General features: G+C 44.0%; 3 protein-coding genes across 3 annotated transcripts; 1 reads left to right on the forward strand and 2 right to left on the reverse strand.

The window, feature by feature from the left end:
- Positions 1-16573: 16573 nt before the first annotated feature.
- On the reverse strand, positions 16574-28264 carry LOC139328093 (NLR family CARD domain-containing protein 3-like). The gene is made up of 10 exons (XM_070958189.1): positions 28045-28264; positions 27815-27937; positions 25403-25481; positions 25028-25244; positions 23048-24875; positions 22789-22962; positions 21219-21392; positions 18736-18909; positions 17652-17698; positions 16574-17480 (listed from the first exon to the last, which is right to left on the reverse strand). The coding sequence occupies exons 1-10, from the start codon at positions 28131-28133 to the stop codon at positions 16912-16914; spliced, it is 3474 nt and encodes a 1157-aa protein (XP_070814290.1). The 5' UTR covers positions 28134-28264; the 3' UTR covers positions 16574-16911.
- A 14023-nt stretch (positions 28265-42287) lies between these two features.
- Positions 42288-46254, reverse strand: LOC139328086 (stonustoxin subunit alpha-like). Its single transcript, XM_070958183.1, has 4 exons — positions 46070-46254; positions 45843-45959; positions 43237-43283; positions 42288-43068 (listed from the first exon to the last, which is right to left on the reverse strand). The coding sequence occupies exons 1-4, from the start codon at positions 46252-46254 to the stop codon at positions 42500-42502; spliced, it is 918 nt and encodes a 305-aa protein (XP_070814284.1). The 3' UTR covers positions 42288-42499.
- Positions 46255-47357: 1103 nt separating this feature from the next.
- On the forward strand, positions 47358-59182 carry LOC139328094 (NLR family CARD domain-containing protein 3-like). Its single transcript, XM_070958190.1, has 11 exons — positions 47358-47419; positions 48395-48519; positions 48627-48773; positions 52518-52596; positions 52755-52971; positions 53124-54906; positions 54992-55165; positions 56335-56508; positions 56917-57090; positions 58118-58164; positions 58327-59182. Exons 2-11 carry the CDS (start codon positions 48431-48433, stop codon positions 58884-58886), a joined length of 3444 nt encoding a protein of 1147 aa, XP_070814291.1. The 5' UTR covers positions 47358-47419; positions 48395-48430; the 3' UTR covers positions 58887-59182.
- The last annotated feature ends 12279 nt before the right edge of the window (positions 59183-71461 follow it).

Genomic DNA, 71461 nt, shown 5'->3' on the forward strand with positions numbered 1-71461 from the left:
GGCTCTCATGTTTACAGACACGTCAAGCTCCTGCATGGGCTTGTGGGTTTTAGTGCACCAATTTAAAGTCTGACATAGTTGTGTTAGACATGGTGTATTGTTATCATTATTATCATTATCATTATTATTATTATTATTATTATTAGTAGTAGTAGTAGCAGTAGTATAGTAATAAGAACTAGACAAATTCCCCTCGGCGGGAAATTTGGAGAGTGATACAGTGCGCAAACACCGGGCCGTGCGCGTGGCTATTAGCACGGCAGCCCTAAATTACAAGTCAAACCCGTTCATAGGACCCAATTTCAGCATCGGCGACAATGCTAAGTTGACATTAGCATGTCAAAAAACACATTGAGAAGGTCTCAAACACCATTAGAATGCCTTTAACAATCATTTTAGCCTAAGTTAGCATGTTAGCATTAGCATGCTAACATTAGCATGAAGCACAACAACCCGACATCAATAGTCAAACCTCCACGCACCAACAAGTTCATAGGACCTCATGTTAGCATTAGCATGTTAGCATTGTGGCTAATGCTAACAGGCCAACATCACTCATTACATCACTAACATACAACTCACTACTAGGTAGCTTGGCTGTGGCTGGTTAGCATGTCACTACATAGCTGCAGCTGAAGCTACGTATGTGTGTGTATGTGGGAGAGTCGTGCTCACAGAAGTACTGAGGCTCAGAGGTTGCCACAGCAATTTGAGGTGGCCTGATCCATGATGTCATCCACTCAGACACAGGTGCACACACAGACACCTGCTATCAGGGCAGACACTTATGCATTCAGAGGGAGAAAAAGTGATTGTCTGCCTCTGCATTGGTCTGACATTTGGGCTTTTGCTGACAAAACAGTAGCTCCTATCAGAACAAAACACAGACCGTCATCATTATCAGGACTTCCCGAACGGTTCGGTGTGATTTCGGTGTTTCCACAGTCAATATTTCGCAGACACTTGAGAGTTTAAAACAGGGGTCCGTTTAGCATCTCTAAGAAAATCTTTGTATTGGAGTCAATGAGGAGCAGAGACAGACGTGGCTGCACTTAGAGGCTGATAATTCAAACTCTGTAAGTCTCTCAGATTTTTTGAGCACACTGTGAGAGACAGGACAAACTTGTCTACAATCCTGGAAAAAATCATGCGTGTAGAGTGTAAATTGTGGCTGGGAGGAGTGTGGAAAGAGCCAAAATCTGGAGTTTTTTCCGGCGCTCTACCTCTCTGGCAGTTGCTCCCTCCTGAACATTCCGTGCAATAAACACCCATAATCTCCAGCGGTCGCCATGGTGACGAGGCCTTTCGGCTCTGTGAGGGTCTGAGAAACGTCTGAATTTGGCCTCTGCGCACCCCTCGAACAAACGCTTCTCACGCGAAGACCGAAACTCCTATTGCCAAAATTTCTTCACCATCAGAGCCACAAGGCTTTGCTGTACAAGCTGATCACTTTCTTTTTCCGCTGGGCTCAAAAATGCAGATTTTAGAGCGAGTTAAAAAATGGCTGGTTTCTGTCTCTTCTGTTTTTGATTTGTATTGGACCTTATGGGCGAGGTCAGAGGCGCTCTCCTTGCTCAGAGGCTGAGAACTCAAAAACCGTAAGTCCTATCGCTTAGCCAGGCACATCGTGAGAATCAGCACAAGCGGCACTACAACTCTGGAAATTTTCATGTGCGTGGAGCGAAATTTGTGCTTTGCTTTGTGCTCAGTCTGCAGACAGCTGATTGGTCAGACTGCATCCTCTTGATTGGTTGGAGGAATAACCTGCAGCCACACGGCCCTTTGTGGAATAGTTTGGACATGCCTGCTCTGGAGGATTCTCTGGGCGCCTTTCATTACGTTGAATTGTGCCTCCTCGTCTCCTCGCTCCTTCGTCGACCTGGAAGTCGTTTCCCCTCCATCATGATGAAGGATCTTCCAATTGCTTAAATGTACCTGAAGGAGACGAGGAGCGAGGAGAGAGGAGTGTAAGAAGAGTTTAAAGCTCACATGGATCAAACCATGTCTGGCACATCGATGGTGATGACAAATTAAAGCCCTATGGCTTGGCACTCGCTGGCTGTATAGATGGCTACTCTCACAAAGTGCTGTGGTTGATGTGTCGAGCAAGCAACAATGATCCAGGAGTGATTGCTCAAAACTATCTGCAATGTGTTTCAGAATGTGGGATCATACCAATGCGGCTTCGCACGGCCTGCGGCACTGAGAATGGCACAATGGCAGCTATGCATCGTGCGTTAAGATCATCACACACGGATGACTTTGCTGGGGCTGCCAGTCATATATATGGATCCTCAACAGCAAACCACGAATAGAAAGTTGGTGGTAATGCTTCCGAAAACAGAGGTTTGGTCATCAACAGTTATTTTTACTTTTGCACTCCTAGCAGTGATCGGTATATCTTGAAATGTTCATGGAATTTTGTAGTCTCCAAACTGTCTGGTATTATGGGCTGGTCACGAATATTTAAAATAAATAAAAAGTGGCCGACTATCGGCCCAAATAGCACGTCGCAACATTTAATTTTCAATTATGTTGAGAGATTGCTGCCCCATACAAAATACCCCCTGGCTGATGTCCAATTGTTTGTACCAATGTACATTATAATAACTGCTTTTGTTATGAAAATATTTTAATTAATTAAAAAAAAGTGTGTGTGTGTCTGACAGTATTGGACATTTTTGAAAATACGGAACAACTCGCGTCCCGTATTGGTTCAATACGGGACGCAACATTTAATTGTCAATTAAAGGACGATTCCGTATTTTACGGGACGGGTGGCAACCCTACCTATAATTGAGCTTGAACAGCCAATTGTGTGGAGAGATTGCTGCCCCATACAAAATAAAACAAATATAGAACAGAAATATGTCAGCTAAGACGCGACATTAATGATCCGTTAATGTCAGGAAGCACCCAACAAGCCATAGCTTCGATGAGCCACAGACGAACGGAGTTCCATTCACCTGATCTAATAAGCAATTGATGAAGCACTGAAAAAACACTTTAAAAACCTTCTCATGGTCAATTTTTTAAGCCGAATTACTCAACAGAGCCTACTGATTACTTTCCCAGATGGAAAACACGCGGACCGACGCAGATTTTGGAGAAAAAGCGGGATGACTTTAAATTAGTGGATTTTTGACTGGGGTTCGGCGAGCCCCGCAGCGTCCCGTCGGAGTCCTCACTTCGGGACGAAAGCGACTGCCACACTGTCAAAAACAGTTATATTTCTCCGTAGATTTTACAAATAGATCATAAACTATCACTGAGTTTTAGGCGTGTTATTCAAATGTGTACTTTTTCCATAATGAGTCTTACCTGGACATAGTTTCATGCAAACGATGTCCTCGTGCGCCTGAGGTGAACGGCAGAGTCCCGTGATCTTGCTGGGCAGGTGGAGGTCTGCTATCCTGCACGTTCACATACAAGCAGATTGACTGTCTGTGTACATGTATGAAAGAAGATTCACCGACCGGTATCGAGGAACACTTTGAAGTCAAATTTCAGGTTTCTGCGTGAGCTCAGAGCTCCTCGTGCGCAAATAATCGACTGTGACGTAACAGGCTTAAGTAGTTTACGTATTGACTGAATCATGCTCTCCTATCTCTGCTCTCTGTGTGAGCTAGACGTTGAAAAGACGTTTTACTTTCAATGTTATACAGACATCATTAAAATACGTTTTCAGGACGTCATAAAGGTTACAGGCGTCACTAAACTAAGTTTTCAAACAAAATTGTTTAATATCATGAAGACCTCATTGAAGGCGTCACAATGAACATTATTGCGTCTTGGACATTGTTATTTACTCATTGCAATACGTTTTAGACAATTATTGGACATCCAGAAATCCTGAATGTCAACATAGCCCACATTTTCTCTGGCTCTTCAATTTTTTTTTTTTTTTTTTTTTTACAGGGTTTACTAGTAAGAACATCTTATCAAAGTTGTATACTTCACCTGTTCAAGCTTTCTACATTGTATAACAGCTTCTTTACACTCTGCTCGTTGCATTTCATGGTAGACCGTATCTGATGCAACATTCTACATGGATTTTCCACAGCACACATGATTTCTGACATAACTGTTTTTAATATGACCTGTAACAAACCAGTAATACAAAAAATGACAAAAAACAGTTTTATACGAAGAAAACTAGAGAAACACTGAACTTTCTAAACAGAAACTCACTCACACACACACACACACACACACACACACACACACACACACACACACACACACACACACACACACACACAGTAACACTCTTTCCCACTCACAAGCTCACTCTCACAACAAACAAGCAAAACTTTTGTAACAACATGAATGTATATGAAAATATAAAACACTGAACTCACACTAACACCAAACAACAACAACAACAACAACAACACACACACACACACACACACACACACACACACACACACACACACACACACACACACACACACACACACATACACACACACACACACACACACACACACACACACAAAACAGCAAATCCATACATATGAAACCAACAAACACTGGACATTTTGTTTAAAAAAACAATCAAACCATCAGGCTTAAAGCCCAAAGTGCTTCTGTTAGCTAACATTTATATTAACAACCTTAAATGACAATGAAACACAGCAAATCCTCATATTTAAGACCATCAAAGCCACAAAAAATGTTCACTTTGTATAAAGAAAATAACTGAAACCATTCGGCTTTAAGCCAAAAGTGCTTGATCAGTTCGGAAAAGCAGGCAAGGGAAGCAAAATAAATGTTGCGGCGATCTGCCTGGAGGTGTGGCTGTGCGCACTGCACCTGACGGCAGTGGACAGCAGAGCAAACGTGTCGGCGGGCGCACGCTGTGCGCGCACCTCCATGCCGCCCCTCAACAGGTGAGAACAATTGAGGTAATCAGCAGCACGCGCCAGGAACTTGAGCAGTATCAGTGGCAAACCAAACGGCTCAGCAGCAGCAGGAAAACAAGGACAAAGAAGGAACCTACGGATGAGAAACGCATGGGAAAGGGACTGGAAGAAAAAAAAGAGGCTGCCGGTGAGCTCACACATCTCACTGGACTCTTCAGTGTGTTTTGACTGCGCTGCTGAAGACACGTTTGAATTGTCGGACACTGCTGCTGAGAACGTGTAAATTGTACTGCCTGCTTGATTAAGTTAGTATTATTATTATTTGTGTGAGTAAAAGAAAAAATGCAGCTTAAGTGCAATTTGTGTTATTTTTGATTACCTGTTTATTTGAATTCACGGGAAGAAAACTGTTAAAAAATAACAAAGTAAAATCTGTTTAATTTGTGTAAAATCCATATAAAATAATTTGGCTAAAATGAGTTAATTTAAAACATTGTTTCAAAATGTAGGGCTAAATTTCTGTTTACTTAAAACCTGATTAAGTTTGTGTTTAATTAATGATTATATTGATATAAAACATGCTTACTTTACTCAGTTGTAGAATATATGTATTTATATTTGTTTGTTTTTTAAAGGTTTTTCACCTTGCCTCCTCTTCACTACTTAAATAAAAAATAAAGAAGAAAATGAGTGAAATCCTGTCGCACATCCAGTCCTTCCTTTTCAAGTGTGGGGAACCATAGCGTTAAAGACACTTGACAGGTATGAATGATCACAGTTGGCCAGAAATGTTTGACACTAATTACATGTTGATTAGTGTTAGAACTCACTCATTTTCTTTGTATTGCAGACACAATCGGCTGCTGTTTTGTGCTGTTTTGTGCTGTTTTAGCTGCTTCGTTTTGTTTTTTTTTATGTCTTTTAATTATGACCTTTTAGTGAAATTGTTATTAAAATTGTCTTTTAGCCTGAACCAGCTGGTTTAGTGTAGTTTTAGTGGTTTCTTTAACGTTTTCTTTCTGGTCCTTGCAGTGCAGTGGTTGCTGGCTAGCGGTGGAGGCTCGGCACTCTGGGTGGTTCCCTGCACCGGGTTGTTGTAGTGATCAGGGCACTGGGACACGATAGTCTGCACCTGTTTGCTGTGAGTTCACGAGTGGTGGGTAAGAGCACTCCTGGGACACTTCCTTTGGTAGTTTGCCTCCCCCCTTGCTAGCTTCCACTCACCCCCCCTCCCCTTTTTAATCATTTCCTGGAAGTGTGTTCAGTAAAGTTATTCAAAGAATAAATTGTAATAAATTTTCATACATTCTTCCATAACTTGGACTTGCATTTATTGCCGATTTCTAATCCTTTCTCTTTCCCTCCACAGACACTTCCAGTTTAATAGTATTTATTTATTTATTTATTTTTTTGTTTAAACAATTAATAAATAGATCTTGATTTACTTTTGAACCACGTCTCTGTCTCGTAGTGTTTGAACCTGTGTTTGCCTTATTGCTTAGAATTGGGTAAAACTCCTTGGGTGAAAGTCCCGAGGTGGCGTTGTCTGGCTTGCAATTGGTGTTATCCTGTTATAACCCTCGGATAATATCAGCGAACCACCCCACCACACTGCCACACTTGAAATCCCCTTTATTACGCAATTGATCCAGAAGAACCTTTCGGTCTTTTGAGTTCACTGGAAAACTGAAGGCATATGCTCCATCCTTGATCTCCATGTGTTTTCTCTCCAAATGCCTTGCTATCTTTGATTGTGGCTTTCTACAGTAAAGACAGTAGTGCCTTTTGTCCCATGATCTTTTGCCATCCTCCCTTTTTGTGCAGGTTTTTACAGTCAAAGTTTTCACTTTATTTTTGTTCATCTTTTCGTATTTTTTTTTTTTTTTTTATGTAAGTTTTGGGGTTTTTTGTTTTCTTATGTTGCACTGGTCTTTATCATCGGATGATTCCTCAAACAAAGGTGTGTCCAGGATTTTCAAATCCGCTTCACTTGATGAAGATTCAGCCTGAGATGGGCTGTACACCGAGTCTGATCCAGTCATGTAAGTTCTGGGGTTTTGTGTTTTTTAATGTTGCACTTGCCTGTCAGCTGATCTTCGTCTTCTCTCAAATCTCCATCTCGACCTTCATGAGCTTCATCATCGGATGATTCCTCAGATGATGGTTTGCACAGGATTCTCAACTCCTCATCACTAGACGATGATTCATCCTGAGCTGGGCTGTACTCTGGGTCTGATCCAGTCTGGTTTGAAAATTCAGATTCCAAGGCATCACTCTCTGACTCCTCACGGATATTGTCCAACTGAAAGCAAAAAGCATATGTCAGAGGAAAAGTGGTGTCCAGGTAAGACTCATTATGGAAAAAGTACACATTTGAATAACACGCCTAAAACTCAGTGATAGTTTATGATCTATTTGTAAAATCTACGGAGAAATATAACTGTTTTTGACAGTGTGGCAGTCGCTTTCGTCCCGAAGTGAGGACTCCGACGGGACGCTGCGGGGCTCGCCGAACCGCAGTCAAAAATCCACAAATTTAAAGTCATCTCGCTTTTTCTCCAAAATCTGCGTCGGTCCGCGTGTTTTCCATCTGGGAAAGTAATCAGTAGGCTCTGTTGAGTAATTCGGCTTAAAAATTGACCATGAGAAGGTTTTTAAAGTGTTTTTTCAGTGCTTCATCAATTGCTTATTAGATCAGGTGAATCGAACTCCGTTCGTCTGTGGCTCATCGAAGCTATGGCTTGTTGGGTGCTTCCTGACATTAACGGATCATTAATGTCGCGTCTTAGCTGACATATTTCTGTTCTATATTTGTTTTATTTTGTATGGGGCAGCAATCTCTCCACACAATTGGCTGTTCAAGCTCAATTATAGGTAGGGTTGCCACCCGTCCCGTAAAATACGGAATCGTCCTTTAATTGACAATTAAATGTTGCGTCTTAGACGCGATTTGTTCCGTGCTTCCTGACATTAATGGATCATTAATGTAGCGTCTTAGCCAGGGACGGACTGACCATCTGGCATAGCGGGCATTTTCCCGGTGGGCCGACGTGCTATTTGGGCCGATAGTCGGCCACTTTTTATTTATTTGAAATATTGGTCTGACCAGCCCATAATACCAGACAGTCGATCAGCGGCCCCATCACATCGTTAAACACCAACCCCTTTCGCTTTGGTCCAGCCGGCATAAAAAAAAAAAGTCTTGGATGATGTCTTTTTTTTTTTCAAGTTCACAGGCCTTCTTTATTCAGCACTGTCTGGAAAACAGTGATAATCAGATCAATCAACCATGTCTATTATTTCTCTTTCCCTCTCCCTCATTCATGTGTCATCATCCCTGTAACACCCGCCAATGTAATAATGCCCACAAACGTAATAAACCACCAACGTTATAAAAATATGCAGCTTTTAATGTAATAATCCTGCAAACGTAAAACATTTTCCACAAACGTAACAGCCGCTGCCTGCTACAAACGTAACACGCGATTTCCCACAAATGTAATAACTGTTACGTTTGTAGAGATTTATTACGTTTGTGGGGAAGTGAAAATCTTCAACTTTCAATGTTGTAATAACTTCCCACAAATGTAATAATGCAATGAATAATGGTTGTTGCTGCTGTTTGATTGTTGTTGTTCTTACCTACTAATAGCCTACTGACCGTGGGTACGGAGTCCAGATGATGACTCTCTGCTCCGCGATCACGGAGACCCCCCCCCCCAACACATTGGCTTTTGAATGTGTTGATTTCTTGCTTTAGCTGTCGTTATCAGTTGTTTTTTGGGTTAGTCTGAGTCTCTTTTGGCTCGGTTTGGTGGTGGGCTGGCAGTCGGGCACCATGCCCGTTGTCAGTAGTCAGGTGGAGCTGGAGAAGCTGACCCGCCGACATGCGGTGAAGATATCACCGACTGTCGGCTGTTCAGTGGAGGAGGCCGGCTGTGCTGTTGGAGAGGTTGTGGGCTATGAGAGCGTCAAATCTGCCTCTCGCATGAACAGCGCCATCGTCATCTTTCTAGACGATGTTTCGAAAGTGGAAAAGCTGGTTGAACATGGCGTTGTGATCCGTGACACTTTCACCCCCGTGCTCCCGCTGGTTAGTCCAGCAAAGAAGATAATTATTTCAAACGCGCCTCCGTTTATTAAAAATGAAGACTTGGTTAAAGAGCTGTCGCGCTATGGACAGCTAGTGTCCCCCATTAAGATGGTCCTGCTGGGCTGTAAGTCCCCCAAGCTGAAGCATGTAGTTTGTCACAAGACAAGTCTTCATGATCCTGAAGGACAGCACGAAGGGGCTGAACCTAACCTTCAGCTTTAAGGTGGAAGGGTTCGGCTACGTCGTGTTTGCTTCTTCACAAAGTATGAAATGTTTTGGTTGCGGTGCTGAGGGACACTTGGTGCGGTCCTGCCCTGAGGCCGCGGAGCGTGTCGCGTCGGCGGTGCCGCCCATGGAGCCGGCTGCGGCTCCGGTGGCCGACCGGGCCGCTGAGCGGGACGCGGGTATGGCGGGCGGCCGGGTGGCCGCGGGGCGACCCGCGGACCGCTCGGCCTCGGTTGATGCGCTGCCCGAGTCAGACTCGCTGGGCGAACTAAGGTCTTGTGAGAAAACAAAAGAGATAGTGGTAGACGTGCAGGACAGGGAGCAGAATGTGCAGGGTGAAAACGAGAATGGAAACGCAATAGAAAACAAAGGAAATAAACAGGTAGGGGGGAAACCCTCCGACCTAACGTTAATCTGCTGTAGTTTATTGAATGTAGACCAGGCTGTATAGCCTACATATCATTAAAGATGGGATTGTATTCATTCTGAATCCAATAAGAACCCAGAAAAGCGGAACGTCTGTGTGCTTCGGCTTCACCTGTAAGGATGGTGCCCTTTATAAAAAATAAAAGCAGAAAATAAAGGACGCCTCCGCTCTCCACCTGGCTCACCTGAGCTGCCAGAGTAGCTCTGCTGTCCCCCTCTCTTTAACCAAAAACAATCACAAGCACTTTCATAATGTGATGCGTTTGTGTTTTATTGTTATTTCTGAACAGACCGTTGCCAAGACACCGCTATGGACGCCATCTGGTCAGAGGAGCGCAGAAAAGAGGAAATGCAGATTATTTACCTCAGCCTATGTTTCATTTTTACCATCATTAAACTGCTTGGGACTAATTGTAATGACAATTGACTTGTAAGTTGTTCCATGAAGAGTGGAGGCTCCGGGCTAAAAAGCAAACCTGCTGAACAGAGGCTCGGACCCAGCGTCTCTCCTCTCGTGTCGGTGGCACCGCGCCCCGACAGATGTGACTACACACAAATACACACATCGTAAGATGTAATGTAATAATCCACCAATCCACTGATTGAAAAGTTGAAAACAAATGAACAAGAGGAGGGTTGTAAGCGAGATAATATGGAGTTAGTTGGTTGATATGGAGAAATAAAACCGGGTTTATTTCTCCATAACAATTTGACGATAAAACAACAATAAATATCCTAAATAAAATAGGCCTAAATCTATAAAAGATCGATCATCAATTAAGCAAGCCCATCCCTAGGAACTGACTGCTGCTCCTTCCAACTCATTTTGATGTAACACATAAGGCGTACAGAGAACATCATTTTACAGTTACAGATAATGTTGATAAGATAAGATGATGACTCTCGGCTCCGCGATCACGGAAATCCCCCACCCCCTACGTGTATATGTCTATGCTTTCAGGTACCCTGAAATCTTTTTTTTCTTTCTTTAATCTGCTGCTTTGGCTTTGATCTCTTTGAAGATGTGGTACTCGGAATGTTGTGAGGTCACAACATTCCACGCACCGGCTTTAAAAGCAGAGACAAACCCAGTTTAGTTATTATTAGTTTCAGCATTTCAACGGTGAATGGTGTACTTTTTGATGGTGGCAGACGACGAGCACGGATCAGTGTTGGGTCTCCAATCAACAACTTGGTGAGTAGTGAGGAGAAGTTTGGAAAGATTCAGGCTGGCTGTTTACCCATCTCCAGTTTTTATGCTAAGCTAATCTAATCGGCTGCATACCCGAATGCCACATATGTCAAACTATTGTAATTGCGTTTCAGTCATGGGTTTTGATTCATATTGGAAATGAGATGCTATTTTGTATAGATACAAATTATTGCAAGGGGTTTGATTTGTCAGTGTAAACAATGAATGGGCCTCAAAGGACTACAGACCTGTGGCACTGACCTCCCACATTATGAAGACTCTGGAGAGACTTGTCACGAGAAGAGCAGGTCCAGAGCTAATCACCTGCAGGCAATGCTGACGGCTGACGTGCTGACATGCTGAGGTAAGCGTATCGTCTCACTTCCTGTTTCTGGTTGCTGCCTTAGGAGTAGCGTGCGTTCGTCGCTCTTGTTCCTCTCAGTGCAATTTGCTCTGTGTTTTGTTACAGCAGCCTTTTATCCGCACTCTAAAGTAACATTAGTTCTGCTCAAGCACCCATAAGTCTGTTTATTTAGCGACCGTCAATTTTATTTGTCTACGCGCTTGTCTGCTCTGCTAGCTACACCAGCTTAGCCTAGCAGCTAGCGATGGCTTCTCTCTGTCCCTCTCCAGCTCTCTCCTGCTTGGTGTGTCACATGTTTAGCTACTCCTTTCCATTCTAGCACAAACTGCCAGGTGGCAATTAAATATTCAGTTTGGTCAATTTCAGGCCGCATTCAGAGCTGGGTCAGAAGGTCAAATGTAGTCCTTATTATTTCACCTGTGCCATGGGTTAGCAAGGTCTGATTAACTTGAGTAATGACTCATTTTAAAGCTTAGATTCTCTTCTTTCAAACAAGTATAAGCTTTCCATTCTAGCACAAACTGTCACTTAGTAATTAAATATTTAGTTTGGTCTATTTCAGGCCATATTGTTTTTATATTGCTGTTAAAATAGGTTCTAACTTGGAGGAATCTGAAGAAGTCTTGTTTTCCTAAATTAAAGCTATCCTTGAATTTTTGAAAGCTGTCTAAACTCCCTTTGTCGGAGATCAGACAGTAAGCTGTCGTACCTTTAGTGGGCCACTGTTGAAAACGCCCATCCATCTGGGCAGGTCTGAAATCTTTATCACAGGATACCCAACGTGATACTTTAATATGATTATCCATTTTATTTTTCTGACATATCCTGAACCAAATGTTTAAGGGTGCTTTTGTGCAATCACTTCAATTTATAATTTAATAATATATAATTATTAATGTATATTTAATAATATAATAATGCTGACTGAAAAAAAGAATGAACTGTCATGAACAGCTGATAACGGCTGTGAAGAAGGAAACTGCTGAGGAGAAACCAGCTAACGATGAGACCGTATGGGATGGAAACAACTGTTCACCCTGTAAGTACTGTACCCAAAAGATGATGTGTGAACTGTGCCTGGGCAGGGTGAAGCCAGCGGGAAGAGACGCCTGCAAAGAGGAGAGAGCAGTGACAGCGAATAAGAAGCTCACTGAATTTAATTTCTCCTTCATTTTAATTTCTCATTGTCTACACACACATTGCTGCTCTACACGCAGATCTCAGACATGCCACCAGAGGGCGTGCAGTCACCACCACTGTGACAAGTGTCATGTCTAAAATGCAAGTTTATAAGGAAGGGGATTTATATTTGGTTTATTTATTTAAAAAATGTACAGTATTTAAAAAAAAAGTAAAAACAAGACGGGGTTTTTCCTTCTTGACACTAAAACTAGCGGGTTTTTTTTGTTTGTTTTTTTAAGACAAATGACAATTTGGTCTACTGAGAGTTGTGACGTCCCAAGTTGTGCAAACTTCCCTGCTCTGCCGTGTTCAGGGCGTCACTGTCACATCACCGAACGTCACCGAAAAGACCCGAGTAGTCCTGAAGGAACCCGAAGGACAGCAGACAGTCCCGAAGGCAGCTCAGTTACCTGCAGCATGCTGCGCACATCCTGTTCAGATGTGACAGTGTTAAGCAGAAGCGGGTCGTGGCCGTCCACGTCGTCGTGTTGTGTCTGTTGTGCGTGAGTACGAAGTAAGTTTGCATCAGTTGTTTATCATGTTTTCTGTAACGTGCTGCCATATCTGATTCGTGCTCCCGCCCACAGAGTTTGTCAAAGTGACATGTTGCCACAGGCTCGTAATATGTTCGTCTTCATCCATATGTGTGTTGGAAACATGTGATTCTGTTCTGATTGAGTGTTTCAGACCATGGATGGTTGTTATGTCTGATGATATTTACGTTTATTACAGTTGCTGTGTGTTATTGCATTGTTGCAGTCACACCCCCATTCACATCGACGGGGCTGAGGTTGAACGTGTCTCCGGCTTCAAGTTCCTGGGCGTCCACATCTCTGAGGACCTCTCCTGGACCATCAGCTCCTCCGCTTTGATAAAAGCTCAACAGAAAGCTCGACACTACCTCTACTTCCTGAGGAGACTGAGGAAAGTGAACCTGGCTCGTCATATCCTGGTCAACTTCTGCTGCTGCACCATTGAGAGCATCCTGACCAACTGTCCACTTTTTCACTTTTACTGCACTGCCATTTACAACCTGCTGCACATTTCACCTGTTTACATACCGTGTTGCACATGTTTTTATGGTTTAATAGAAATCACTTTCACTACCTGCACCTACCTCATAGTGTTTATACTGTTTATACTTCGTGCCACTTGCACTATTTACATGGATTTATTTTGGGGGGATATTTGACTATTTGCATTTCTGGTAAGATGCTAAAATGCATTTTGTTGTCTCTCTGATGATGACAATAAAGTTGAATCCAATCTAATTCATACAAATTGAGGCTACAGCAGTTAGCCAGTATACATACTGTAGGCTACAAATTGAGACTACAGAAGTGAACCAGTGTGCTGATGTTACTGCACAAACTGGGACTACAGTTAGCGGTGTGCTAACATTTATACAAACTCAGGCTACAGATTTTAATCAACCACCCTCAGAACTGTTTTTCCTAAATGCAGGACTGTTTTGAGAGCGCAGATTCAGGAAACTTAAAAAAGCAAATGCCTGCAAAAGTTCTTTTACAGATCAGTGATAGAAAGCATTCTGACTGGAAACATGACAAATTCGTACGTGTTGTGCACAGCCAAAGACAGACGGACTCTGAAGGGCTGATTAAAACAGCTTAGAGCATCATCGGTAGCCATCTAGCGAGCATCAGTGATACTGGTGAGAGGACGTGCCTGCGTGGAGCCCAGAGGATATCCTAACATTCATAAAAACACAGTTTCTGATTTGTGAAAACACAAAAGAGGCACATTTCACTGCTTTTGTCTCATCTAGACCACATTAGACCAGGTCCAGGTCTGGAATCACTCCACTTTGTTTTTTGTGAGTTTTTAATTTGAAAAACAGTTTTAATTTTCACATTTAAAAACATTTTATTTTGATTCTTTTTTCTCTTTTTTATTTTTGGAGAATAAATAAGTTAAAACAAGTTATAATTAAACATTTAAACAAAAGATTTTCATTTTATTTTATTTCATTTACATATTTGGGAGAATCAATAACTTAAATATTTAAAACCATCCATCAATCTTCTATGCCGCTTATCCCTTTCGGGGTTACGGGGGGGCCGGAGCCTATCTCGGCTGTCAACGGGCGGGAGGCGGGGTACACCCTGGAATGAAATGACGTGGATAATAGCGGACAACGATCATCACTTACATTTTTTCCATGTGTCTGTCTCTCTCTGTCTCTCAGCGCTCTGAGATAGATGCAGTATATCTGCTCTGTAGGACGCCACGGCTGTTTCTGTTGGCACAGCGACGTTAACCGATTAGTTCGCATCCCTGTTTCACCTGTGTACATTCAGTCAGGGTGAGTGACCATTACGATGTTGTCAGATGAGATACTGATCAAAATATATAAATTTAGGTCTGACTGTATGTGCTGACTCAGATAGCTGCATTGAATCGTGGCTGTTGCTAATTATTGACCACAGTGTGCGTTCGATGACTGACCGAGCACTGCTGAAAACACCGTTAAAACCACGCTGCCGTCTTGTTGACAGTGTGATATATGGCGTCATCAACCACGTTTTCAGTGGATAGCCGTTATCACGTAGCAGCCACCCATCCAGAGGGGTGTCCCCCTGAAAGACTGTCGGGATGCTAGAATTCGCCGGATGAACGAGTCATGTGCCGACCCGGGGAAAGTGGCATATATGTTTGTCACCAGGCAATTTGAGTCACAGATCACTAGACATCCCTGTGTCACCTGTGTACATTCAGTCAGGTTGAGTGACCATTACGCGTGCCGAACGCGCTTTCGATGTGATCAGATGAGAGACGGATCAAAATATATAAATTTAGGTCTGACTGTATGCGCTGACTCAGATAGTTGCATTGAATCATGGCTGTTGCTAATAATTGATCGCAGTGAAATGCCAGACACTGTGAAAACCTGACTGTGAGGTGTTGGTGATGTGAGTGCACGACTCCGCCGGTTTATGAAAATCCACTTGCGCCGCTGGCGCACACAGTTGACCAGGTCTGAGGTGGCGAGCTTTCAGCGCACTTTTACGCCGCTGACGCAGACCAAAATGGTCATTATGCCGACACCTCCCCCTACTGCGCCGCAATGCCCATCCTGGCACACCTCTGTACGCCTCGGTTTACCAAAATACCAAGTGCGCCGTGCGCCTGCCTGCGCCGCTCGAAAATACTACTGCGCCAGCGGCGGAGTCGAAAATAGAGCCCAACGTCTTAACTCTCTGGACGATCTTGTTCACTTTGAAAGGCTAAAATATCCACCGCTGAGACTTCTGCCTGGAAAGTGGAGACTTACATGATGTTGATGAATACAGATCTGAGGATCTGGACTCACCTGAAGACTCCTCCATGGCTCCCACAGACCGTCAGAACACCAAGTCCACCTGCAACCATCTCCACCATCCAACACTCAATATATAAAGTCAGCACATTGTGCATTAAATCAGCTTTGATGGAAGACATCATGAGAGAAATGATCTTTCATTTCATGTCATTTCCATTATTTTGTGGTTCATTTTTGGTGATGAAGCTCGTCAGTCCAGTTTTTAACCCGTTTTTCTGTTGTTGTTTTTCCTCTTTTTACCTCGAATACGAAGAAGCTGCAGGACAGAAAAACTCCATTAAAATCAAACTGATTTTTCTCAATAAATTCTGCGTCTCTGATGTTGATCAAGTTTTCTTCTTTTGGTTGTTTCTCACGTTGAAGTTTGAAGACTTTCTAAAAGTCTTTGACAGATTTGTTCAACAACGATTTACAAACTTGTTTTTCTGCTTTCGAAGATGAAACTTGACTCCGAATCAGAGTTTGAGTCACAAATAGTATCACGACGTGTTATCAGCCACCAAAACCTCTGCTGGTCCAACTGAAGACTTGTTGGCGGTAATGAAGTTGTTTGAATGAAGTGGACGTCTGCTCACGAGGTCCACGTCCCTCAGGTTGTCTCTGGTGTTGAGGGAAACCTGTGCTGCTCTGGCTGTGGTCACTTGTCTTGGATCTTGGACGTTGCTGTCTCCGTCCTCATGTCTTCATACGTCAACAAACAGTTCAAGTGTTCTCAGCCATCAGGAATCAGTTTGTGCTCACTTGATTGTTGCTTCAGCTCGATGTTGTTGAGTGAAATGAACCATGAAAACACAACATGAAGTGAAACCATCAAGATGATATCTGATATTTTAACGGTTATCCGTCTTCTCGATGTCTAATAATCCGTATCAGCCCTGAAAAAAGCATATCGGTGGACCTCTAGTCCTGATCTGAGAGACACAACAAACACTCACAGCAACATTCAGCTTTGACTGCAACAAGATCCACAACTGAAATCAACACACAGCTGAAGGTTCAAGTCAACAGTGTTTCCACACTTTAATGATCACAGCTTCCATCTTTAAAGGACTGGAAGTGGAAGAAGTTTACAAAGTAAATGAGGAAACTTTTCAATCGTTTTCAACAAAGTTCATTGATCAATTTATTCCAATAACCTGAAAGACTGATGTGACTGAGATCCTGCACAGTCTCAATTGATCTGTTCAGCAGTGTTTGTCCAACAGGAGGAGACTGTCCCTCCTACAGAGGACACAGAGACACTGAGGAACCAGACCCAGACCAGGACCAGAGTGCAAAGCCTGGATAAAGAGGTTCAGTGAATGTGGTGTTGAAGGTGTGGAGGTGGATCAGTGAGTCAGAGGAGACTCTGTAGAAGGACAGAGTGCCAGCAGGACAGTCCACATACACTCCTACTCTGTGAGAGACAGAGGAGGAGGAGGAGGAGGAGGAGGAGGAGGAGGAGGAGATGAGTGTTTCTCTGTTATTGTGACAGACAGAGTAACCACCACCATCAGAGCTGATCAGTTTCCAGGACTGATCATTCCCTCCAAACAAACACTCTTTACTGTCTCCTTTCCTTCTGATTCTTCTGTAATTCACTGATACATAAACTCTTCCTCTACACTCGACCTCCCAGTAACAGCGACCAGTCAGACCAGTTCCACACAGCAGCTGAGGCCAGTGGTCAAACCTGTCTGGATGATCAGGATATGACTGATCCTCTCTCACATACGTCATCGTCCTGTTGTTGTCAGACAGTTTGATGTATCTGTTCACTGTGTTTGTGTCCAGTTTGAGTTCACAGGAATCTGATGGAGAGAAGAAGAAGAAGAAAACAGCTGCAGTTATTGATCAATCAGCTGTTGATTGATGGACAGTTTGATGATGACATCAGAGATGTGAATGAGTGATGTCACAGTTTGAAGATGGCTGAATGTGCTCTGCTTTGTTGTCATCAGTCAAATGAAAGACACACTTACACTTCCTCAGACCTGGTCTCAACCATCGGACTCCAGCAGGCTCCACCCTGAAAGGAGGAGGGGGGTCAGAGCAGCACCTCCTCTTTCAGCATGCAAACATGGACGTTACATCACTCTCACACACACAAACACAACATGTTGATGCGGCCTGCTTCTCCCTCTTCAGCTCTGCTCAGACACTGACAGCGACACTGATTCTCTCTCATCATTAAATCTGCCTTCATCAGCTCATTTCCTCATTTCAATCTGTTGCTGACTTCTATTCTGAGCTGCTTCACTCATTGATCGCTCTCTTGCTCTCCCACCTGTGATAATTAATAATCAGTCTGACTTTGTCTTCACTCAGCAAACCAACAGAGCTTTAATGATTTATTGTTGGACACGCTTGTCCTCGTCATGTCCCACATTTGACCGTGCCTCATGTGTTCATTACAAGTGTGAAAACTGTCAATGAATTCAACATCTGAGACGAGTCATCACGACTCTGTTGTGTGGAAATCTTTTCATGTCAAACTTCCTGAAGTTCACCAGAACAAGAAGAGCCACTTGATGTCTGCACAGGGAAATATTTACAAGCCATGTTTGCTGTGAAGACCATGTTCAGTCCAATTGTTGTCCACTGATGAAGGAACAGTCCAACATTTTGAGAAAAACACTTGAATGAAGCATCTCAGAAGTCCTGCTCTGTCCTGTGGTTGTCAGGTTCCAGCAGTTTGAACTAAATACAACTCTTTGGACTTATTGGAAGCTTGTTTTTATGTCTCTGAGGACAAAAATGACATTTGTCACACTGACAGACAGTTCTTTGACCATGCAGAGATCTGTCCAAACTGCATCAATGATGACCAACAGGTCATTATCATGTTTGTTCCTGGAGATGTTCTCATTGAGACCTCCAACACAAATATGTCCTTTTCACGTTCAACCAGTGTTTATGTTGTGATCAAAGGACAAAGGTTTCCTACATGTCTGACTGTTCATGTCTCACTCACGTCCACCATCAAGCAAAAAGACAGACAACATGTTTCCAGCTCTTCCTCCTCTTTCACACTGACTGACTGTGGCTGCAGCAGCCTCTTCATACCTGAGAGTGTCCAGTCTGCAGTGAGGATCCTCCAATCCAGCAGACAGCAGCTTCACTCCTGAGTCTCCTGGATGATTGTAGCTCAGGTCCAGCTCTCTCAGGTGGGAGGGGTTGGATCTAAGAGCTGAGGCCAGAGAAGCACAGCCTTCCTCTGTGATCAGACAGCCTGACAGCCTGAAACACACACAACAACACACATGGAAGATCATCTGAGGGTCCTCTTGTCCGTCCAATCACTGCTCTCACCATGCAGAGATCTGATAGGATGAGCAGCATCACGTGGGAGGAGTTACAACACATAATAATTCTCAACAGTTTCTGTGTTTCAGGTCAACGACTTCACACTCAACACTTCACTTCCTGAGGTCCTCAGCGACACCTTTGTGCTAATTAATCGTGACTGAATCAGGAATAAAGTGACGTCTACTCATCAAAGTCACATGACAACAAAACATAAACAAGGATTTCCATCTCAGCCAGACTTCATTCATAAAAGGTACATTGAGAGAAAACATCTGCCAATCAATGAATGTCTGTGTCAAATGTGTGGACTTCTGAGATTAAAGAAAGACGTCAACGCTTTTACAACAAACAGTAACTTGATCTGACCTGAGAGTTTCCAGTGCACAGTGTGGACTCTCCAGTCCAGCAGACAGCAGCTTCACTCCTGAATCCTGCAGGTTGTTGTCACTCAGGTCCAGCTCTGTCAGATTGGAGGACTGGGATCTGAGGACTGAGTACAGAGTTTCACAGCTTCTCTCCGAGAGCTTACAGTCACTCAGTCTGAAGAACAAGAAGAAAAAGAACATTTATTTTAAAATGTTGAGTCTCATCTCAGCATGTGTTCAAATCTTTGCTGTTCCATCATAAACATGTTGTAGATGTGACAATAAATCATCAGTGAATAACAATTAAACAGACATCCAGAAACCAATGTCACATGATGTAAAAAATAAATCTGGGAGAAAATGAGGCTCATTGATATTTTGAGTTTTTGTGAAATGATGTTTAGACATAATTTCACAGCCTTCGGTCAAACATCATCTTTTGTTTGCATGTGAAAAAATAGTATGCACAAATCTGAATGTGTGAGTTTGACTGAAAAAATCTCAGAAATGAAAGTTTAGCTGTAGAAATATGTTTCCTTGTTTGAAAATGTTTTGTGCAAACAGATAATCTGAATACACTTCAGATATTTTCAGCAGTGAAGTTTCAGAGTCTGAGAGACCTGATGAAGGACACCTGAGTTCACAGAGGAAGCTGATAACCACCATCGTGATGCCGTTATCTCTGCCTGGAGTTCATGTTTAGTTGAGGCAGCTCACACAAAGGAAGCCTGGTTTGGTCCAATTTGTTTTGTCCTTCATCCCACTGAGCTTGACATGAGACAGCCTCTGTGCTGGACTCAAACTGCTGACTCATAGTGCTTCAGGATTCATGTTTCCCATGACTCAGCACTCTGATCAACAGTAAATTCATCAGATTTAATGAGCCATGCTGCACTTTGTGAAACCTCACTGTAGAAAATATTCCTGCACAGATTTTAATTACAGATATGGAAAATATTTCTATCGTGACAAAACTTTATGGCACATCTGCAAACTCGAATTTGAGGGATTTTTTTTTTAAATTCACACATCCAGACACGTGCACACATTTTTCTGACGTGCGATCTAAAACTGCAGGCTGGGAAATTATTTCTGATCATCATTTGACAAACTCAAAAATCATCAATCTCAGTCAGAGATCTGAAAATAAACAAAACAGACTGAAAGATTCAAATCCTGACATGAGAGACTATTTAAACTAAACGAATCTCTAAATGTACAGAATTAACTTCAATCTGTCAACACAAACAGTAACTTGATCTGACCTGAGAGTGTCTAGTCTGCAGTGAGGATCCTCCAGTCCAGCAGACAATAGCTTCACTCCTGAGTCTCCTGGATGATTGTAGCTCAGGTTCAGCTCTCTCAGATGGGAGGGGTTTGATCTAAGAGCTGAGGCCAGAGAAGCACAGCCTTCCTCTGTGATCAGACAGCCTGACAGCCTGAAAACACACACAACAACACACATGGAAGATCATCTCAGGGCCCTGCTGTCCATCCAATCACTGCTCTCACAATGCAGAGATCTGATAGGCTGAGCAGCATCACGTGGGAGGAGTTACAACACATAATAATTCTCAACAGTTTCTCTGTTTCAGGTCAACGACTTCACACTCGACACTTCACTTCCTGAGGTCCTCAGCGACACCTTTGTGCTAATTAATCACAACTGAATCAGGAATGAAGTGATGTCCACCAATCAAAGTCACATGACAACAAAACATAAATGAGGATTTCCATCTCAGCCAGACTTCATTAATAAAAGGTACATTGAGAGAAAACATCTGCCAATCAATGAACATCTGTGTCAAATGTGTGGACTTCTGAGGTTAAAGAAAGACATCAACGCTTTTACAACAAACAGTAACTTGATCTGACCTGAGAGTTTCCAGTGCACAGTGTGGACTCTCCAGTCCAGCAGACAGCAGCTTCACTCCTGAATCCTGCAGGTTGTTGTCACTCAGGTCCAGCTCTCTCAGACTGGAGGACTGAGATCTGAGGACTGAAGACAGAGCTTCACAGCTTCTCTCTGAGAGGTTACAGACACTCAGTCTGAAGAACAAGAAGAAAAAGAACATTTATTTTAAAATGTTGAGTCTCATCTCAGCATGTGTTCAAAGCTTTGCTGTTCCATCATAAACATGTTGTAGATGTGACAATAAATCATTAAAGAATCACGATTAGACAGACATCCAGAAACCAATGTCACATGATGTAAAAAATAAATCTGGGAGAAAATGAGGCTCATTGATATTTTGAGTTTTTGTGAAATGATGTTCAGAAATGAAGTTTCAAGCTACAAGTTGACTGAGTTGGTAGGAAATAATTCACTGAGCGTCTCTCAGTCCACGCAGGCGTCCATTCATTGTCTTCATGTGTGTAAGAACACAGCTGTGCTGCTGTTCCACTGACTGAAAGCTCAGAGTTGTGTGATATATTCAGAGGAACAGTTGGAGTCAGCCATAGAGGCTGTGTTCTGTGCAGCTCTGCTTGTGTCTGTGGTTGAGGCTGTCACAATCCCTCCTGATGGCCACACACATCAAGCACCACGTTGCTTCATTCTCTGGCGAACTGGACCCAGATCCAGATCCAGCTCTGAGACTGGACCAGCACCTGCCAACAGCAGTCTGTCCAGCCATTGGATGGACCCTGCAGTCGCCATCTTCCCTGATGAGTCCTCTCTCTCTGGTCAAAACAAACGCTGCCCTGCCGCATCAGTGATGTTTCCAGGCTCGGTGCGTGTGGACGGGCAGCTGGTGGCAGGTGGTGCCGTGGACTCCGGCCTGTCCACTCTGTCCAGCCCAGAGACACTCCGTCAGCAAAGGGTGGAGCAGCACCAGGCCAGGTGGGAGGGATGATCACTGCCTGATCTGAGGATGGGTTGTGGTCGGGATTACCCACTCAGGCTGGGTCGTGACAGGGACTCTGACAGCCAAAGAGGTTGGTGTGTTTCTCGGGGAAACTACAGCTCATAATCCACCGCATGAGCACTGCCGGCTATTTGTTTTACAAAGCAACCGAGAGAAAAACACAACCAGAGGGCTGAACTCCAAACAGAGACCGATGGTCAGCAGGTCTGTGGAGCCGAGAACAGTGTTCAGTGTCACAAAGATTTCTCTCTTTTAACCTGCTTAGATCTCTGTGGTAACTGATACCACACACCTAACCTGCCCCCGGCGAGCTTCTGTTCACACTTTCAGACTGAACTTTAATTCTTCTCCTGATGGTTTCCTCTATGAGGATCCAGACTCCCAGCTGAGGGAATACGTTCTGTCTGCAGACCTGCTGAGCCATACGTTCAAAGCCGTGTGCGCATAGCAGAACAAACTGGAGGCTTCATGTTGTTTTCAGCCACAAGAACCTTCTTGCATTTAGCTGCTAATCAATCATTTTGTCCCTGTTTGCTTTAGGTCATATTAACACTTTAAATGTTAAATGTTGATCTGACCTGAGAGTTTCCAGTGCACAGTGTGGACTCTCCAGTCCAGCAGACAGCAGCTTCACTCCTGAATCCTGCAGGTTGTTGTGACTCAGGTCCAGCTCTCTCAGACTGGAGGAATGGGATCTGAGGACTGAGGACAGAGCTTCACAGCTTCTCTCTGAGAGGTTACAGCCGCTCAGTCTGAAGAGACACAGGAAGGAAGCAAACAGTCAGTTAGATATCAGAGTATTTATTGATGAAGAAACTTCACTATCTTTGTACTTACAGAGCTTTGTTGGAGGCTTTGACCACTGGCAGCAGCCTCAGAAGAGCCTCCTCTGAAGCAGAGAATTTCTTCAGGTCAAACACGTCCAGATCTTTTTCTGAGGACAGTAAGATGAAGACCAGAGCTGACCACTGAGCAGGAGACAGTTCATCTGTGGAGAGTCTTCCTGAACTCAGAGACTGTTGGATCTGCTCCACCAGAGAACGATCATTCAGTTCATTCAGACAGTGGAACAGATTGATGCTTTTCTCTGCAGAGGGAGTCTCTTCAATCTTCTTCTTGATGTACTCGACTGTTACCTGATTGGTTTCTGAGCCACTTCTTGTCTGTGTCAGCAGGCCTCGTAGGAGACTCTGATTGGTCTGCAAGGAAAAACCCAGGAGGAATCGGAGGAACAAGTCCAGGTGTCCATTTGGACTCTGTAAGGCCTTGTCCACTGCACTCTGGTGGAGATGTGTTAGTTCAGGTTCTCTGTCTCTGAAGACTTTAGACAAGTGGACAAGCTTAGACACTGCACGCTCACAGTAGGTTCTTCGTTCTTCTGACAGCAGATTGACTCCAGACTTGATGATGGTCAGATGGACATGAAGAGCAGCCAGCAACTCCTGAACACTCAGATGGACGAAGCAGAACACCTTGTCCTGGTACAGTCCTCTCTCCTCTTTGAAGATCTGTGTGAACACTCCTGAGTACACTGAGGCTGCTCTGATATCGATGCCACACTCTGTCAGGTCTGATTGGTAGAAGATCAGGTTTCCTTTCTGCAGCTGCTCAAAAGCCAGTTTTCCCAGAGACTCAATCATCTTCCTGCTCTCTGGAGTCCACTGAGGATCTGACTCAGCTCCTCCATCATACTTCATATTCTTCACTTTGGACTGAACCACCAGGAAGTGGATGTACATCTCAGTCAGGGTCTTGGGCAGCTGTCCTTCCTCTCTGGTCTTCATCACATCCTCCAGAACTGTAGCAGTGATCCAGCAGAAGACCGGGATGTGGCACATGATGTGGAGGCTCCGTGATGTCTTGATGTGGGAGATGATTCTGTTGGCCTGCTCCTCGTCTCTGAACCTCTTCATGAAGTACTCCTCCTTCTGTTCATCAGTGAACCCTCTGACCTCTGTCACCATGTCAACACACTCAGGAGGGATCTGATTGGCTGCTGCAGGTCGTGTGGTTATCCAGAGGCGAGCAGAGGGAAGCAGTTTCCTCCTGATGAGGTTTGTCAGCAGCACATCCACTGAGGTGGACTTTGCAGCATCAGTCAGGATCTCATTGTTGGTGAAGTCCAGAGGAAGTCGACTCTCATCCAGACCGTCGAGGATGAACAAAACCCTGAAGTCGTCAAACCTGCAGATTCCTGCTTCTTTGGTTTCAGGAAAGAAGTGATGAACAAGTTCCACCAAGCTGAACCTTTTCTCTCTCAGCACATTCAGCTCTCTGAAAGTCAATGGAAACATGAACTGTATGTCCTGGTGGGCTTTGTCTTCAGCCCAGTCCAGAGTGAACTTCTGTGTTAAGACCGTCTTCCCAATGCCAGCCACTCCCTTTGTCATCACTGTTCTGATTGGTTCATCTTGTCCAGGTGGTTTAAAGATGTCTTCACATCTGATTGTGGTTTCTGGTCCATGTGGTTTCCTGGATGCTGTTTCAATCTGTCTGACCTCATGTTCATCATTGACCTGTCCAGTCCCTCCCTCTGTGATGAAGAGCTCTGTGTAGATCTGATTCAGGAGGGTCCACTTTCCTGCTTTAGCGATGCCCTCAAACACACACTGGAACTTCTCGTTCAGGTTACATTTAAGTTTACGCTGACAAACTGCAGGACTTCCTGAATGAATAAATAACAAATAAATTAGTAGGTGATTGGTAAAGTTCAGATGAGAATTTAATGTCCTTGTCTGAACATATTTTGGTCCATCTGTTGGACATCAGTGAATGTTCATTGATCCAGCAGTTAAACCTTTAGAGAAATCCTCTTACTGCTTTGCAGACGCTCAGCCAGCTCCTCCTCCTTCATTCTCCTCAGGAAGTGCAGCGTGATCTTCAGAAATGCCTCTCTGCTGCTCCTCCTCCGCTCTTCATCCTCATCCTCATCCTCCCCCCGACTCTCTAAGCATTCTGGGTAATCTGAGCTCAGAGCCGTCTTGATCTTCTTCAGCTCGTTCCTCACAAAAGAGACAATGTTCTCCTCCAGCAGCTGGAACAGAAGATGATATGAATGACACAAAGTGAAATCATGGAAGCAAACATCAGATCCATGTTGGACAGACTGACAGTCCACTGGTCTAAAAAGTGCAGCATGGACATTATTGTGGACAGAACAGATGTGAAAGCAGCTGTTGTACATGTACTGACCAGAAATATGGAGTCCAGGTGAGTCTGATGCTGCTGGGCAGACTGACCACTGGGAACCTCTGAGCTCTCCTGGTGGACTCTGTGGAGGAATCATGAAGAATTAGCTCACATCATGTCCGTCCACACAGAGACAAACACCAGCTGAAGGTCCTTTGAGCTAAAGTGTTGATTCCAACATTGAATCAGATGGTTTCCGCTGACGTTAAAGTGTCGCTCGTACTGCTGATCCCACCGTGAATCAACAGTCCAGCCTGCATTTCTGTGCAGCTTTCACTTTACTGTGTTGGTTGAGCAGCTTGTCTGCTTGAGTCCCTCCAGTTCTCATTGAGCCCTATAATAGTGTGGACAGCATCACACAGCTCACACAAGCTGACTGGATGCTACTTGTCCAGCACAAACTGGCAATGAGTCCCAATAAAGTGAGTGAAACCTGAGCAAAGCAAAGAGAGAAGAAGAGGATACTGGATCAAAGCAAAGCTGAGGCTGATTTCACATCCAGCTGTGTTTCACATGAAAGCTGGAACGTTCTTCTCTGGGCGACATGAAGGAAACAGCTGCAGCTGTTGCTCATACAACTTGTTCTGGCTCTTTCTTTTGTTCTTGGACAACATGTATTTCTTCTTGTCCACTTGTTGGACAAACAACACATCTTTGAGCTTTGTCTCCTCTCTGAGCTCCTGCAGCCTTTACCCATAACACCCTTCTCTGCATCAGACGTCTTCACAGAGGCACAACTCCAGCCTGATGTGAGGCGCCATGATGCCGCCGTCAGTGTTGTTCTTGACTTTGTGAATCCATCAGCAGCATCAGTCACAAACAGACTGTGTGTTTCCTCACACTCTCTGTGTTTCACAGCAGCTGATCTCAGTCCAGCTGTTATCACTGACATGTTTGTGTTTGTGTTGTCACATGATTGAAACGCACAACATGTTAATTTGATGGAGGAACTTAGTGGAATCAGGGTTAGCCTTCGTTAGCATCTGTTAGGCTCAATCAAGTCACTGTTTCATACTCATGCAGTCATCAGTCAGAACGTGTGTGTGGAGGAAATGTTCAACTGGAGTCAAGAGCTGAAGACTGGTTATACTGGGCAGCTTCCAGATGTGAGGATACAAACGAATGAGAAGAAGAAGGACACTGAAAATAAAGGTCAAATTTTCCAACAGGATTTTAACAGTGAGAACAACTTACTGTCTGTCAGAGACATGTTGCTGTTTAAAATGAAGGACGTCATCCATTGAATGGTCGCTCTTCAGGGATACACAGCTGGGTTCAGGTCCAGGTTCAGATTTGGGTCCAGCAGAGGTTTGTCTCCCATAGATCCTGTCAGACACACAGGAAGACCACCATTATCCTCAGCTTTCAGTGTCCACATGTGGACATGTCAGTGCTGTTTAGGGACAGACTGGACAAATGTCCTTGAACACTAATCTAGCTCTGACTTTCATCATCATTCTAGGACAACATGAACATTAGAAGGACAACTGGTCAGACTGGATTTAATGAGGACAAACATCAGCAGTGGACAGCATGAGGAGGACATATGGACATTTCAGGTCAAATTTTCCAACACGACTTTAACACTGAGAACAACTTACTGTCTGTCAGAGACATGTTGCTGTTTAAAATGAAGGACGTCATCCATTGAATGGTCGCTCTTGAGGGACACGCAGCTGGGTTCAGGTCCAGGTTCACATTTGGGTCCAGCAGAGGTTTGTCTCCCATAGATCCTGTCAGACACACAGGAAGACCACCATTATCCTCAGCTTTCGGTGTCCACCTGTGGACATGTCAGTGCTGTTTAGGGACAGACTGGACAAATGTCCTTGAACACTAATCTAGCTCTGACTTTCATCATCATTCTAGGACAACATGAACATTAGAAGGACAACTGGTCAGACTGGATTTAATGAGGACAAACATCAGCAGTGGACAGCATGAGGAGGACATGTGGACATTTCAGGCCAAATTTTCCAACACGACTTTAACACTGAGAACAACTTACTGTCTGTCAGAGACATGTTGCTGTTTAAAATGAAGGACGTCATCCATTGAGTGGTCGCTCTTGAGGGACACGCAGCTGGGTTCAGGTCCAGGTTCAGATTTGGGTCCAGCAGAGGTTTGTCTCCCATAGATCCTGTCAGACACACAGGAAGACCACCATTATCCTCATCTTTCAGTGTCCACATGTGGGCATGTCAGTGCTGTTTAGGGACAGACTAGACAAATGTCCTTGAACACTAATCTAGCTCTGACCTTCATCATCATTCTAGGACAACATGAACATTAGAAGGACAACTGGTCAGACTGGATTTAATGAGGAAAAACATCAGCAGAGGACAGCATGAGGAGGACATATGGACATTTCAGGTCAAATTGTCCAACACGACTTTAACACTGAAAACAACTTACTGTCGGTCAGAGACATGTTGCTGTTTAAAGTCAAAGAGGCAACCCTTTGACTCACTCCTGAAGGACACACAGCTGGGTCCAGGTCCAGGTCCAGCAGAGTCTGGTGGGTCCTGCTGCTCTGGCCTTCAACACAACACACACAGAGCTTTGAGTGTGAATAATGATGGTGGACAGATTTGAGTGCTCTGACATGGAGACGAGTCCTGGACGGTCAGAGATCCTCATCTCACCTCTGAGCTTCGGTCTGGACGTCATCGTCCCCACACAGACTGGTTTTAGAGGGACGGACTGCCTCCTCTCTGTCCTCACACCGATTCATGCTGCTGAACTCACGTCAGCTCACACACACTTTGATCTGGAGAGGAAACACAAATCATTCATGTGCACATCAGCTGAAATCATCCTTTCATGGTTTCTCCTGTCAAATATCAGCTGCTCCTCCCCTGATTGGCTGTTATCTCGTCTCCCATATCAGTGTCAGCTGAATGCAGTCAGACAGCAGTGTGAGGCCGAGCTGCTGTACTTCTATCAGTCCACTAGATGGCGCCATGAAGCTGCAGTGAAGTGAACACACACTTGATGCCTGGACGAGCGTTGACCTCCACTGACACACACTGACTGAATGTGACAGGAAGCTTCAGTTTGTGGAAGATTCCGTAAATTCAACATGACTGGAAGTTTCTTTACGCCTGAATGATGCTTGTTTTTAATGTCAAGATAAAGAAGTGGTAGGTAGTTACAGCAGCTCTCACCTCTTTTCTTTCTTTCAGTGTGTTTTTTGGGGTTTTAATGTGTTTCTTCCATCACTAGTCTCGGTCGATCATGTGCACATATGGATGTAAAACTGGCGAGACTTGTGATTTTCTTTCTACGGTTTCTTGTACTTTTTAAAAGTACATTTCAGCCACAGATGTACTGATTATACAAACAAACACTTGTTGGCATTATGCAACACTGCTGGTACTCCCAGTGGAAGGACTGGAAATCAGGAAGAGGGGGTGCAGAGCTGGAGCGAAGCACCATGACAACAGATTGTACAAACCATCCACACCATTTCTTCTTGGAGGGAAAGTGAGATCTCGCTCCAATCAGGTGGAAGAGCTAACATTGCTAACCAGACTGCAGAGGGAGTACTGGGAGTCTTGCATGATGTACTTCATGGAGACATGGCTGACAGATTTCAACTTCTGAGAGCAGATAGAAATGCGACGGAGTGCGGTAAGATAGAAAAAGTGGGGGCAAAGTGTTATTTGTGAGCAATAGATGGTACAATGTAGGGCACGTCATTGGAGCAGTTCTGCCTGAGCGCCATAGAGCTGCTAGCTGTTAGCATTCAGCCATATTATCTCCCGTCGGAGTTCTCCCATGTCACAATAATGGTGTACATCCCTCCGTCGGCTGATGCAGCAGCAGCATGCAAGCTCCTACACACTGTCTCACAGCTGCAGACATCACACCCCCAGGCCCTCCTCCTCATCTCTGGTGACTTCAATCATGCTTCCCTGTCCCCCACTCTCCCCAGTTTCACACAGTCTGGAAAGTGTCCCACCAGAGACAAGAGAACACTGGACTGACGGTGCCTATCAGGAAGGTACAGTGTTTCCCAAACAACGAACCCTGAGTGTCCCAGAACTGAAAGTCCTACTGAATGGGAAGAAGAGGGTCTTTAGATCAGGGGACAAAGATGAGCTGAGGAGGTGCAGAGGGAGCTGACACAGGAGATAATGAGAGGCAAAGACAGCTACAGGAGGAAGCTGGAGGACCACCTTCAAAGCCAGAGAGGTTTGGAGGGGCCTGAAAACCATCTCAGGTCACAGCAGCGACAGTGGAGGGGGTCCTGAATCTGGAGAATGGGAACGGGTAAATGAACTGAATCTGTTTTTCAGCAGACTTGATTCTACCCCCGTTCCCTCCCCCACCCACCAGAAGCCAGATCTGGTGCTGTGACCAGCAGCAGCCTCCTCACACCACTTTACCCTCCTCCACATCAGAAACTACATACCCCTCCCACCACCTCACTCAACAGTTCCATCAATGTCCTCCTCATCTGAAGCAGACTGGGAGCATGATGAGGGTCATGTTCTACAACTCCTCCAGAGCTTTCAACACAATCCAACCATCACTGCTCAGGGGCAAACTGGGAGGAGCTGGCATAGACTGCCACTTGGCTGCATGGACCATCAACTACCTCACCAACAGACCACAGTATGTGAGGCTTCAGGGCTCCACAGGGGACAGTGCTGTCCACTTTCTCTTCACCCTCTACGCATCAGACACAAAACCAACAGCTGTCACATCCAGAAGTTCTCCAATGATACAGCCATCATTGGAGGTGGATCAGAGGGAAACGAACTCGAATACAGGGAGGTTGTAACCAACTTCGTTGACCGGTGTGGACTGAACCACCCCCACACAAACGTCAGCAAGATAAAGGAGATGGTGATGGACTTCCACAGGAAGGTGCCACAGACTCCATCAGTGAACATCCAGGGTTTGGACATTTAGATTGTGGGTCAGTACAAATACCTCAACAATGAACTGGACTGGACAAATGACACAGATGTCCTGTACATGAGGGGCCAAAGTTGTCTGCACCTACTCAGAAGACTGAGGTCCTTTGGAGTTTGGAGGACACTGTTCAAAACATTTCATGACTCTGTGGTTGTATCTGCAGTTTTCTGTGCAGTGGTCTGTGGGGCTGTGGAAGCTCAGAGAGGGACAGGAAAAGACTGAACAAACTGGTCAGGAGAGCTGGCTCAGTCCTGGACTGTCCTCTGGACACCATGGAGGAGGTGGGTGAGAGGACGATGTTAGCCAAGCTGACACCGATCATGGACAACCCATCCCTCCCCCTGCATGAGACAGTGGGGGGTTTCAGCAGCTCCTTCAGTAACAGACTGCTGCATCCAGTCTGTAAGAAGGAAAGCTACTGTTTCACAAACCTACTGTTTTTGCACTACTTCATTATTTCTGTTTAATATTTTGCTAACATCCACTACGTCTGTACAAATATCCTGCCCAATATTACAGATATTTATACTGTGCTTATGTATTGTTGAGACTGTCATATATCTTCGACCTTATCCCTACCATGGCCAGTTAAAATTTCCATTGAGAAACTGAGCCATCCTTCTGAAGGTCACGTTATTTTTATATGGGATCAGTAACGTCAGATCTGATCTGAATTTACGTGACATAAAAGTGGACCAACTGTGAAGTGTCACCCAAATGATTGTGATGGACCTCAGCGCTACACGTTTGACAGGTTTTAGATTGTAAATTATTGTTTTATTGCTCCTCTAATGAACAAAACAAGTATCACCTTTGCACTGCCCTCATTCCCACTGTCTCAGGTTTTGCAGTATAACTTGTATATTACACTCATACTGCACATAGTACATGATTATCTGTGTATATATGTACATGTCAGTGTATGAATATGAATATTTTCCTAAACTCAGTGTTTTATCCTCATGTCAAATCTTTGAATATATTTGTATCTGTGCTCTGTGTGTTCAGTGTGGAGGAGCTATAACTGCATTTCATTGGTCGATCCTGTTACAAAGACAATGAAGCTGAACGTTGAACCTTGATAAGGAGCCAAAGTCCACAAAGGCAGCGCGATGATTAAACTGAGATAAAAAATGAAGCTTCACTTCACACAAACTAATGTGGCAGCAACAAATATTAGATTTCACCTGCGAGAACAAAGTCCATCAGAGCGGCTCCTTGAACACTGAGATTACTGTATTACTGTATCACTGATGGGTAACGAGTACTTCAATGTTGGAGCAGGTCGACATGGAGCAACTTTTAACTGTTTTATCGACTTTTAGGAAGTTTAAAGAACTGATCATTTGTTTTGACTAAAGTCTTAATTTGAAAAGTCACAAAATGAAGTCAAAGTCAAATATTTACAGAGTATAAATATAAAATAAGAGAAATATTCAAGTAAAGTACAAGTACTTCCAGACTGTACTGAATTACAAAACTTGAATAAACTAGTTACTTTCCCCCACTGAGAGATCCTTTCAAAATAAAAGCCTGTCTCTATCAAGCCCTCTCAGGTCATATTAAGAGAGGAATCTTCGATTTGATTCTTGATCACATTGAAGCACAAAGTGAGAAAAAGCAGCGACACTCGTTGCTGTTGGAGGAGAGTTCAGAGCTCTGACAGCTCATTTAGTGACACAGTTACAGATTGAACTGAGAAATAAAAGCTTTCAGCTCCTCACAGCCTCTGAATGCTCCTTCCTGCTGTCTCCACATCAACTATTGAGGATCAACTCGCTCTGCTTCTGCTCTTATTCCAGCGTTCACACTCACAAACATCCACACAACATGGCCGATGGAGCTGCTTTCACCTCCTTCATCCAGAGTTCACAGTTAAACTCAGACTTTGAAGAAACGATGGACGGAGCTGCAGATCGATGCTGTTTGTGCTGAAGCTAAGCTAACGACAGCTTGTGCTAACGAGTAAAACTTTTCAGAGTTGATTCTTTACCTTCATCTGGAGGCTGAGACGGAGAAAACAATCTGTTCCACAACGTCCAGAGAGAATGAAAGTAAAGTCCAAACAGCCAGAGAGGCCTGAGAGAGAAACTTTAATCAGATCTAACCAACACTGACATCAGTTATCATCAAGTTCATGTTTTATTGATCAAATAAAGATAAAACACATGCTGACCTCAGATTACTGCGAGCTGAGGGCGTGTTCATCTGGACTCCAGGAAGCGTCTTTAGTGTAACTTTAAAACCTGAGATCACTTTAACTGACTGTTAGTTACTGTGATCAAATCAAGTTTTCTCTGGTTTTATCAAACAAAACTGAACAAGTGAAACAATCCAACAATTCAGTGAACATTTTTAGTTGTAAAGAGACTAAAATCACATATTTTTACTGTAGTCTGAAAACAAAAACACGCTGAGGTACATATGAGACAATAAACTGCAGTTTGTGTGAGTGGACATTGTCAGGGACACTTCCCAGCATGCACCACGACAAACACACTCATGGCTTTAAGTTTGACTGGATGAGTGTTGCTGCTTTGTTCCTGCTGTTCCTGCGTTTCACATCTGGTCGTACAATCGACGACTTCAACATGAGCTTCTGATCAGAGTTTGTCACTCTGACGTTTTAGAAAGAACTTCATCACATCTGAGGAAAATCTCAGCTGCTCGTGCTTTCCATCCCATAATCCTGACAACAACAACAAATATGGACTTCTGTCAGCAGGTCTGCCTCACAACCAAAACCACCATGAGGTCCAAAACCACAAGTCCTGGTTCACCAAACAGCTCAGTGAACTCAGAGCTGATTCAAGCACCGAGACCAGAACCAGCAGCCGTCTGGAACCCACTCAGGACCATCAGTAGCTGCGTTTCCATTACCCCTAGAAATGCGCAAAACCTAAATATCGCAATAAAATACTGGTAATGGAAACACCTATATTTCGAAAATCCTCTCAAATATCGCAAAAACATTTTTACGCTCTCATGAGGTGGTTTTTCAGACGTGTCGATATAAAAGTGTATCACAAAAGTGTAATGGAAACACTTTTTTCGCATTTACATGTTGCATCTGGTGCCACAAGAGATTCAAGAACATCGCAAAGCTCGTTGAACGTGGCCCGGGTCATCCGAAAATGTTGTATACACAGTTCGTCTGTGAATTCCTCATTTACAATCTTCTCCCAGAAATCCCTTATTCCTGCCATACATAAGGGCTTCGCCTTTGAACAGTTATACGTTGCCTCCGCCTTCTGTTCATAATAAGTACAGCAACAGCCGTAGCGGCTCCTGAGATCAGTGTACCGAGACGCATAACGCTTTCGGCCATCTTCCCGTCTCGCGGGACGGCCGAGAATTTACGAGAATTTCGGTTAGTTCGCAAAACACCGTTCAATGGAAACACCTGCAAGTAGCACTTGAACTTTGTCGAAATTTCAGAAATATCGCTTTTATTTTGCGAACAACTGTAATGGAAACGCAGCTCGTGCCTACAAGAAGAAAGGTCCTGCTATCAGCCCGTCCTCCAGAGCAGCTGAGGAACTCAACACTTTCTACACCAGATGTGAGAGGTCCCCGACCACAAACTCTGATGGTCCGCTGTCCAGGATGGACTTTTCTGTTCAGCTTGAAGTGACTGTGTGAATTTTCTCTTTTTCATTTCCGTCTTTCACCTTTGAATCTTTTGGTTTCTGCACTCGAGATGATAAACTCTGCTCGTCAGCTGTTTGCTAAAAAGGTCCAAACTTTCATTGAGCTCAGTCTGAAGTTTCTCTTTTCAAAGCAACAAAACATGACAAAAACTGGGACCATGAAGCTGAAAAGCAGCCAACGAGTATGAACTTCACCCAGAGCCCAAAATGAAAGAGTAGTCAGTGTTAAAGGTCCAGTGTGGAGGATTCAGAGGATCTGTTGGCAGAAATGGAAAATAATCTTCATACTTCTGTTTTCATCAGTCTTTAATCACCTCAAAATAAGAACCAGCGTGTTTTCGTTACCTTACAATGAGGTAACGAGGTCCACAGAGTCCACCATGTTTCTGCTTCTTCTTCTGCTGTTTGTTTATGGTGGTTGGCAAACAACTGTTAGGTGCATTAGCGCCACCTTCTGGACTGCAGTGAGGAGCAGGACAGCTTGTAATCCAACATCAGATCCTAATAATAACCCTGTGCTGTGTAAAAACCTGAATACAGGCCTGTACCCAACATCTCCTGAAGCCCTCCTGAACAGCTCAGTCACACTCAGTGTTCGTTGACTCCTTTGGAGTTCTGGTTGGACTGTTTGTCTCTGCTGTCGGGACCTTGGACAACGTAAGAAGACATGCTCCACTGTGTCCTGTCATCCACAGAGTCCACAGTTCCCTGTAGCATGTTTCTTTATGATGTGTAGTGTTCAGGCCAGTGTGACCAGTTTAATCTCATCCTGGATATTCTGTCTTCTTCTTTTCTGCTCCTCTGACTTCCTCTCATGTCTCCAGCTTTCCTTTGAATCCTATAGAGGTGTCCACCTTTACTCCCTCTCTGCCATCGTTCCTGCCATTTCTTATTTCTGTTTGATGTGATTACACATTTAATCTCAGACTTTCTGTGTTTTACAGCCATATTTATTTCTCTCTTCTGTGTTGCACTCGCAGCATATTTATCTGCCAGTTCATTTCCTTCTAATCCAACATGTGCTGGAAGCCAAATGAACTGAATTTCTGCCCCTGTCCTCCTGATTCTGTGGATCATTTGTCTCTAGTACGATGTCCAGCCTGGTGTTTGGATGGTTGTGTCTAATTCTTTCTAATGCACTGCTTGAATCTGATCCTGTGAAGACTTTCTGTGCTCTGACCTCCTCTATCCAATTCAATGCTGCAGAACAGCCAATCACTGGCCTGCATGCACTGCTGAGTCAGCACTAATTCTTTGACTTGACGTTGTGTCTGAATGTGGTGTTACAAAAGCTGCTCTACCTTCTTCTTCTGTGACTTGGATGCATCTGTGTCTGCTTTAACAGACTGTGAGCAGTTTCTCTTTCTGTACTTTGCACTTCAAATCTTTCCTGTTTGCTCCTTTAACAGTTTCAGATCGACTTTCTCTTCTTCCGTTGTCCACGGTGGCTCGACAGAGAGACCAACAGTCTGGCCTGTAGTTTTGTTTGCGATCCCGACTTCCTGAACTCGCGTCTCAATTGTCCATCCAAAACTCCTCGCCTGTCCTTTTGCTTTCTCTTGGCGTGGTTTGATCGTACTCTGACCCGGATGATTGTCCTCATGTCCTCTTCGGTTTGCCCAGTAGTTTCATGAAATCTGTTCTCTTCTTCACTCCGACAGCATTTCACCATGACACCAAGTTTTCTCAGCGTTGTATTTGATGCTGATTCATACACTAAACATCCATAATCAATAACTGAACCAATTAAAGCCACATTTAATGATTTCAAAGATGTCTGTTTGCTCAAACAATATTCCATATCTTTTACACGTTTCAACTATTTTCTCAATATGTATTTTCCATGTAATCTTCTTGTCAAAGCAAATCCCTCAGTACTTAAAGCGATCTACTGTTTCTAGATCTTGTCCATGTAGTTTAAGGCTGATTTGGTTTTGTGTTTCCTTTTAGAAAAGATGGCTGCCTTTGTCTTTGTAACTGAGAACCTGAAGCCCCATTCCAAAGCCCAGCTTCTACCTTCCTTATTAGGGCCACGGGGCAATCGCCCGAGGCCTATTGCCCCCTACAGCTCTGAAATAGCTATGAAATAACTGTAGGGTAATAGGGCTCGGGGCTTCGCTTGCGCTGATTCTCATGATGTGCCTGGCTAAAAAACAGGAGAGACAGAAACCAAACATGTTTTTAACTCGCTGTAAAATCCGCTTTTTTGACCCCAGCGAAAAAAGTGATCAGCGTGTGCAGCAAAGCCTTGTGGCTCTAATGGTGAAGAAATTTCGGGAATAGGAGTTTTGGTCTTCGAGTGAGAAGCATTTGTTCAGGGGGTGCGCAGAGGCCAAATTCAGACGTTTCTGTCTCTGCTCCTCATTGACTCCAATACAAAGATTTTCTGAGAGAAGCAGAACGGACCCCTGTTTTAAACTCTCAAGGGTCTGTGAAATATTGACTTCAGAAACATCGAAATCACACCGAATCGTTCAGGAAGTCCTGACAACAATGACGGTCTGTGTTTTTTTCTGATAGGAGCTACTGTTTGGTGAGCATGAGCCCAAATGTCAGACCAGTGCAGAGGCAGAAAATCACTTTTTCTCCCTCTGAATGCATGTGCCTGCACCTGTGTCTGAGTGGGTGACATCATGGATCAGGCCACCTCAAATTGCCGTGGCAACCTCCGAGCCTCAGTACTTCTCTCAGCACTCCTCTCCCACATACACACACACACATATGTAGCTTCAACTGCAGCTATGCAGTGGCTTGACAATGAGCCACAGCCTAGCCTATTACTGGTGAGGTGTCAGTGTAAGTGAGGTAATGAGTGATGTTGGCCTGCTAGCATTAGCCACAATGCTAACATGCTAATGCTAATATGAGGTCCTATGAACTTGTTGGTGCATGGAGGTTTAACTGTTGATGTCGGGTTGTTGTGCTAATATGCTAATGATTAGCATGCTAATGCTGACCTGCTAACCTGTGTTAAAATGATTCTTGAATGCATTCTAATGATGGTTCAGATGTTTTTAATGTGTTATTTGACATGCTAATGCTAACATGCTAATGCTAACACGCTAACCTTGGCTAAAATGATTGTTAAAGGCATTCTAATGATGGTTCAGATGTTTTTAATGTCTTATTTGACATGCTAATGTTAGCTTAGCATTAGCAGCTGTCCAGCAGTAGCCCCCATGGCCCTTTCATAATTTCCCAGGAGGAAATTGTCTAGTTTGTTCTTGCAATTTCCAAGCATTGAATGCCTCGTTCCCTCTCCTTTTCCACAAAACTCCATCATCTGCTCATAAAGATGTCCGTATGGACCTGTCTGTTTTACTGAATATCTCATTGATCATTGATCTGAAAACAAAAGTGGACTTATAATAGAGCCCTGAGCAGTTCCATTCTCTACTATGTATTTCCACTGTAAGTGTTTCCCCTCTCACTGACGTCATCCTGTCTGTTAAAAAAGCTGAATCCACCTGTACATTTCCCCCTTATGCCCATATGGTACAGTCTGATTAGCAGCCCCTCCCTCCACATGGTGTCTCAGGCTTTGTCCACATGGAAAAACAGCCACTACATTCTCTTTATTTCCCTGAGCTTTCCTCATTTCATGTTGTAAACACAGAGCGGGATCGACAGGACTCCTTCCTTTCCTGAATCCTGTGAGGATTTTCCTCGGTCAAAAATAATATTTCAGGACTCGAGGTGCAGAGCAAAGACAGAGACAATGTCGCAAAACACAAACTAGATTTATTACAAAAAGGAGGAACAGAAGGCGAACTCAAACTGAGTGGAGATAACCAAAAACACCACGCTGGAACTGAGGCTGAGAGGCACACCGAGCGGGACTGAGCACACTGAAAGAAAGAGCAGAACAAAGAGAAGTCCAAAAACCCACTGGATAAGTCCCAGGACAAAAGGCTTTTCTTAGAAGTTACTCACACTGAGACAGGACGGACACACGGTCCAGATCAGGACGAACTGGCAACCACAAGACCAGAGAGCGTCCCCTAAATGCTGCCAGCAATCAGCTCCAACACGCCTCAGGTGTGCAGGTAATGAGGTCGTCATGGGGGAAGGACCGCCCATTCTCAGACAGACAGGGGAGACAGACCAACAGACAAAGAACACTGGGGACAAAGGAAGGGAAGGGACACTGGGAGAAGACACATCCTAACAAATCCCCTCTGATAGCATTTTATTTCTCCCTCCTTTCTAAATAACAGAGCAGCCTTTCGTTCATCCAGAATTTGACCAACATGTGATGTTCGGGCTCTCGCTCTGTAACTCTGCCAAACTTGGATCCTGACCTGGTTCACAGACAGGAACAGTTATGGACTCTTTCCACTCATCCGGCAACTTCCCGTCTTCCCACATCCTGTTATATAATTTCAGTCACATCTTTTGACTTTGGTCACTGAGATTATTGAACATACAGGAACTTATTTGATCTTTTCTCGGAGTTGTCTTTCCAGATTTTTTAAGGCGTTATTCAGCTCTGTCATTGAAAACTGCAGCTTCACTGTATTTTCATCCTCCTCTTCATCCTGTACAGTCTCCATGTTTCTTCATATTGTCCCTCCTCTACCTCTCTTTTCTTCATCCCTCACTCAAATTTGCTGTGCTGTGCACTTTAACAGAAGTCTTTGCTCATAGTTCTGCTTTTCCTCATTATTTCTGACCATTTTCTGATCACTGTTCATTATTGGCTGTCCACACTCTTTCCTATTGGCTGACATTGTTTTCATCACAGCCCACACTCTATCCAATGGAGTCCTCCTTCCAATGACTCAACACCTCCTCCAACACTCTCTTCTCGTCTTCCTTATTACTCTCCTCACTCCTGCTTGTTGCTTCTTGTAAACGATTAAATTGTGAACAGAAAGATTTTTTAAAGGATTTGTTTGGAGCCTTTATTGCTTTGGTGCGTTCGCTTGATTCAAATCTCCACACCAGATTACTTTCCCTCTCCAATCATCTCAGATGGATTCCATCTTTTCTTTGTCTGATTGCTGACAGGGATTATAAAATGAATGATCTTCATACTTCCTGCCTTCATCCACACCTCAGTGACGACGACCTCTGACTCTTGTGCCGTCACTGTTTGCCTGAATTTCATACCTTGTCTAATGAAACCACCATTTCCACCAGGTCTGTCTTTCCCAATGCTGGAGGATCCTTTCAGAATAAAGTCCAGAGTTGGTTTGAGCCGTGTTTCCTGGTTTTGCTGCTGATTCCCTGATATCTCCTTTAACTCTCGTCCATTAGCAAAGAGACTTCTAGCATTGCGTTGCAGAATGAGCGTTATGGAATAAGTTGCTGCCTGCTGGCTGACGTCTCCTCTCCTTGACTGAGGTCTGGATGTATTTTTTCCCAACATCAATCTTTCATGTTCAAGAACTTTGCTGCTGCTTTCACAGTGATCTCGATCTTTTCACTTTCTCTTCGTGCTTGTTCTGAGCAGTTAATGCCAAGAACAGAACCAGTCAGTCAGTGGTCAGTCGTGTCTGATGATGCGTGGACTTTCTTCCTGGTGTTGAGCCGTAGGTCTGTTCTCCTTCCTGTTTTCCTCGCCAACCATCTTCACGGCCTCTGCATCAGTCACTCTCTGTTCTGCTCTCACCTGCTGGATTTCACTCTGTTTCTTCACTCTGCAGCCTCCATATGCTGCTGTGTGATTTCCTCCACGATCACAGCGTTTAGCTGCTGTGTTATCCCACATTCTCCATCAGCGTGCTCCCTCACACCTTCCACACCTCTGCTTCCCTCTGCACGCCCTGGCACCGTGTCCATATCTTTGACATTGAAGCGTCTGAGTGCAGGTGGAGGTACGCTCCAACCCTGAAGCTCATGTGTCCCACCATGACCTGATCAGGGACAGTCTGCTCTTTGAACTCTGTCCTGCTGATGTGCTGTCAGTTTTCTCATCGTTCCTGAACGCCTGCAGCCTTTTATTGCTGCCACATTTCCTCCTTTGATTAGCTTCTTCACCTCTGCCAGCTTCTCTCCTGCAGCTTTTCCTGATATCAGTCCTCTGACGCCGCTTCCCCTCCCACTGCTTTCCTCTCTGCTGCTTCTTTCTCGCTCACACTTTGTAATGGAGGTGCTTCGTCTCTCTTCAAACCGTTGGTTCGAGTGATCGGACTCACAGGTGAAATATCACGCCCTGCTTTCAGCTTCACAATAATCTTGTTCTCCTCCGTCATGAGTTTGTTCCTCACATCATGTCGCTCTTCATCGTCTGTTAGACAGCGTTTGTTTGTTTGTAGGCGTTCTTCTCCCGTTTCCTCCTTTCTGTCTCTGACTCTGAAGTGGAGTCCAACCCATCATCATCATCATCATCATCATCATCATCATCATCATCATCATCCGATCCACCACCACTGCTACTTGCCATCCTGCTCCAGTCACAGTCCAGATTAAGTCAAATCCACCAGCTCATTTTTTATGTTTGTTTGTTGGGTTTATCTCTCCCGCTCTCCGTCGACTCTCAGCTCGCCTTCATCTGGATTTCCTCCTTCTCGCTGAGACCTGGATTTAATCTGCAGAGTTGTGCCCTCTAGTGGACCGTTTCTCAGAAACATCTCACTTTTACTCCTTTTGCTTTTGGTTCTTTTATCAGGAAGATGTTTTTGGTGTTTCGCTGGCTTCTCGTTGCTTTTAGCTGCATATATTCTCATCTCATCCTCATCATCAGAGTCTTCCTCAGCATCATCCTGCAGGAGAACAGACCTGCAGCTGACCTTTGCCCCCCGCATCCCTTCAGGAGGTCTGAGGTGGAAGGACACTCACAGACAAAGGGTCACCTATTATTGAAACTGACCACCATGAACACAGAGTCAACAGAACAAAGACATTATTCTGTGTCCTCTCCATCATCTCTGTTCACTTCTTGTCTGACTTCCTGTCCAAATGTCCTCAGCCTGTGCACTTCCTGTTCAGACAGACCTCCTTTCCCTCTGCACTTCCTGTTTGACCTGGCTGACTCCATCAGCAGCTCTTTGTCTGGGAAATACTTCTCCACTTTCACACCTTTCACACGTTTTGGTTTCCACTTCATGTTGAACATCTGACTGAACTTCAAAACAAAGCAGCTGATTCAAGCCTTCAAAATAAAACATGAAGACCTTTTGTCTGAATTCAACATTCAGACATCAAACAGCAGCAGAAACAGCCCGTTTGGATGAACATCGTGTCTTCTTTGGAACATTTGGATGAAGTTAATGAAGGTTCAGCTGATTGATCGACTGAATTTTTGACCAAAGTTTTGCAGTTTTAAGATGAAATTTGACATTTTTCACATCAAACTATTGAACGGAAACTTGAAATAATGACCAAATGGACCAACTTGATGATTTAAATGCAGCTTGGTTCAATAATTCAGCAGCAACAGACGACTCAGTGATTTCAGCTGTGACTGAATGAAACCAGTTTCCAGTAAAGTTTGAATGAAACGGAGCAAAAGTTCATCTGATTTCATGAATGTGATGAAAGAGGAAGAGACTCAGCGTGTGTTTGTGTGTTCAGGAGGCTGAAAGTGACGATGGAGCAAACAAAAAGTCAGAATTTAAGAAGAAAAAGTGACTTATTTTAAACGTGTGGAGGACAGAGTCACACCACAATACACAACAACACACAGAAACACACACAGAGACACACAGAGACTCAGTCAGTACGACGCTGCAGGAAAACGGTGAAAATGTGAAATATTTTGTGGGAAACATGGAGAGAAGGTTGAATTTTAGAGGAAGTTTCTGAATATTGAGCAGAGATTTGGCAGGAAAACCAGCGTTTGTTGGTGTGTTTCAGCTTCATCTCAGTCTGCGCTTTGGCTGTTTGTCACACTGTGGCCAAAAGTATGTGGACGGCCGAACTTTCACTCAGTGTGTGATTAACGTGACTGTGACACCGTGTTCATGACTGTGCTGCACATCAGCCTCCAGTCTTCTGCGCTCAGCCTTTGCAGCAGATGTTGAAGCTGCTGTTTGATCCCGATCGGACACCAGAGCATCACTGAGGTCCAACGCTGATGTCGGCGATCAGGTCTGGCTCACAGTCGGCGCTCCAGTTAATCCCAAAGGTGTCGGATGTGGTTCCAGTCACGGCTCTGTGAAGACCCGCTGAGTTCTTCTACACCAAAGTGGAAAAACCGTTTCTTTATGGACGACAGCATCAGAAACGTGTCTCGTATCTTTCAGCTGAGTCCGGTCAGCAGTCCTGACCTGAAGAAAGACCATAAAACACTCACAGCAACATTCAGCTTTGACTGCAACAAGATCCACAACTGAAATCAACACACAGCTGAAGGTTCAAGTCAACAGCGTTTCCACACTTTAATGATCACAGCTTCCATCTTTAAAGGACTGGAAGTGGAAGAAGTTCACAAAGTAAATGAGGAATCTTTTCAATCATTTTCAACAAATTCATTGATCAATTTATTCCAATAACCTGAAAGACTGATGTGACTGAGATCCTGCACAGACTCAACTGATCTGTTCAGCAGTGTTTGTCTAACAGGAGGAGACTGTCCCTCCTACAGAGGACACAGAGACACTGAGGAAGCAGACCAGGACCAGAGTCCAAAGCCAGGATAAAGAGGTTCAGTGAATGTGGTGTTGAAGGTGTGGAGGTGGATCAGTGAGTCAGAGGAGACTCTGTGGAAGGACAGAGTGCCAGCAGGACAGTCCACATACACTCCTACTCTGTGAGAGACAGAGGAGGAGGAGGAGGAGGAGGAGGAGGAGGAGGAGGAGGAGGAGATGGATGTTATTCTGTCATTGTGACAGACAGAGTAAAAACCATCATCAGAGCAGTCCAGACTCCAGGAATGATCATTCAATCCAAACACACACTCTGTACTGTCTCCTTTCCTTCTGATTCTTCTGTAACTCACTGATACAGAAACTCTTCCTCTCCACTCGACCTCCCAGTAACAGCGACCAGTCAGACCAGTTCCACACAGCAGCTGAGGACACTGGTCAAACCTGTCTGGATGATCAGGATATGACTGACGCTCCGTCACATACGTCATCTTCCTGTAGTTGTCAGACAGTTTGATGTATCTGTTCACTGTGTTTGTGTCCAGTTTGAGTTCACAGGAATCTGATGGAGAGAAGAAGAAGAAAACAGCTGCAGTTATTGATCGATCAGCTGTTGATTGATGGACAGTTTGATGATGACATCAGAGATGTGAATGAGTGATGTCACAGTTTGAAGATGGCTGAATGTGCTCTGCTTTGTTGTCATCAGTCAAATGAAAGACACACTTACACTTCCTCGGACCTGGTCTCAACCATCGGACTCCAGCAGGCTCCACCCTGAAAGGAGGAGGGGGGTCAGAGCAGCACCTCCTCTTTCAGCATGCAAACATGGACGTTACATCACTCTCACACACACAAACACAACATGTTGATGCGGCCTGCTTCTCCCTCTTCAGCTCTGCTCAGACACTGACAGCGACACTGATTCTCTCTCATCATTAAATCTGCCTTCATCAGCTCATTTCCTCATTTCAATCTGTTGCTGACTTCTATTCTGAGCTGCTTCACTCATTGATCGCTCTCTTGCTCTCCCACCTGTGATGATCAATAATCAGTCTGACTTTGTCTTCACTCAACAAACCAACAGAGCTTTAATCATTGATTGTTGGACACGCTTGTCCTCGTCATGTCCCACATGTGACCGTGCTTCATGTGTTCATTACAAGTGTGAAAACTGTCAATGAATTCAATATCTGAGACGAGTCATCACGACTCTGTTGTGTGGAAATCTTTTCATGTCAAACTTCCTGAAGTTCACCAGAACAAGAAGAGCCACTTGACGGGCTCTATTTTCGACTCCACCGCCGGCGCATCTCCACCTCCTTCTCATCTCAGTCCCACCCAGCGGCGCAACTCGGAAAGAGGGAGGGGAGAAGGCGTGGAGTGGGTTTGACACAGCCGAGTCAAATCTTCACCAATCACAGCAGCTCCTCGCCTCACCTTTAAGAACGCCGCTGGCCAGGCGCATGGCAAGTTTCCAGGAGACTGACGTCACTCATATCTCCTGACATCCGTTTGTGTATACTGTTTATTTTTTCTCAGTATATATATATATATATATATATATATAGTTTTATATTCTGTTCTATATTTTGTTTATATATATATTCTCAATATAAATATTTTGTTTTTATATTTGCTTTTTATATATATAGTTCTCTCTCTTTTCTTTCTTTTCTAATTTTATTCTAATTCTATTCTTGTAAGGAGCACCCTAACACCTCCTCGATATCAGTAATAAAGTTTTTTAAGTTCTTTTTTGTTGTCTAACGGAAACAGAACAACTGAAACTTTTCTTATTTTTGCATTTTATTGCAAAAATGTGTCATAAGTAAGAATAAGTTCAGTAATGTACTGTACTTAAGTAAGATAAGATAAGATAAGATAAGATAAGATAAGATAAGATAAGATAAGATAAGATAAGATAAGATAAGACTTTATTGATCCCACACAGGGGACACTAAGTTGTTACAGCAAGCAGGAAAGCAAGTACAGTAGCATGAACAGGTGAAAATAAAAATAAAGAAGTTTACAAGATACAGAATAGAAAAAACAAATATGACTTTGTACCTTTGTGCAGATTGTTAAAAACATAAATGCCAAAGAATCCTACTGCCATAAAAAAGTGTTGCTCGTAGTATTATTGAGAAAAACTAACTACTGACATGACGTGTTGTATTACACCATAGGAAAATACTACTTCACTTGGGAAATACTGGGTCTGTGTATTTGCACAATATAAACAGTTTATTAAAATACATTTCCCAGTATGGATCATAAATGGTATGACTGCACAGCTGAGAGAAACATACAACTAAGAAATGTAGAAACTGCACCAGGTGAGATGGACAAATGTGAGCAGAGGTTAGCATTAGAGCAGATGTTAGCATTAGAGCAGATGTTAGCATTAGAGCAGATGTTAGCATTAGAGTAGATATTAGCATTAGAGCAGATGTTAGCATTAGAGCAGATGTTAGCATTAGAGCGGATATTAGCATTAGAGCAGATGTTAGCATTAGAGCAAATATTAGCATTAGAGCAGATGTTAGCATTAGAGCAGATATTAGCATTAGAGCAGATGTTAGCATTAGAGTAGATATTAGCATTAGAGCAGATGTTAGCATTAGAGTAGATATTAGCATTAGAGCAGATGTTAGCATTAGAGCAGATGTTAGCATTAGAGTAGATATTAGCATTAGAGCAAATGTTAGCCTTGAACAGTAGTGCAAATCAAAAACAGGTTAATGATGTAGAGTTGAGAAAGAAAGAAGCATCAACAAAGAGCGACATGACATGATGCTGGAGTGAAACAGTCTGACAGATGTTGGATGAAGGACCTGTGGCAGTTTCCTTCTTACAGACTGGATGCAGCAGTCTGTTACTGAAGGAGCTGCTGAAGCCCCCCACCGTCTCATGCAGGGGGTGGGATGGGTTGTCCATGATGGATGTCAGCTTGGCTAACATCCTCCTCTCACCCACCTCCTTGTTTAGTCTTTTCCTGTCCCTCTCTGAGCTCCCACAGCCCCACAGACCACTGCACAGAAAACTGCAGATACAACCACAGAGTCATAAAATGTATTTAACAGTGTCCTACAAACTCCGAAGGACCTCAGTCTTCTGAGCAGGTGCAGGTACGCCCTGCTGTAAAGGGCGTCTGTGTTGTTTGTCCAGTCCAGTTTGTTGTTGACGTGAACGTCCAGGTATTTGTAATCCCCCACGAGCTCAGTGTCCGAGCCCTGGATGTTCACTGGTGTAGTCTGTGGTACATTCCTTCAGAAATCAGTCACCATCTCCTTTGTCTTGCTGGCATTTATGTGCAGGTAGTTCAGTTCACACCTGTCAACAAAGTTGGTTACAACCTCCCTGTACTCCAGTTCATTCCCCTGTGATACACGTCCAACGATGGCTGTATCATTGGAGAACTTCTGGATGTGGCAGCTGTCGGTGTTGTGTCTGAAGTCCGATGCATAGAGGTTGAAGAGAAAGTGGACAGCACTGTCCCCTGTGGAGCCCCCGTGCTGCAAATTACCACTTTGGACACACACTCATGAAGCCTCACATACTGTGGTCTGTTGGTGGGGTAGTTGATGGTCCATGCAGCCAGGTGGCAGTCTACACCAGCTCCTCCCAGTTTGCCCCTGAGCAGTGATGGTTGGATTGTGTTGAAAGCTCTGGAGAAGTCGTAGAATATGACCTTCATCATGCTTCCAGTGTGCTCCAGATGGGTCGATGGAGCAGATGACTGCATCCTCCACACCGTATGCTAACTGTAGGGGTCCAGCTTGCTGCCCACCAGGTGACGGAGGTGGTTCAGTATAATCCTCTCCAAGGTCTTCATCAGGTGGAAGGTTAAGGCCACTGTCCTGAAGTGGTTGGGCTCCTTGGGTTGCACAATCTTTGGAAAAGGACCTACACAGGAAGTTTTCCAAAGGGCAGAAACTCTCTCCAGACTGAGGCTCATGTTGAAGATGTGCAGGAGGACCCTGCAGAGCTGATCTCTGCAGTCCCTGAGCAGTCTGGAGCTGATGCCATCCGGGCCTGTAGCTTTCCTCACCTTCATCCTTCTGAGCTCCTTCCTCACCTGGTCGGCTGTTATGGAGAGGCTGGGGGGGACTTGGGGGTGGCTCCTGTAGAGTGACGTGAGGGGAGGTGAATGTAGTCTGTGAAGTGGAGCGGAGGGGGTTAAGAATTGTAAGGTACTTGTACTTTACTTTAGTATTTGTACTTCCTGCTACTTTCTTCTGCTCTGCATTGCATTTCTTCTAAAGCTTCAGTTACTTTGGAGATTCACATTATTTCTCAAAATATGATCAGATAATTAACGATGAAGTAAAATTACAAATGAAACTGCAGTATAAAAGTACTGTGAGATGATCCATTCTGCAGAACGAGAACTATTACTTTGTTCTTTAAGTAGGCTCCTTCTGTACTTGTACTGCAGTACAATGTTGATGTGAGTACTTCTCCCTCAGAAATATAGAAATGTGAATAAAAGGCAGAATAAAAAGCTGGAGCCGTTCAGACTTTCTGCTTCCTGTTTCCTGTCATTGATGCACATTTGAAATAAAGGTTTTCAGTCATAAAATGTGCTTTTTGTTTTTTTCTCTGAGGATTAAAGATAAATTGATGAGATAAAGGAGATTAAAGCTCTTTGTGAAGGACATGAGACTGTTTCTGTGTCTGACAACAGTGAGGACAGTCCGTTAGTTTGTCTCACGTCCTCATTTCCTGCCTGATTTACTCTCACTTGACGGAGGCTCAAAGTTTTCTGTCCTCAGCTGGACTCATGTCTCTCTCTCTCTCTCTCTCTCTCTCTCTCTCTCTCTCTCTGCTCCTTCCTGTCTGAACTTTACTTTCACTTTCTCTCTTCGGTGTGTCGCAGTTTGTTTTCTCCTCTGAAGCTCCAGCTGAAGGTAAATTAACTCGTTTCAGGTGTTTTTCACTCAAGCTGTCGTTAGCTTAGCTTCAGCACAAACGGCATCGATCAGCAGCTCCGTCCATCGTTTCTCCAAACTCTGAGTTTAACTGTGAACTCTGGACGAAGGAGGTGAAAGCAGCTCCGTTAAAAACATCGGCCATGTTGTGTGGATGTTTGTGAGTGTAAATGCTGGAATAAGAGCAGAAGCAGAGCGAGCTGATCCTCAATAGTTGATGTGGAGACAGCAGGAAGGAGCATTCAGAGGCTGTGAGGAGCTGAAAAGCTTTTATTTCTCAGTTCAGTCTGTAACTGTGTCACTAAATGAGCTGTCAGAGCTCTGAACTCTCCTCCAACAGCAACGAGTGTCGCTGCTTTTTCTCACTTTGTGCTTCAATGTGATCAAGAATCAAATCAAAGATTCCTTTTTTAATATGATCTGAGAGGGCTTGATTGAGACAGGCTTTTATTTTGAAAGGATCTCTCAGTGGTGGAAAGTCACCATTTACTCAACTAATGTAGTTTAGTACAGTCTGTAAGTACTTTATTACTTTACTTGAATATTTGTGCTATTTTCTGTTTCTCCTGTGTAAATATTTGACTTTTCCTTCACTTATCGATGATCGAGGATCATTGAGGCGTAAAGAAACTTTCAGTCATGTTGAATTTACTGAATATTCCACAAACTGAAGCTTCCTGTCAGATTCAGTCAGTGTGTGTCAGTGGACGTCAACGCTCATCCAGGCATTAAGTGTGTGTTCACTTCACTGCAGCTTCATGGCGCCATCTAGTGGACTGATAGAAGTACAGCAGCTTGGCCTCACACTGCTGTCTGACTGCATTCAGCTGACACTGATATGAGAGACGAGATAACAGCCAATCAGAGGAGGAGCAGCTGATATTTGGACAGGAGAAACCATGAAAGGATGATTTCAGCTGATGTGCACATGAATGATTTGTGTTTCCTCTCCAGATCAAAGTGTGTGTGAGCTGACGTGAGTTCAGCAGCATGAATCGGTGTGAGGACAGAGCGGAGGGAGTCCGTCCCTCTAAAACCAGTCCGTGTGGGGACGATGACGTCCAGACCGAAGCTCAGAGGTGAGACGAGGATCTCTGACTGTCCAGGACTCGTCTCCATATCAGAGCACTGGAATCTGTCCACCATCATTATTCACACTCAAAGCTCTGTGTCTGTTGTGTTGAAGGCCAGAGCAGCAGGGCCCACCAGACTCTGCTGGATCTGGACCTGGACCTGCTGGACCCGGACCTGGACCCAGCTGTGTGTCCTTCAGGAGTGACAAGTCAATGGGTCACCTCATTGACTTTAAACAACAACATGTCTCTGACAGACAGTAAGTTGTTCTCAGTGTTAAAATCCTGTTGGACAATTTGACCTTTATTTTCAGCGTCGTTCTTCTTCTCATTCGTTTCTATCCTCACATGTGGAAGCTGCCCAGTATAACCAGTCTTCAGCTCTTGACTCCAGTTGAACATTTCCTCCACACACACGTTCTGACTGATGAGAGCATGAGTATGAAACAGTGACTTGATTGAGGCTAACAGATGCTAACGAAGGCTAACCCTGATTCCACTGAGGGTGAATCCCATTTCTCTTTTCTACCCCTACCCCTTAGCCCTATCCCTTGTCCCTTGCCCCTTGAAACGGATTGCCAAGGGGTAGGGCCGAAAGTCAACCCCTCCGAATTGGGACACCCCTTCGACAATCGCGGACATCATCAGTAGTCGCCGCTGCCTCTTACGTAGGCAGATGCGACAAGCTAATGCTACCGTCACATTCGATTTGTGTATGACATTCCTGCATGTTGTATCCCACAACGCTATCAATGTAACTGAATACCAGCAGCGAGGTTGCCAAAGTTATTATTGATAACGTTATCACTGTAGATTATCAGGCTGCCCACAGAGCACCGCTAGTGGCATTCAGCCTGGCAACGGTAACCACGTAACTGAAGCCTCGACTATCGATTTTTTTCGGGGGGTTTTTTACGAGGAAAATGACCACTACACATTGAAACAACATTAAAATAGACAATAAAGTGGTTTTCGTACATTTTAAAACTTTATTCATGGAGAAAATACCGGTCTTGCAAGGCATTCTGAGAAATCTGTCGTACCCCTCCGTTTGGAGTGTGCCTCGGAAAAATCTCCGTTTGGAGGGGTACATAGCCCTACCACTTCCCCCTACCCCTCCGTCATAATGGGAATTGGGACACCCCTACCCCTCCACATGAACGCGCAAAACGGAGGGGTAGGGCCAAGGGGGAGGGCCAAGGGGTGAAATGGGATTCAGCCTGAGTTCTATCCATCCATTATCTATACCGCCTATCCCTTTCGGGGTTGCGGGGGGGCTGGAGCCTATCCCAGCTACAATGGGCGAGAGGCGGGGTACACCCTGAACTGGTCGCCAGCCGATTGCAGGGCCACATGCAAGGACAAACAACCATTCACATTCACACTCACACCTACGGACAATTTAAGAGTCATCAATTAACCTAATGAGCATGTTTTTGGTCTGTGGGAGGAAGTACCCGGAGAGAACCCACGCATGCACGGGAAGAACATGCAAACTTCACACAGAAAGACCCCGCCTGACCCGGGGATCGGACCGGCAACCTTCTTGCTGTGAGGCACACGCACTACCTGCTGCGCCACTGTGCAGCCCTCCACTGAGTTCCTCCATCAAATCAACATGTTGTGCTTTTCAGTCATTTGACAACACAAACACAAACATGTCAGTGATAACAGAGGCCTGTACCATAAAGCTTGATTAACCTAGCCGGGCTTCCTCTTACTTATCGGGCTTCACTTAACGAGACATCCGCCCTCCGGATTTTCGGTACCATAAAGCCGGCTATCAACTCACTAATTCAATTCAGGCTTGTCCAATCTAGATCTGTGCGCGCTCACATAAAAAGGGCTGAGTTTGCTGCATGCGACCAATCGCAAACATGGAAAAATCAGCCCGAGCCGCATGTTTCACTACGGAGGAGCAAACAATAATAATTAATAAATCCGAGGAATACAAATCAATAATCCAGGCAAAAAGCAACACAGTTGCAGCTGCCAAACAGCGCACGGATTGCTGGCAAAAAATCGCCAACTGTGTCAATGCGTAAGTTAGTGCCATTATAATATTACTTCCCCACTATGACTGCACTTGTATATCTGACTACAGTAACATTTGTGTGTTCCATAAATGTATGTGTGTATGAAATTTTTCGTCATGGCATGTGATCGTAGCCTTATTATTTCAGATGCAGCCCGAGTGGAGCAAAGAGAACATGGGAGCAAATCAAACATAAGTATAAAAATATACTTCAAAGTGGTCAGTACGCTTACTATATCTTATACATGTAGCATATGTATATGTAGGCCTACATGTTGGAGGCTATATACAATACAATATACAACGGCAAACATCCCAGGGCTTAGTCTACATTATGCAAATTACACATCAACCTTGCTTACCTGCAATGTCATAAAAGCCCTCTTTGATGCATTGCGTGGGCAGGTGGCCGGGAAACACCACGAATGCATCGACAAGCTCAGTCAGGGCCCCCGCGACTTTATGAATAGCTCTACATACTGTGTTTTTCCCGAGGTTTTCGGCATCGCCAACAGAATACATAAAGTACCTATGAATGAATGAATCAATCAATCCATGATTTACTTAAACAAATAATTGATTAATGGCATTTTATCTGTGGCTTGCTTGTAACCCATCCAACAAGGGATTTAAAGACATCATAATAATTACAAACATCACTAAGAAATATATTACCTGTGGCAAAAAACCTCAGTGCAATGCACACTGTCTGCGGGACTGTCAGCGTGTGGTTGCGGTGCGTTACATTACTGATGTAAGGCTCCAGCAGCTGACAGATGTTTTGTAACCCCTCTCCTGAAAACCTGTACCTTTCGCACAGTGATTGTTCAGACAATTCGAACGGATTACAGCGATCTCTAAATATTCTCTCGCGCCTGAGTGCTCTTCACACAAGCTGTGCACCAAGATCCACCGGGTTCTCATCAAACGGACAGGCCATTTTCCAAGAGAACTGATTGGTCAGTAGGTGGGGCTTTTATACCTGCTGAGCTCTTATCCTGAACTGATCCTGCTCCGGAGCAGGTTAGGTGTTCAGCATAGGTTACCACGGCAACGTAGCCCGATAGAAAGTAAGCCACCTTTATGGTACCGAAAAGCCAGGGTTAAGCCTGAAGTTCTCTTGCTAAGCCGTAATCCAGCTTTATGGTACAGGCCTCTGCTGGACTGAGATCAGCTGCTGTGAAACACAGAGTGAAGCAACACAGAGAGTGTGAGGAAACACACAGTCTGTTTGTGACTGATGCTGCTGATGGATTCACAAAGTCAAGAACAACACTGACGGCGGCATCATGGCGCCTCACATCAGGCTGGAGTTGTGCCTCTGTGAAAACGTCTGATGCAGAGAAGGGTGTTATGGGTAACTAAAGGCTGCAGGAGCTCAGAGAGGACACAAAGCTCAAAGATGTGTTGTGTGTCCAACAAGTGGACAAGAAGAAAGACATGTTGTCCAAGAATAAAAGAAAGAGCCAGAACAAGTTGTATGAGAAACAGCTGCAGCTGCTGTCATGTCGTCCAGAGAAGAACGTTCCAGCTTTCATGAGAAACACAGCTGGATGTGAAATCAGCCTCAGCTTTGCTTTGATCCAGTATTCTCTGCTTCTCTCTTTGCTTTGTTCAGGTTTCACTCACTTTATTGGGACTCACTGCCAGTTTGTGCTGGACAGGTAGCATCCAGTTAGCTTGTGTGAGCTGTGTGATGCTGTCCACAGTATTATAGGGCTCAATAAGAACTGGAGGGACTCAAGCAGACAAGTTGCTCAACCAACACAGTAAAGTGAAAGCTGCACAGAAATGCAGGCTGGACTGTTGATTCACGGTGGGATCAGCAGTACGAGCAACACTTTAATGTCAGTGGAAACCATCTGATTCAATGTTGGAATCAACACTTTAGCTCAAAGGACCTTCAGCTGGTGTTTGTCTCTGTGTGGACGGATGTGATGTGAGCTAATTCTTCATGATTCCTCCACAGAGTCCACCAGGAGAGCTCAGAGGTTCTCAGTGGTCAGTCTGCCCAGCAGCATCAGACTCACCTGGACTCCATATTTCTGGTCTGTACATGTACAACAGCTGCTTTCACATCTGTTCTGTCCACAATAATGTCCACGCTGCACTTTTTAGACCAGTGGACCGTCAGTCTGTCCAACATGGATCTGATGTTTGCTTCCATGATTTCACTTTGTGTCATTCATATCATCTTCTGTTCCAGCTGCTGGAGGAGAACATTGTCTCTTTTGTGAGGAACGAGCTGAAGAAGATCAAGACGGCTCTGAGCTCAGATTACCCAGAATGCTTTGAGAGTCAGGGGGAGGATGAGGATGAGGATGCAGAGCAAAGGAGGAGCAGCAGAGAGGCATTTGTGAAGATCACGCTGCACTTCCTGAGGAGAATGAAGGAGGAGGAGCTGGCTGAGCGTCTGCAGAGCAGTAAGAGGATTTCTCTAAAGGCTTAACTGCTGGATCAGTGAACATTCACTGATGTCCAACAGATGGACCAAAATATGTTCAGACAAGGACACTGAATTCTCATCTGAACTTTATCAATCACTTACTAATTTATTTGTTGTGTCTTCATTCAGGAAGTCCTGTTGGTGTTTGTGGGCGTAAACTTAAATGTAACCTGAAGGAGAAGTTCCAGTGTGTGTTTGAGGGGATCGCTAAAGCAGGAAAGCGGACCCTCCTGAATCAGATCTACACAGAGCTCTTCATCACAGAGGGAGGGACTGGACAGGTCAATGTTGAACATGAGGTCAGACAGATTGAAACAGCATCCAGGAAACCACACGGACCAGAAACCACAATCAGACAAGAAGACATCTTTAAAGCCTCACCTGGACAAGATGAACCAATCAGAACAGTGATGACAAAGGGAGTGGCTGGCATTGGGAAGACGGTCTTAACACAGAAGTTCACTCTGGACTGGGCTGAAGACAAAGCCCACCAGGACATACAGTTCATGTTTCCATTGACTTTCAGAGAGCTGAATGTGCTGAGAGAGAAAAAGTTCAGCTTGGTGGAACTTGTTCATCACTTCTTTCCTGAAACCAAAGAAGCAGGAATCTGCAGGTTTGAAGAGTTCAGGGTTTTGTTCATCCTTCACGGTCTGGATGAGAGTCGAGTTCCTCTGGACTTCACCAACAATAAGATCCTGACTGATGCTTCAAAGTCCACCTCAGTGGATGTGCTGCTGACAAACCTCATCAGGAGGAATCTGCTTCCCTCTGCTCACCTCTGGATAACCACACGACCTGCAGCAGCCAATCAGATCCCTCCTGCATGTGTTGACATGGTGACAGAGGTCAGAGGGTTCACTGATGAACAGAAGGAGGAGTACTTCAGGAAGAGGTTCAGAGATAAAAAGCAGGCCAACAGAATCATCTCCCACATCAAGACATCACGAAGCCTCCACATCATGTGCCACATCCCGGTCTTCTGTTGGATCACTGCTACAGTTCTGGAGGATGTGATGAAGACCAGAGAGGAAGGACAGCTGCCCAAGACCCTGACTGAGATGTACATCCACTTCCTGGTGGTTCAGTCCAAAGTGAAGAACATCAAGTATGATGGAGGAGCTGAGTCAGATCCTCAGTGGACTCCAGAGAGCAGGAAGATGATTGAGTCTCTGGGAAAACTGGCTTTTGAGCAGCTGCAGAAAGGAAACCTGATCTTCTACCAATCAGACCTGACAGAGTGTGGCATCGATATCAGAGCAGCCTCAGTGTACTCAGGAGTGTTCACACAGATCTTCAAAGAGGAGAGAGGACTGTACCAGGACAAGGTGTTCTGCTTCGTCCATCTGAGTGTTCAGGAGTTTCTGGCTGCTCTTCATGTCCATCTGACCTTCATCAAGTCTGGAGTCAATCTGCTGTCAGAAGAACAAACAACCTACCATGACTCTGCAGAAACACTCTTCTACCAGAGTGCTGTGGACAAGGCCTTACAGAGTCCAATTGGACACCTGGACTTGTTCCTCCGATTCCTCCTGGGTCTTTCTCTGCAGACCAATCAGAGTCTCCTCCGAGGCCTGCTGACACAGACAGGAAGTGGTTCAGAAACCAATCAGGTAACAGTCGAGTACATCAAGAAAAAGATTGAAGAGACTCCCTCTGCAGAGAAAAGCATCAATCTGTTCCACTGTCTGAATGAACTGAATTATCGTTCTCTGGTGGATCAGATCCGACAGTCTCTGAGTTCAGGAAGTCTCTCCACAGATAAACTGTCTCCTGCTCAGTGGTCAGCTCTGGTCTTCGTCTTACTGTCATCAGGAAAAGATCTGGGCGTGTTTGACCTGAAGAAATTCTTTGCTTCAGAGGAGGCTCTTCTGTGGCTGCTGCCAGTGGTCAAAGCCTCCAACAAAGCTCTGTAAGTACAGAGATTGTGAAGTTTATTCATCAATAAATACTTTGATATCTAACTGACTGTTTGCTTCCTTCCTGTGTCTCTTCAGACTGAGTGACTGTGACCTCTCAGAGAGAAGCTGTGAAGCTCTGTCCTCAGTCCTCAGATCCCAGTCCTCCAGTCTGAGAGAGCTGGACCTGAGTCACAACAACTTGCAGGATTCAGAAGTGAAGCTGCTGTCTGCTGGACTGGAGAGTCCACACTGTGCACTGGAAACTCTCAGGTCAGATCAAGTTACTGTTTGTGTTGACAGATTGAAGTTAGTTCTGTACATTTAGAGATTCATTTAGTTTAAACAGTCTCTCTCATGTCAGGATTTGAATCTTTCAGTCTGTTTTCTTTATTTTCAGATCTCCGACTGAGATTGATGATTTTGAGTTTGTCAAATGATGATCAGAAATAATTTCCCAGCCTGCAGTTGTAGATCATCTTTTCTGTGCACGTCAGAAAAATGTGTGCACGTGTCTGAATGTATGAATTTAAAAAAGATCCTCAAATTGTGATGTGTCATAAAGTTTTGTCGCTGTAGAAATATTTTGTGTACCTGTAATTAAAATCTGTGCAGGAATATTTTCTTCAGTGAGGTTTCACAAAGTGCAGCATGGCTCATTAAATCTGATGAATTTACTGTTGATCAGAGTGCTGAGTCATGGGAAGCATGAATCCTGAGGCACTATGAGTCAGCAGTTTGAGTCTAGCACAGAGGCTGTCTCATGTGAAGCTCAGTGGCATGAAGGACAAAACAAATTGGACCAAGCCAGACTTCCTTTGTGTGAGCTGCCTCAACTAAACATGAACTCCAGGCAGAGGTCACGGCATCACGATGGTGGTTATCAGCTTCCTCTGTGAACTCAGGAGTCCTTCATCAGGCTCTGTGCACGTTCCCATAAAAAGAGACGTTTGCTTCATCATTTGACTCTTTGTCACCACAAAAAGGACCAATCATGTCCCCTGTCCTTCAGTCCAGAGGGGCAGGCTGTTTTCATGGAGAGCTTTGGAGAATGTAAAAAATAAAAGAGGAAAATCAAGACTGCTGCTGCACATAAGACGAGAGAGGAATGCTGGCAGGAAACTGCTGATCCTTTCAATCATTCACTTCATATCTTTGTTTCAGCACTCAGTCACTCTCAGAGCCTCCTGTTTATTTCTAACAGCACATTCAAGAGTCTGAAACTTTAAACTTCATCCAGCAGGTTTAAACATGAGATCAGGAAGTGAATTCAGGTCTGACACTGTCCCCTCATGGAGGACACATGACTGTGTTTCTACAGACATGAAGACAATGAATGAACATCTGCAACATGTTTCTGATGGAACAACAAAGATTTGAACACATGCTGAGAAGAAACTCAACATTTTGAAATAAATGCTCTTTTTCTTCTTGTTCTTCAGACTGAGTGTCTGTAAACTCTCAGAGAGAAGCTGTGAAGCTCTGTCCTCAGTCCTCAGATCGCAGTCCTCCAGTCTGAGAGAGCTGGACCTGAGTAACAACAACCTGCAGGATTCAGGAGTGAAGCTGCTGTGTGCTGGACTGGAGAGTCCACACTGTGCACTGGAAACTCTCAGGTCAGATCAAGTTACAGTTTGTTGTAAAAGTGTTGACATCTTTCTTTAACCTCAGAAGTCCACACATTTGACACAGACATTCATTGATTGGCAGATTTTTTCTCTCAATGACGGAAATCCTCGTTTATGTTTTGTTGTCATGTGACTTTGATTAGTGGGCGTCACTTTATTCCTGATTCAGTCGTGATTAATTAGCACAAAGGTGTCGCTGAGGACCTCAGGAAGTGAAGTGTCAAGTGTGAAGTCGTTGACCTGAAACACAGAAACTGTTGAGAATTATTATGTGTTGTAACTCCTCCCACGTGATGCTGCTCAGCCTATCAGATCTCTGCATTGTGAGAGCAGTGATTGGACGGACAGCAGGACCCTCAGATGATCTTCCATGTGTGTTGTTGTGTGTGTTTTCAGGCTGTCAGGCTGTCTGATCACAGAGGAAGGCTGTGCTTCTCTGGCCTCAGCTCTGAGATCCAACCCCTCCCATCTGAGAGAGCTGGACCTGAGCTACAATCATCCAGGAAACTCAGGAGTGAAGCTGCTGTCTGCTGGACTGGAGGATCCTCACTGCAGACTGGACACTCTCAGGTATGAAGAGGCTGCTGCAGCCACAGTCAGTCAGTGTGAAAGAGGTGGAAGAGCTGGAAACATGTCGTCTGTCTTTTTGCTTGATGGTGGATATGAGTGAACATGAACAATCACACATGTAGGAAACCTTTGTCCTTTGATCGCAACATAAACACTGGTTGAACATGAAAAGGACATATTTGTGTTGGAGATTTCAAGGAGAACATCTCCAGGAACAAACATGATGATGACCTGTTGGTCATCATTGATGCAGTTTGGACAGATCTCTGCATGGTAAAAGACCTGTCTGTCAGTGTGACAAATGTCCTTTTTGTCCTCAAAGACATAAAAACAAGCTTCCAATAAGTCCAAAGCAGTTGTATTTAGTTCAAACTGCTGGAACCTGACAACCACAGGACAGAGCAGGACTTCTGAGACGCTTCATTCAAGTGTTTTTCACCAAATGTTGGACTGTTCCTTCATCAGTGGACAACAATTGGACTGAACATGGTCTTCACAGCAAACATGGCTTGTAAATATTTCCATGTCATACATCAAGTGGCTCTTCTTGTTCTGGTGAAGTTTGACATGAAAAGATTTCCACACAACAGAGTCGTGATGACTCGTCTCAGATGTTGAATTCATTGACAGTTTTCACACTTGTAATGAACACATGAAGCACGGTCACATATGGGACATGACGAAGACAAGCGTGTCCAACAATAAATGATTAAAGCTCTGTTGGTTTGTTGAGTGAAGACAAAGTCAGACTGATTATTGATCATCACAGGTGGGAGAGCAAGAGAGCGATCAATGAGTGAAGCAGCTCAGAATAGAAGTCAGCAGCAGATTGAAATGAGGAAATGAGCTGATGAAGGCAGATTTAATGATGAGAGAGAATCAGTGTCGCTGTCAGTGTCTGAGCAGAGCTGAAGAGGGAGAAGCAGGCCGCATCAACATGTTGTGTTTGTGTGTGTGAGAGTGATGTAACGTCCATGTTTGCATGCTGAAAGAGGAGGTGCTGCTCTGACCCCCCTCCTCCTTTCAGGGTGGAGCCTGCTGGAGTCCGATGGTTGAGACCAGGTCCGAGGAAGTGTAAGTGTGTCTTTCATTTGACTGATGACAACAAAGCAGAGCACATTCAGCCATCTTCAAACTGTGACATCACTCATTCACATCTCTGATGTCAAACTGTCCATCAATCAACAGCTGATCGATCAATAACTGCAGCTGTTTTCTTCTTCTTCTCTCCATCAGATTCCTGTGAACTCAAACTGGACACAAACACAGTGAACAGAAACATCAAACTGTCTGACAACAATAGGACGATGACGTATGTGACGGAGCGTCAGTCATATCCTGATCATCCAGACAGGTTTGACCACTGGCCTCAGCTGCTGTGTGGAACTGGTCTGACTGGTCGCTGTTACTGGGAGGTCGAGTGTAGAGGAGACGTTTATGTGTCAGTGAGTTACAGAAGAATCGGAAGGAAAGGAGACAGTAAAAAGTGTTTGTTTGGAGGGAATGATCAGTCCTGGAGTCTGGACTGCTCTGATGATGAAGGTTACTCTGTCTGGCACAAGAGCAGAGAAACATTCATCTCCTCCTCCTCCTCCTCCTCCTCTGTCTCTCGCAGAGTAGGAGTGTATGTGGACTGTCCTGCTGGCACTCTGTCCTTCTACAGAGTCTCCTCTGACTCACTGATCCACCTCCACACCTTCAACACCACATTCACTGAACCTCTTTATCCTGGCTTTGGGTTCTGCTTCTGGTCCAGGTCCTGGTTTGGTTCCTCAGTGTCTCTGTGTCCTCTGTAGGAGGGACAGTCTCCTCCTGTTAGAGAAACACTGCTGAACAGATCAGTTGAGTCTGTGCAGGATCTCAGTCACATCAGTCTTTCAGGTTATTGGAATAAATTGATCAATGAACTTTGTTGAAAATGATTGAAAAGATTCCTCATTTACTTTGTAAACTTCTTCCACTTCCAGTCCTTTAAAGATGGAAGCTGTGATCATTAAAGTGTGGAAACGCTGTTGACTTGAACCTTCAGCTGTGTGTTAAATATGTGCAGTGTAAACATAGCAGAAATTAAAATAAAACTGAGGTAGACTTTACATCTGTCACAAAAAACAAACCTGATACAGTACAGCTACATTGAAATATAAAACCAGCATTGAAATATGAAAAAGTAACTCTTCAAGTTATTCTTACTCGAAACAACAATTCAAGTATGTTTTCACTCCAGGTTTTGTGCTAGGAAGACCAGCTGGCTGACCTCTGGTTTTAAAGCTGCCCTGGTACATGTAACAGTATTACCCCCTGTACTAAAAATTCTTTGTGAGGGGGTACTGGTGGCCGGGATGCACAAGTACTTTTTTGCAAGCAGAGACAATCTGGGGAAGTTATGTTCGTGTAGCCTCCACCAGTCCAGAGGTTCAGACTCACTGTCTGCATCAGGGCACATCAGGTATCTTTCCACCTCACTCTCCACTTGTTGTTTGTCAGTGAGAGGCAAGACATCCTCTTCTTGACACTGTTTTTTGAAGTAGCTCCCCAATGACTTCCGTTGCTTCTTCACACCCAGTGGCAGAGGTGGTCCACTGGCTTGTCCTCCTTCTGCTTCACCTTGGTCAGCTGCTCCCTCAGAAGGCCCTGTCTCTGACTGGCCTTGGTCTTCATCCATGATCTCAGACACTGCTCTCACTTTAATGGCCCCTACCTTCTCTGGTCTGATGTACTGGGCTTTGAACCTAGGGTCCACGAAGGTAGCCATGTCAAGGAGATCATCTGTGTCAGGGCCAGCATATTTCTCATCGAGGTAGGCCATAATTTTCGTCTTCAGCTCTTTTGTGAGCTGAGTGTCTCCCTCGTTGTCTTTCAGCAAATTGGTGCGGAAAAGGTGGAGCACAGGCTTCACGTATGATACTGTCACATATTTCTCCCCAGAAAGGGAGTCTGTAAACTCCAGGAGAGGAGTGAAGGCCGCATTTATTGACTCAAGGACATCAATATCCTGCCATGTTGGGATCAGGTGCCTGTTGTTTTTGTCAGAAGACAGAACTTCAGTGATGGCCTTTTGTTGCTCAAGGACCCTTGCCACCATTTTCTGTCTTGAGCCCCACCTGGTTGGTGACTCGGTGACCAGCTGGTGTGTGGGAAGATCGAGACGTTGCTGTGCTTTAGCGAGCGCACTCTTTTTCTTCCATGAGCAATAGAAGATAGAGACCACTTTCTTGCACACACCTCTTTTATCCTTTCCTGCAGCACCTGCAGAAAAACAACACCAGTGTAAATAGCTGATAACAGATTAGGATAAGTCAAGTGAGTGTGTAAAGCTGCTTTCATAGATAATAATAACAATAATAATAATGATAATGATAATAACACTTATTATTATTACTACTACTATTATTATTATTATCATTCTTACTATTACTGTTATATAATAATTAATATATAATCTCAATTTATTGGCTATTTATTGAGCATTAGAATGACAATGCTACTCACCAATAGCTGAGTGCAAACGATGGCCAAAACACTGCAGCCGTGGCCAGTCGTTCAGTGAAGTCGCTTTCACTACATTTGTCCCGCTGTCTGTGGTGATGCACACCATTTTGTCTTCAATCAGACTCCAAGACAACAGTGCCTCCTTCAAGCCTTCTGCTATCACTTCTCCTGTGTGGTCTTCAGGGAAATATGCGGTCTCAAGGCATCTGGTTTTCAAAACCCATTCATGGTTAATGAAATGAATGGTCAAGCTAATGTATGGCTCAGAAGTACGGCTTGACCACAGGTCAGAAGTTGTTGCAAAGTACTTGGCTGACAATGTCTCTTGCTGCACAGATTCTTTGCACATCAAGTACAGCTTGGGAATGGCAGTCTTAGAGAAGTACTTTCGGCCCGGTATGACATACCGTGGGTCAGGCACGCGTAAGAGATTTTTAAAACCCGGCTTCTCCTCGGTGCTCAGCGGAAGCATGTCTTTAACCAAATGATACGCTACTGCCTCCGTTATGTCTTTGTACCTCTTCGACGATTTGTCGTATGGAACTGAGGCAGAGTACCTCTCCATGGTGGTCTGCAGCTTGTGCGGTGGTGCTGCGCTTGCAGATGTTGTGGGCTTTTGGCGAAGACGGCTGTGCTCTAAAGAGTGAGCGCGGCTAAGGTGGTAAAACAGGTTTGTAGTATTACCAGCCTTGGTGGGAACGACGGTCTTGCATAATTTACAGACCACATTGGTCTGACTTATAAAATTCGAAGAACTCGCATACTGGCGAGCTGACTTTCCCTGTCTTATTAACAATTTCTTCGCTCGCTGCAGCACTCATTTTCTCTATTTGTCGTCTCACTCCTTGCGAAGAATGAAGCACAAAACAACAACATGGCGCAACCAAACATGATACTCCTATGTGATTGGTCGGTTAGCGTGTCACTCCCACTGCTCAGCGATTATGCCCCACTTTGCTCGGTAACCTGAGAGCGAGTGCCTTTGTTCATGCAACCAAGCTTGCTTCGGAACTTCTGGTTTCTTCCGACGAAGAAAAAAAATTATTGAATGTTTTATCGAACGCATTTTTTATTGATATTATGTGTCTATCGCGAGATATATCATTATCGTTTTATCGCCCAGCCTTAGCTGTGTGTTGATTTCAATTGTGGATCTTGTTCCAGTCAAAGCTGAATGTTGCTGTGAGTGTTTGTTGTGTCTCTCAGATCAGGACTAGAGGTCCACCGATACGCTTTTTTCAGGGCTGATACAGATTATTGGAAATCAAGGAGACGGATAACCGTTAAAATATCAGATATCATCTTGATGGTTTCACTTCATGTTGTGTTTTCATGGTTCATCTCACTCAACAACATCGAGCTGAAGCAAGAATCAAGTGAGCACAAACTGATTCCTGATGGCTGAGAACACTTGAACTGTTTGTTGACGTATGAAGACATGAGGACGGAGACAGCTACGTCCAAGATCCAAAACAAGTGACCACAGCGAGAGCAGCACAGGTTTCCCTCAACACCAGAGACAACCTGAGGGACGTGGACCTCGTGAGCAGACGTCCACTTCATTCACACAACTTCATTACCGCCAACAAGTCTTCAGTTGGACCAGCAGAGGTTTTGGTGGCTGATAACACGTCGTGATACTATTTGTGACTCAAACTCTGATTTGGAGTCAAGTTTCATCTTCGAAAGCAGAAAAACAAGTTTGGAAATCGTTGTTTAACAAATCTGTCAAAGACTTTTAGAAAGTCTTCAAACTTCAACGTGAGAAACAACCGAAAGAAGAAAACTTGATCAACATCAATCAGAGACGCAGAATTTATTGAGAAAAATCAGTTTGATTTTAATGGAGTTTTTCTGTCCTGCAGCTTCTTCGTATTCAATGTAAAAAGAGGAAAAACAACGACAGAAAAACAGGTTAAAAACTGGACTGAGGAGCTTCATCATCACCAAAAATAAACCACAAAATAATGGAAATGACATGAAATGAAAGATCATTTCTCTTATGATGTCTTACATCAAAGCTGGTTTAATGCACAATGTGCTGACTTTATATATTGAGTGTTGGATGGTGGAGACGGTTGCAGGTGGACTTTGGTTTCTGACGGTTTGTGGGAGCCATGGAAGAGTCTTCAGGTGAGTCCAGATCCTCAGATCTGTATTCATCAACATCATGTAACTCTCCACTTTCCAGGCAGAAGTCTCAGCGGTGGATATTTTAGCCTTTCAAAGTGAACAAGATCGTCCAGAGAGTTAAGACGTTGTGTCTCACATCTCTTCTGGCAAGAGATACACAAGTATCCGCTGTCCTTCAGATAGACTGGACAAATAGATGCTGGTGGCTGAGGCCATCTACTGGACCAATTCCAAAACATTTTGTCCCTGCTGGTCATTTCGAACCCTAAATATGTAAAAATAGGGCTCAGGTGACCTCAGGTCAGGCCAGGTCAGCTTTTTCACCTAGGGAAACCAAAACACAGGTGTTGCTGATTTGGAAAGCAAACAGTTTTTCGACTGTGTCTATGTGCATGTGGTTTTGAGGTGATGAGCAATTTGGTTTGTTGGGTTTGTTACATGTATTATGAGTTAAACTTATTGCCGCTGTTATAAAGGAAAATAAACTTTCGAGATAATTGCAACTATGTATTTTTAAGATTAAGTATTAAGTTCAATTTCGACCTGAAGGTGGCAGTCCAAAATTTAAGCGACTCTTAACTCTCCACTTCTGCGATCTCGTCAACTTCTGGATCTGATTAGAGTCCATGGCCGTGTCCTCAGCTCCTGAGGGCTTCCATTCCATTCCCCATCCAGAGTCACCGGGTGATTTTCCAGCAGTCTGTCGTACGCTGCTTGGACATCTATCTGCACATCTCCAACAGTGCCAGCAGTGCCATGGACACGACCAGCACCACCACTGGTACCCTCTTCAGCAGACTCAGCACTACGACAAAAAAAGAGAAAAGAATTAAGGTTGTTATAAGAAGGGTATAAGATTTGACGTTTACAAATTGTTGATTGTATTAATTGTGTGTCACGATGGAGTGTGTCAGGTTGTCAGCCACCAGAGACTTGTCTGAGTCAGTCAGAGTCTTGGTGGCCGTCTCAAAGACTCACCGTGCCACCTGGCCGGTCACTGGCTCAATCTTGTATCTAAAATGAGAGTTTAAACATTAAACATTAAACATTTATAAGGACTTCTCACCGGGGTACCAAGGGCATATTGGAGATGAAATGAATCATGGTGGTTTGCTTACTCCGAGTGCAGATGGTTCAGGTCATTGGAGGCGTTGTAGATGGGTTATGGCCACATTACAAGTGTTGATATTATATGGAGAAAAAAACCCGAAACAAATGCTACCAACCTTGGTCCACAGAGTGCTTCTGATAAAGGCCCTCTGTGCCATGAGCTTCCTGTTTGGGATCGTCCACTGCACACTCTGGACACTGCAATGTGGGAAAAGCGTGTTGTTATAAAAGTGTGTGCTAGGTTGGAAAGCTAAGCTTTAAAAAGGGGAATTACTCCAGTTAATCAGATCTTGCGAGCCTGAAACACTGAAGGCTGGAAGGCTGAGAGCCCTGCCTGAGACTAACAGCTGATTTACTCAAGCTGAGAAGTGCATCACCGGTGCTGATGATTCCCAGACTGAGTGAGGTTGTGAATGTTTGTCATTTCATGCAAATAAAGTCATTTCCAAGTTACAATGAATTAAACACATTCCTGGAAATGCCTAAACATGTTGAAACACATTAGAAGCACTGTTCAAACATTGTAAGTGAAAGAAGTTTGACCTCTGACCTGACAGACCAGGTTTGACCTCTGACCCAGCTCTGACAGCTGCCTGACATTGACCACACTAAATCTTTGATTAACAGTAGCCAGTTTGTGTTAGGATGGAAAGCTGATACTTGTTGGAAATAAGAGAATCAAAGCTTTAAAATGATGTACAACATGTTTGAATAAAGCGGGTTTAGCAGAAACACAGGAGGACAGGTGAAACCATGAATAGAGGTTGGCTGCAGGCCTTTAAAAACAACTGAATGGAAACAGAATTCAACAGTAGTTTGATAGAAATCAGAAGCTTTGAAATGAACAAATCAGATCATGCTACCCTGAAATACTGAAGGCTGGAAGGCTGAGAGCCCTGCATGAGATGAACAGATAATTTAGTCAAACTGAGACGTGCTGAAGCTGATACTCACAAGTGAAAGCACTCGCCACTGCTGACAGAAGTGTTGTCCGACGCCTCACTCTCGCCAGCCTCAGGAGCTGCACGCTCTGACGTCTCTGTGGTTGATGGTCTTGTTGTAACGTTAGCATTGGGGAGTGGTGGAGGGATGCCGGTCACCGCGATGTGACGACGACACTGCAGGTCCTCAGTCAGCCTTTGAATTAAAAAAATAAAAATGAAAACATAATATAGACAATGTTATGCAAAGCAACTTAAAAATGTAATACATTTCAGAGAGTAAACAAGAAGTGATGGTTGAAAAGAAAGAGTGAAAAGTTCTTCCACCAACCTGCTGAGTGGATAATCTGGCAAAGCAGCACGTAGGGGAACACCCTGCCGGACACCACAAGTTCATGGACATCCTTCTCGGCCTTCTCCACCGCTGCGTCAATGTCCTCTGGCATGCTGTCCTAAAATGCCCGTCATTTTATCAACGAATGCAACATCAGATTAAGTTAGTTCCCCTACAAAATGTATGATTAGGTTTCTGAAAGGAAATTCTCTCCATGCAGCTCACAGTAATATGTGTCATTTTAGATTTGCTTATTCACTTTGTTATGTTGTACACTACATGGTCAGTTTATGCAGTCTGAGTGTGTTATCTACTAATTTCCTTATCTGAGGAGGGTGGACCAAAAAAATATCTTATTACTTAATTTCAGCTCTTTCATTCTTTCATTTTCATTTTTCTGTGTGCAGTTTCACAGCATGGACAGATTCATTTAATAATATGCCAACAATTTCAAAGACTTGTTTCTTTATTTAAAGTCTCTTCCTGTCAAAAGATATTCACAAATGTATACAAGAAAGTAGCAAAAAATACAGACAGGAATAAAATACAATATAAATAAGCAGAACATAAACAGACATTTACATGAAGAATGTGTGCAGTTTTAGGTGATAAGTACATGTAAACAATAAGCACAATGTGCAATATTGCAGTAGTGCAGATCCTATTTTTAGTATTTACTTTTTAATGACATTGATCTCCTAATAAAAATTATAATAATAATAATAATAACTAGACAATTTCCCCCTGGGAAATTTTGAAAGGGCCATGGGGGCTACTGCCGGACAATACGAACAGCTGCTAATGCTAAGCTAACATTAGCATGTCAAATAACACTATAAAAACATATGAACCATCATTAGAATGCCTTAAACAATCGTTTTAACCAAAGTTAGCATATTAGCATTAGCATGCTAAGCTAACATTAGCATGTCAAATAACACATTAAAAACATCTGAACCATTATTAGAATGACTTTAACAATCACTTTAGCCAATGTTAGCATGTTAGCATTGTGGCTAATGCTAACAGGGCAACATCATTCGTTACCTCACTAACATTTACAACTCACCAGTAATAGGCTAGGCTGTGGCTCATTGTCAAGCCACTGCATAGCTGCAGCTGAAGCTACATATGTGTGTGTGGGAGAGGAGTGCTGAGGTTGCCACAGCAACTTGAGGTGGCCTGATCAATGATGTCACCCACTCAGACACAGGTGCAGACACACATGCATTGTATCGGAGGCAATGAGGAGCAGAGACAGAAACGTCTGAATTCAGCCTCTGCGCATCCCTCAAACAAACGCTTCTCACATGAAGACTGAAAGCCCTATTGCCAAAATTTCTTTACCATCAGAGCTACAAGGCTTTGCTGTATACACTGATCACTTTCTTTTTTCTGCTGGGGTCAGAAATGCGGATTTTACAGCAGTTAAAAACATGGTTGGTTTCTGTTTCTCCTGTTTTTGATTTGTATTGGACCTTATGGGCGAGGTCAGAGGTACTCTCCTCACTCAGAGGCTCATATATCAAAAACCGTAAGTCCTATCTCTTAGCCAGGCACATTGTGAGAATCAGCGCAAGCAGCACTACAACTCTGTGAATTTTCACGTGCGTAGATCGAAATTTGTGCTTTGGAGGAGCGTGGAAAGAAAAAGTTTCAGACAATTTTCAGAGCTTCTCTCCACTCTGGCAGTTAATCCCCTCCACTCTAGCGTGAACATTCCGTGCAATACACACCCATTATAAACTCACAATTTCTCCCAAAACGCTCACGGTTATTGAACGGCGACTGCTCAAAAACTATACAACCTATCAAAACGAAATTTAATACACTAATAGACAAGACTTGTGTCTACGTTTAAAAGTTGGAATGGAGTCTCTAGGTGAAAGTATGCCGGAGCAGTAGTCCGTTGAAAAAGGGGAGATTTTGTTGCATTTTTCTGCTCGTCCCATTCATTTCTTATGGGATTTTTTCGTGCGTTTTTCGCGTCTTGGGCGAAGCCCCTGCTGTGTTCAGGGCAAAAGCACTGGATCACTAATAACAGTTAAGGTTCAAGGACGAAGCACACACCAAGAAATGAACTTGGGACATGGGAGCAAGACTGGTGTGTTCAGTGCCCCCGAATTAGGGGGCACACTTTTCAGGCCATGGATGTGCTGTCGATGTGTGTTTTTGTTTGTGCAGCTGCTTGATTTCTATCATTCATAAATCTCTCAGGAGCTGGCTCTACAGCAGGCATGTCCAAACTATTGCACAAAGGGCCGAGTGGCTGAAGGTTTTCTTTCCAACCAAGCAGCAGCACACCAGACTTGACTCATTTCATCAGCTGATCTCAGTCTGCAGACAGCTGACTGGTCAGACTGCATCCTCTTGATTGGTTGGAGGAAAAACCTGCAGCCACACGGCCCTTTGTGGAATAGTTTGGACATGCCTGCTCTGGAGGATTCTCTGGGTGCCTTTCATTACGTTGAATTGTGCCTCCTCGTCTCCTCGCTCCTTCGTCGACCCGGAAGTCGTTTCCCCTCCGTCATGATGAAGGATCTTCCAATTGCTTAAATGTACCTGAAGGAGACGAGGAGCGAGGAGAGAGGAGGCTTCTGAAGGAGATCAGAGTGAGGATACACCGGTGTAGCCTACGCGGAAGTAGGCTATTATTTAAGGGGCGTGTCGTATGAAACGCAATATCACGCACCGTCAGTCTGTGCTCGATATATCTGGCACTTTAGGATATAAAGGTGACTTTAACTACGAATACTTGTGGCATCACACAGAGCAGCTTTTTTTCTTTCTTTTATTTTTATTTTTTGAGTGATCGTCAAACAACACAAACCCATACATATATTAGATTATTTAAAAGAAAGTTTAAATGATTCGCATATTTAAAGCAAATTACAAAATTAAAGACTACTGTGTGTTTTTAGAAATTGTTCTTAAATAAAGGCTTCTATGTGCGTTCAGCTGCAGTCCCTTTGACAGCTAATACAGCTGTGCAAACGTCATCAGACCCGGGGGGTATTCCAGAAAGTGGGTTATGTGAAAACTCAGAGTAAGTTAAGCCTGAGATGAGGGAAACTCTGAGTTTTCTGTTCCAGAAAGAGAGGTAACTGAAACTCTGAGTCAGTCACCATGGTAACAGATTCTGTGAACATAACCTGCTCGCTGGCAGGTTTACTTTAAGAAACCCTGAGTTTCTACCTGTCTCCACATGAAGAAAGCTGTTAGACATGGATTGCCCGTTCATTCCCAATCCGATTGATATCGAAGCCCAACTGATTCGAAACGCTTTACGTCACGAGAGAATCTTCCGACCGAGTTTAGGTGTCCTGTCATTTCCAGAGGAATATCTGTTCAAACGCTACCGCTTTTCATCAAACGGTATAATTTATCTGGATAACATTCTCCGGCCGTACATCACCAACCTCACACACCGCGGACATGCGCTCACATCACAGCAAATTTTACGCATAGTGCTACGTTTTTCTTTTTGCAAACGGTAGTTTTTTGTACAATATTGAGGATGCAGAGCACTTCGGAAAGGCAACAGTGTGTAGAGCTGTGAGGAAAGTGACCTCGCACTGAAACGCCTATGATGGTAGCAATGATGGTAGAGACTGGTGACTGATGTAGAAATCATATATTCTTTTATTTTAAATTATGATATACATTCTGCTGCGACCTCAGAGTGGGTTCAGTAGCTTAATTAGCTGGTATTTTGCAGGGCTTCCAAATGTGATAGGATGCATAGATGGGACACAAATTCCCATTACAGCACCTGCAGAACACAAAGGGCACTATGTGAATAGAAAATCCTTTCAGAGCATCAATGTCCAGGTTTATGACCTACCATCTTAAAAATTTTGTGCATGAAAATGTATACATTACAATACACTGTAACACATGTCATTCTCTGCACTGTGAAGATCATATGTGATGCAGCTTACATCATTACAAATGTAGAAGCCAGGTGGCCTAGCTCTGTACATGACTTCTGGATCTACTGGGAGTGTAGTCTGAGCAACAGATTTGCACGAGGTAAGGAAGCTAAAACTTGTACAAATGTTCTTTGTCTCCCTTTTTAATACACTCAAATGTGTCCTCTATAATTACAGGAGTGCTTGATACTGGGGGGTTGAGGCTATCCATGTCAGCCCACTCTGTTGACCCCTTACCCTGACCCTGAGCCGGGGCCCCAACAACGTTTTAATGTGGCCCACTGCAGGACTAGAGCCTGGGTTGAGATGGCCATAGGCATACTCAAATCCAGGTTCCAGTGCCTGTGTTAGCTCAGGGTCATCCCAGAGAGGGCATGTGACATCACTGTGGCATGTGTTGTTCTCCATAATATTGCAACTATTAGAGGAGAGCAACACCCTGTTGTACAAATTAATGACCCTGAGGATGACCATCCCATCCACCCTGCAGACGTCCAGGATGGAAGGGCTGTAAGGGACCTAAACAGCAGAAACTACTTTTGATTAAAACAGTCAAATAATGACAAATCCACATGTGGTTTGGTCTTCTTTATTCCCTAAAAGTACAAAAGCAGCAGTCAGGATTTGTAATATAGTTCCATCCATTAACATATTTCACCTGTGAAGTGCATCCACCTCAACTGGAGTTCCAGTAATAGAATTTCAAGGTCTGTTTTTCTAATCTGCCGATCCAAATAGACCATTTCCTTTTCACTTTTCTCTATACTCTTCATGAAGTCGACTCTATACAACTCCTTCACTGGTAACTGGGAAACTTATGGATGACATTTAAATCCTACAGTTCTACATACAGATTTAACATGGTATTGACCAAAAATCTGACTGTGTCAAGCCGCCCTGTGGAAGTTGATGGACCTTCCTCCTGCTGATGCCCAGTCGTTCTGTTGAAGGACAAGAATGTGCTAGTTGTTTGTCCATTATCTATGCTCATCACTTCAGTGTACATGTCCAACTCCACATTCCACTCCAGAATGTAAAGGAATGTGAATGGGCAGAGCACTGCCAGTAGCTCTACATAATATTAAGACACACTTCAGTAGGCCTCTCTGGATTGCTCCCTGTGGCAGCAGACAGTGTTTCATCATCATCATCATCATCCTCCTGTGATGAAGGAAAATATACTGTTTCAGAATACTTTGGTGGTTGAGGTGGTCCTCCACCCATTTTTCGGGCCTCTGCCATCTCTCTGTTGGCTGAGCAGAACTCAAATGTTAATCTTTTTTTTTTTAATTAGTATTTTATTGAGTGTTCGTGGACACATCGTCACATTTTAAATGACCTCAATACCTATAAAATAAAAATGTGTAAACATTGTATCAAGTGTTAATCTACTAAGTGGGATATTAAGTGAGATGACATGTTAAAACAACATGTTGTTAGGGGTTTAAATTACTACTTGAAGTCGCCAATGAATTAATATTCACTTTGTTTAAAAGTCAATTAAAAAAATAAAATTAAAATCAAAGGGAGGTACAATCATAGCCTAGCAAAATATGCCTTACCTTTTTGAATGATGTTTTTATATTTCATTTTTCGCTGATTCTTTCTCCCCTGTTGGATTGCACCTAAATGAAAATCAGATTTTATTCCTACTTACATTCATAACTGTATGCTACGATCTTAAGTACGGTTAAATGTTAAGTCAATGGAATAGTTCATTCAAACTTACACGTTGTCTCGGGTAGCAGTTTTCTCCCATGCCGTTTCTCTCTCCTTCGCTGCTGCAGCGGTGATATATTTACGCCGAAATATGTGCTCATACTCCACATAGGCCTGCAATAAGACCTCCAACTCCATCGGGGTAAAATAACTTGATCTTTCTTTCTTTTTTCTTTGTTTTTTTTTTTCAGTTGTCATGGTGACTCGTGGTATCGGGGCTCTATTGATGATGGCTTTTTATAGTGGTTATGCACGCGCACAACTCAAGGTTAACATATTCAGAGTTGATTGAACTAACTCAGATCAGCTGTTCTGGAACCGGATACTCAGAGTTTCCCATCTCACAGTAAGTCAACTCAGAGTTCAGAGATAAACTCAGAGTTTGTTGAACCTCCGACCTGGAATACCCCCCAGCTCTCTGTATCCTCCTCAAGAAGGGCAGAGGTGAATCCACGCATCCCAACAGACAATAAAACAGCATACAAAGGAAATCAACAACATATGTGTCTACATGATATCATACAAAAAGAGTATGACAAATAATATTGCCTTGGCAAGGATGGCTCATGCTGGTGATAACAAATTTCTCCGAAAGAAGCACGTGTAAGCTGTTGGTTAGGGGGCACATTGAACTTTGCTCCATCAGGCCCGTGTGTGCAAAGAAAAGTATATCCATTGATTGACTTGTCTCCGTTGGAAATCAGATTTGTTGG

This window comes from Chaetodon trifascialis (genome assembly GCF_039877785.1).
Source record: "Chaetodon trifascialis isolate fChaTrf1 chromosome 24 unlocalized genomic scaffold, fChaTrf1.hap1 SUPER_24_unloc_1, whole genome shotgun sequence".
Taxonomy (NCBI): Eukaryota; Metazoa; Chordata; class Actinopteri; order Chaetodontiformes; family Chaetodontidae; genus Chaetodon; species Chaetodon trifascialis.

Excerpts from the sequence above, each read along its gene's own strand:
- LOC139328093 (XM_070958189.1), bottom strand. The coding sequence starts at position 28,133 with ATGAATCGGTGTGAGGACAGAGAGGAGGCAGTCCGTCCCTCTAAAACC. Across the intron at positions 27,938-28,044 it reads GTCCAGACCGAAGCTCAGAG|GCCAGAGCAGCAGGACCCAC; the intron begins GTGAGATGAGGA and ends GTTGTGTTGAAG. Across the intron at positions 18,910-21,218 it reads TGTGCACTGGAAACTCTCAG|GCTGTCAGGCTGTCTGATCA; the intron begins GTCAGATCAAGT and ends TGTGTGTTTCAG.
- LOC139328086 (XM_070958183.1), bottom strand. The coding sequence starts at position 46,254 with ATGCAGTCATCTGCTCCATCGACCCATCTGGAGCACACTGGAAGCATG. Across the intron at positions 45,960-46,069 it reads TACCCCACCAACAGACCACA|ACACAACACCGACAGCTGCC; the intron begins GTATGTGAGGCT and ends ATCGGACTTCAG. Across the intron at positions 43,284-45,842 it reads GTAACCAACTTTGTTGACAG|GGTGGAGCCTGCTGGAGTCC; the intron begins GTGTGAACTGAA and ends TCCTCCTTTCAG.
- LOC139328094 (XM_070958190.1), top strand. The coding sequence starts at position 48,431 with ATGAATCGGTGTGAGGACAGAGCGGAGGGAGTCCGTCCCTCTAAAACC. Across the intron at positions 48,520-48,626 it reads GTCCAGACCGAAGCTCAGAG|GCCAGAGCAGCAGGGCCCAC; the intron begins GTGAGACGAGGA and ends GTTGTGTTGAAG. Across the intron at positions 54,907-54,991 it reads AAAGCCTCCAACAAAGCTCT|ACTGAGTGACTGTGACCTCT; the intron begins GTAAGTACAGAG and ends GTGTCTCTTCAG.